The 72,089-nt window shown below is 39.8% G+C and overlaps 2 protein-coding genes and 1 non-coding gene across 8 annotated transcripts; 1 reads left to right on the forward strand and 2 right to left on the reverse strand.

Moving 5' to 3' along the window:
• The first annotated feature begins 537 nt into the window (after positions 1 to 537).
• Positions 538 to 610, forward strand: TRNAT-UGU (transfer RNA threonine (anticodon UGU)). The gene has a single exon. It is a non-coding gene; the product is annotated as a tRNA-Thr (tRNA).
• Positions 611 to 6,831: 6,221 nt separating this feature from the next.
• On the reverse strand, positions 6,832 to 18,259 carry HHIPL2 (HHIP like 2). The gene is given in 7 exon segments (XM_027122471.1): positions 6,832 to 7,954; positions 8,654 to 8,736; positions 11,849 to 11,930; positions 15,489 to 15,652; positions 16,726 to 17,059; positions 17,062 to 17,513; positions 18,216 to 18,259. Coding segments are annotated over 7 exon segments (1,425 nt in total). The 3' UTR covers positions 6,832 to 7,688.
• Positions 18,260 to 22,456: 4,197 nt separating this feature from the next.
• On the reverse strand, positions 22,457 to 59,466 carry TAF1A (TATA-box binding protein associated factor, RNA polymerase I subunit A). Of its 6 annotated transcripts, none has more exons than XM_027122239.1 (11): positions 59,363 to 59,466; positions 57,839 to 57,961; positions 53,768 to 53,937; positions 49,309 to 49,422; positions 43,964 to 44,162; positions 38,586 to 38,716; positions 37,649 to 37,807; positions 31,129 to 31,195; positions 29,899 to 30,022; positions 28,234 to 28,388; positions 25,131 to 25,527 (listed from the first exon to the last, which is right to left on the reverse strand). In XM_027122239.1, the coding sequence occupies exons 2-11, from the start codon at positions 57,957 to 57,959 to the stop codon at positions 25,415 to 25,417; spliced, it is 1,353 nt and encodes a 450-aa protein (XP_026978040.1). In that variant the 5' UTR covers positions 57,960 to 57,961; positions 59,363 to 59,466; the 3' UTR covers positions 25,131 to 25,414. The 6 variants fall into 6 exon arrangements, with proteins under 6 accessions (XP_026978041.1, XP_026978040.1, XP_026978038.1 ...); XM_027122237.1 differs by having other exon boundaries at positions 57,839 to 57,971; positions 59,363 to 59,464; XM_027122238.1 differs by lacking the exon at positions 59,363 to 59,466 and adding an exon at positions 58,208 to 58,266 and having other exon boundaries at positions 57,839 to 57,971.
• Positions 59,467 to 72,089: the final 12,623 nt, after the last annotated feature.

A 72,089-nucleotide genomic window follows, 5' to 3' on the forward strand; every position in this document is an offset into this window, starting at 1 on the left:
ATTCCCTCAGTAAAGAGTTAATTAAGCAAAAGGAAATAAGGCATCGTTTCATGATCCCAATCATTAAAAAAAGAGCAGGGACAGAGCTTTACTTATTCACTCTAATGTCTAATAGTATGTAATTACTCAATAAATGTGTTGAATCAATTAATTCATCCATAATCAATAACTTATTTAAGTTATAAGAACCAAAGACATTCCCCCTATAACTTCCCTATAAGTGCGAAACTTGATACAATTTGTCATATAAACACTAGATTGGAGAATTTTTTAAGACGTAAAGGTACCACTCATAACGTCGTCGGAACATTATTTCATTCTTGCATTTTCCCTTCCAGCACTTATCTGTATGCATAACTTATCGTAGGTGTGATTTAGTATTTTGTAATCATAAAATTTTGAGACTGGGCTTTTTTCTACTTATTGTGTTGTCTTTATAATTGTCACTGATAGAGGATGCACAGGGTCAGTTTCAGACTGCCAGAAAGCAATGTTGCTTCCAATGTCCCTGAACTAGAGAAGTGCCCGTAGAAGACAGGCTCCATAGCTCAGTGGTTAGAGCACTGGTCTTGTAAACCAGGGGTCGCGAGTTCGATCCTCGCTGGGGCCTCGTGTTCCTTAGTGCTATTTTTTAAAATCGTCCTGTATAAACAAGCACCAAAATGCAAAGTGATTTCTGAAAACGTTACTTCTGGCAGGATTAAAAGTTACTCCTGAAATGCAAATTATGAGCATCCTTACTGTGCTTTAGAAGTGACCCGGAAGAGAAAATCCTGGAATGCAACAAAGAGCAGGAAAAAGAAAAGAAAAGCGGTCCTCTGCGACCCAGCGCTACCCGGACCTGCGGCCCAAGAACCGGCAAAAGGGAGGCGCGAGGCTCCACCAGCTAGTTTTCAACGCCCTGCAGACTCCCAGCACTGAGTTACAAAAGGAGAAGGGGCGGCCGGCGCTGGGAACTCGACCTCCGGCTGGGCGCGCGGGGCGCGCGGAGGCGGTGCTGCGCTTGCAGTTACGCCGCTCGGCCGGCGGGCGACGCTGTGGCCAGGCTCCCACTCTCCTGATCCCGGCCGGCGAGTGCACCTTCCGACACTATTCCCGGGGCTCAGAGAATGGCCAGCGTGGCCTGGACTGAGGCCCGCGCTGCGATGACACGTGGCAGCCCTGGCTTCGGAGCCCAGCCTGGCTCCAAGGTCCTGCCCCCTTCGCGAGGAAGGGGGAGCGATTCATAAAAATAGTCTCGGGCGGTTTGGGAAGCCAAGTTTTGCAACCGGTTTCATTTCTCCGTTTTTTCCCTGAATTCCAGAATGTCGCGTGACAGTAGGGTCACGAGAGCCTTTTCTGAATAAATGAATTCTCTCCACCCAGGATTTCTTGATAAAGGATTGTCTGTAAAGTAGCCACTAGTCACATGTGGCCACTGAGTGCCTGAAACGTGGATATTCCGGATTGAGATGTGCTGAAAGAATAAAATACACATTGGATTTAGAAAGTTTAGTACCAAAAAAAAAAGTGAACTGTCCCATTAGTAATTTTTAATTGATTACGTATTGAAACAATAATACTGTAATATATTGGATTAATTAAAATAAGTACATTAAATTTACCTATTTTTTTAATGTGGCTACTAGAAAAATTTTAATTACATGTGTGGCTCCCATTTGCAGCTTTCATATTTCTGTTGGATGGTGTGGGTTCAAGGAGCCAGGGTCCTGTGACCTTGAGTTCAAGGTTAATTCTTAACCCGTGCTCACACCAGGTAAACCTTTCATCTCTGGGTCTCCCAGAGCCAGTACTGTGCCTGGCAAGCAGTAAGCATGGCATTGGTTGAAATGAAATCACATATCTAAAACTCCACAAAGAACAAGAGAATGTTTTTGTTTTCTAACACCTTTATTGGAGTATAATTGCTTTACAATGGTGTGTTAGTTTCTGCTTTATAACAAAGTGAATCAGCTATACATATACATATATCCCCATACCTCTTCCCTCTTGCATCTCCCTCCCATCCTCCCTATCCCACCCTTCTAGGTGGTCACACAGCACGGAGCTGATCTCCCTGTGCTATGCGGCTGCTTCCCACTAGCTATCTATTTTACATTTGGTAGTGTATATATGTCCATGCCACTCTCTCATTTCGTCCCGGCTTACCCTCCCCCTGCCCCATGGTGTCCTCAAGTCCATTAAGAGAATGTATTTCTTAAAGTGGGTTAGTTTTGAGAATGATGTAACTGTAAGAATTTCTACCTTGGCTTGCAAGATTTTAGCTCTGGAAAAACACACATGCTTTTGTTGGTTATTTTGCCCTTCTATGGTCTGGATATCTGCTGCTAGGAGTGCTGGGAGACAAGTGGTCAGAGTGCCTTGAGAAAATAGGCCCCATTTATGCAGGAAAAATATACATAATTATCACATAAGGGGCATCACTTCACTGGCGCTGAATGCCTTTTTGCAAAGCCATTTCAAATCCTCAAATACCTTAATACCAAGACTCCTTACCCTGGCTTTACATGGTCATCAAGTAACAGAATTAGTAAGAAAAAGATGCAATCCAGTCCCATCTCCCTCCAGCCATTCCCAGTCCTCATGTTTCATCCCCTTCCCCCTCCTCCTGCCGGTTTCTATAAAGAACAAGCACATGCGTGTGTGCATTTTTCTGAACCTTTCAACTCCTCAGGCTCTAAGGAAGTTGAATACATGTTGGCTGTGACCTAGTGGTTGTTTTCTCACAGTCCTACCCCTTCATGAAAGTTCACAGGCATTGCCAGCCACCTTCCAAAAAATAAAGCCACTTTGCCGGAGAGGAATACCCTGCCTCTCCCCCAGGTTCCCAGCATTTCAGGGTACCTGTTCAGTTCCCTTCTCTAGACCCGCTATCCTCCTGTTGAAAAGCTGTGTTCAGAAAGCCTTGAATTTGATGGATGTGGTCCTCTATTTTAACAGATGAATTCTGAGCACCTTTCTCTCTGGGCTCAAAACACTTTCCAGTGTTTAGGACTCTGCTCTTTCACTGCTGAGGGTGCAGGTTCAATCCCTGGTTGGGGAACTAAGATCCCACAAGCTACCCAGCATGGCCAAATAAATAAATTCATTAAATTAAATAAAAGCATGACCAAGAAAACCCACTTCCAGGCCAGAGCCTTTGTTTTTTTAATTGAAGTATAGTTGACTTACAATACTGTGTTAGTTTCAGGTGTACAGCAAAGTGATTCAGTTATATATATACATTTTTTTCAGATTGTTTTCCATTATAGGTTATTACAAGATATGGAATATAGTCGTCTGTGTTATACGTAAATCCTTGTTGCTTATCTAGTTTATGTATAGCAATTTGTATCTGTTAATCCCATACTCTAATTTATCCCTCCCCGCCTTCTTTTCCCTCTGGTGACCATAAGTTTGTTTTCTGTGTCTGTGATCTGTTTCTGTTTTATATATAGATTCACTTGTATTATTTTTTTAGATTCCATGTATAAGTGATATCATATAATATTTGTCTTTCTCTGCCTAACTTCACTTAGTATAATATTCTCAAGGTCCATTCACATTGCTGCAAATGGCAATATTTCATTCTTTTTTATGACTAATAGTCCATTGTGTGTATGTGTGTGTATACATACACACACACACACACACACACACACACACACACACACATATATATATATATATATATATATATCACATCTCCTTAAACCAGTTGTCTGTTGATGGACACTTGGGTTGTTTCCATGTCTTGGTTATTGTAAATAGTGATGCTATGAATATTGGGGTGCATGTGTCTTTCCAATTAGAGTTTTCATCTTTTCTGGGTATATGCTCAGGAATGGAATTGCTGGATCATATCGTAACTCTGTTTTTAGTTTTCTAAGAAACCTCCACACTGTTATCCATAGCGGTTGCACCAATTTACATTCCCACCAACAGTGTAAGAAGGTTCCCTTTTCTCCACATCCTCTCCAGCATTTATTATTGTAGACTTTTTAATAACCAGTGTGAGGTGATACCTCATTGTAGTTTTGATTTGCAGTTCTCTAATAATTAGCGATGTTGAGCATCTTTTCATATGCCTGTTGGCCATCTGTATGTCTTCTTTGGAGAAATGTCTGTTTAGGTCTTCTTCCCATTTTTTGACTGGATTGTTTGTTTTTTTGATATTGAGTTGTGTGAACTGTTTGTATATTCTGGATATTAACCCCTTGTCAGTCGCATAATTTGCAAATATTTTCTCCCATTTCATAGGTTGTCTTTTAGTTTTGTTGATGGTTTCCTTTGCTGTGCAAAAGCTTTTAAGTTAGATTAGGCCCCATTTTTTAATTTTTGCTTTTAATGCTTTTGCCTCGGGAAACTGAGCTAAGAAAATATTGCCATAACTTATGTCAGAGAATGTTTTGCCTATGTTCTCTTCTTGCAGTTTTATGATGTCATGTCTTATATTTAGGTCTTTGAACTATTTCAAGTTTATTTTTGTGTATGATGTGAGGGTGTGTTCTAATTTCATTGAGTTACATAGAGCTGTCCAGTTTTCCCAACACTTGCTGAAGAGACTGTCTTTTCTCCATTGTGTATTCTTGCCTCCTTTGTCATAGATTAATTGACCATAGGTAAGTAAATTTATTTCTGGGCTTTCTATTCCATTCCATCAATCTATATGTCTGATTTGTGCTAATACCACACTGTTTTGATTACTGCAGCTTTGTAGTATTGTCTGATGTTTGGGAGGGTTATACCTCCAGCTTTGTTCTTTTTCCTCAGGATTGCTTTGGTAATTCTGGGCCTTTTGTGGTTCCATATAAATTTTAGGATTATTTGTTCTAGTTCTGAGAAAAGTGTCATGGTTATTTCGATAGCGATCACATTAAATCTGTAAATTGCTTTGGGTAGTATGGCCATTTTAACAATATTAATTCTTCCAATTCAAGAGCATGGGATATTTTTCCATTTCTTGAGTCATCTTCAATTTTCTTTATCAATGTTTTAAAGTTTTCAACATATAGGTCTTTCACCTCCTTGGTTTAGTTTATTCCTAGGTTTGTTTGGGTTTTTTTTAACACAATTTTAAACAGTTTGGTTTTTTTTTACTTTCTCTTTCTGATATTTCATTGTTAGTGTTAAATACAACAGATTTCTGTGAATTAATCTTGTATCCTTCTACCTTGCTGAATTCATTTATTAGTTCCAATAGTTTTTGCATGGAGTCTTTAGGGTTCTCTATATAGAGGACCATGTCATCTGCAAATAATGACAATTTTACCTCTTCCCTTCCAATTTGGATACATTTTATTTGTTTTTCTTGTCTGATTGCTGTGGCTAGAACTTCCAATACAATGTTAAATAGAAGTGGTGAGAGTGGGCATCCTTGTCATGTTCCTGAATTTAGCAGGAAGGCTTTCAGCTTTTCACCATTGAGTATCATGTTGCCTGTGGGTTTGTCATACATGGCTTTTGTCGAGATATGTTCCCTCTACCCACTTTGGTGAGAGTCGTTATCATGAATGGACGCTGAATTTTATCAAATGCTTTTTCTGTACCTATTGAGAAAATCATATGGTTTTGTCTTTTCTTTTATTAATGTGGTAAATCACACTGATTGATTTCCATACGTTGAATCATCCTTACAACTCTGGAATGAATCCAACTTGATCATGTTGTACGATCCTTCTTATGTATTGCTGGATTCAGTTTGCTAATATTTTGTTGAGGATTTTTGCATTTATATTCATGAGATAGGGCCAGACCCTATTTTTGCCACACGTCTTTGAAGAAAGACTGTACAGGAAAAAAATGAGACAGAGTGAGCTCATATATTCTTTCCAGAGGTTAGATCCAGTCTCCCTGAACTGCACCAGGATTTTCAGCCATCTTTCAACAAAATGATGCAGGGTGTAAGCCCTCCCATCTTTATGCTGATATCTTCATCTGAGAAGCTAAAAGTGTAAAATATCAGGGTTGGTCAGACCCTGAAATTCATTTCTATCCTGGAGAGTGTGTACAGAGAATGTCGCCTGCCATTTCAGTAAACAAAGGATGTTGTGGCTATAAGCCATCAGCCGCTGCAGCCTCCCCTGACAGTGCACCCTGAGGAGAATTCAGGATGGAGAAAAACAGGAGACTGGCTCTAGAGAGTTAAGATGCATACCTAAGGAATAATTTCAGTGAGCCCAGACTCTTGCATCTTCCCATACATAGAAAAGCACTAAGATCTTTAACTTGAAATGTCTCTTTGTTGTGATTAGCATTAATCTTTTGATGTTCAACCACATGTTTTTTGTTTGTTTGTTTGTCTGTTTGTTTTCAGCAAAAACTCCCATATATCCTGGCTCCTCCCTTACCTCTTTGGAACAGTCCCTCAGAGCTACCTGAGGGGCTGCTATCCTGTGCTATAGTCCTCAGTAAGTCTGCCAAATAAAGTATAATTCTCAACTTTTAGATTGTGCGATTTTTTTCAGTCAACTAGAGTGTTCATAAGAGCTACAAAGGTAGGCAAAAGTAAAGAAAAGCAAAACCACGAGACAGGGCAAAGGAAGGTAGCTAAGAGATGATCTAAAAATGATCTTCAGAAAGTGATGACCAGTGTTTTGCGTCTTTAATAAAGACAAAACAAGAGGAAGAGAATCAGAGAGGCTTGGTGTATTTAGATTAGGTTAGGTTACCCAACAAATGGAGTTTGCTAAAGAAACAAAATGGAATCTACTTCTTTGGAAGTCTAAAATAACCTGTCCAGGATATGTCCAACCTCATGTAAAGCAAGGATCACGTGATCTCTAAAAGTCCTTAACAACCCAGGCATTTTTGTTTTTGTTCTGCTTAAGTCAAATTGCCTATACCGTTCTGGACGCTTTGCACAATTTGGAGAACTTCTTGAAGACAGGGGTCATCTCCTCTCTTAGCCCTTTCATTCTTCAAATACCTGGTTAAAAGCTACCAACCCTCATTGAGGCCCCTCCAGGGAGGCAAGTTCACCGGAGGTTGACAGGAGCATTGGCTCACGTCCAGCTGAACAATTCCCTGCTCCCTGGCTGCTGTGGTCTAGGGCACATGGCTTAACCTCACCAAGCCTCACTTCCCTCACCTTCAACATAAGTTATGTAGCAACACATAAGAAGCAAGGTTTTGAGGTTTCAGATAATATAATATATAAACTTAGCACAGAATAGGTATGCAAAAAGTAGTCACGTTTATTATGCTATTTGCCAGGGCAAAATAGTAGGCACTGGAGGTACAGAACAGGACCTAACCTTATTCAGACCCTGATATTTAAAGGGGGCAAAGGAGATGACCATTTTAGAGGGGCTCTCCGAGCTCAAAGAAGCTTGTCTATTGGAGCAAGTGTTGATCTACTACCTTAGGTCACAGGCATTTACAAAGCAAAACATAAACACATAGTGGAATTCCAAGCAGGTTTACAGACTAGTGCACATGAGTAGCCAGGTGCCCTGGCAACATGGGGTTTGGTCTCCCCGCAGAAGCAGACAAGGAGCATCCGTTTAGATGGAAAAATTCCCGTGGACAGGACAACCGTACCGCCTAAATCAAGCTCTCTCCGCCGGTTCCCACCTCCACCCCCGGCTTCCCATGCATCTAAGGTCACCTTCAGCAGTAGCAGCTTCCGCGTGGCAAGGTGGTTCTCTGGGCACTCGTCCCCTGACCTGTCACCGTGACTGAAGAGGCAGAGGGACACCTCTGCCAGCTCACCTCCACTGTGCCGACTGGCTGCCTCTGCCTCGGGGGCGTCTCGGGCTCTTCCTCCTCTTCCCCTGGGGGCCTGGAGACCACGCTCTGGCTCTCTGCTTTGCACCAGACCTTGGAAACGTCTTCCTGCTGCCTGTGGGAGAAGCCGGCTTCTTGGATGAGCCTTTCTGAGATGAGGTCCGGTCTGGACTGGAAGCTAAAGTTGCATTGGACAGTTTTCTAGCAGCTTCCTCGGACTTCTTCTTTAGCAAGTCCACGACCATTTCTGGGAAACAAGCGTTTATTTAGGAGAAATATTAGTTCTGGAAAGTAGCTCGAAGAATCCTATGGAATCCTATGCCCACTTGAGGGTTCTTGAATATAAATTCTTTTGAAGTTAATATGTTTAATTCCCTGGCCTTGATCTAAATAGATTACTTTTGTAATGGGACCGCTCCAGAGATGCATGGCTCTAGAATAGTTCCCTTAAGATACTGTCCCTCCCCTGTAAGTCTTTCCTGACTACCCTCCCGGGGGAAAGAAGTTCTCACTCTGAGGGCCTTCTCAGTCGCCTGGGCATGCTTCTAGCCAGAACCTCAATGCTATATTTATTTCTTCATTTGCCTGCACTACATGCCCTCCTCTCCTTTGATTCTAGACTCCTACAGGTCAGGTTCACTGCTGTATCCTCAGGGATTGGCACAGGGACTGCCACAAAGTAAGTACTAAATGAATGAATGAATACTTGAACGAACAAATGAATGAAAGAATGAATGGCAGCAGGTCACAGCAGAAGCAGGTGCTGCCCCCTCTCACCCTGGTACACAGAGGAGACATACAGACCACAGGTAATAGCCCTCAGCCAGAGGATAAGCCTTAGGTGAGGAAATAAGACCTGCCACCCCGGGATTGCCGCTGTCTGCAGAGGGCACTGTGCCGGCACCTGGATGCCAAGGCCTGAGCCTAAAGACAGAGAGGGACTCACTAGCAAGTGGCCTGAACTGGACCCGCTTACTCTTGGTTTTCACCGGCACTGGCTTGTATTTGCGCTTGCCTGGAGGTGCTCGCCTAAAAACAGAGAGAAAAAGTGAGGATACAAGACTCTGAAGATGGAACCACGAAATTCCGGTCACCAAAAGGCATACATGTGCAAGAACTGGGTTCAGCCCTCCCTTATCCATAGGGATGGGACAGATGTAACAGGAAATCTGCGGTGAGCTCAGACAGAGAGGAGAAAGGACATGGACATCACAGGGACACTGTAGTGAGGCACTTTGGGGACAGTGTAGTGAGGGGGTTGGAGCATGGGCTCGGCAACAGAGAGAATAGGGTACAAATCCTGGGGACCATGGGCAAGTAAACCTTGCTAAGTTTCGATTTTCGCTTCTGTAAAATAGAAAAAGTAATATCACCCATCCTCACAGGGAGACGAGGAGGATTAAATAAGAACTGTGTGCTTGGCACACCATAAGTGATTGATATATAATTTTTTTAATTCTTTTTTTGTTTGTTTTTTTTGTGGTACGCGGGCCTCTCACCACCGTGGCCTCTCCCGTCGCGGAGCACAGGCTCCGGACGCGCAAGCTCAGCGGCCATGGCTCACGGGCCCAGCCGCTCCGCGGCACGTGGGATCCTCCCGGACCGGGGCACGAACCCGCGTCCCCTGCATCGGCAGGCGGACTCTCTACCACTGCGCCACCAGGGAAGCCCTAAATTATTTTTTAAATGAGATTTTAAAAAACGATTGGAGCAGTGCTCAGCACATACAAAAGTGATTCCCTTTAAAGAAAATCTCTTCAGATACTCATGGCACGGTCCCTTAAGTAATGGCAGCCTCTCTGCCTCCTAGTATTCTGATTCTCAAACTGCTGTCCCCTGGGTGCACCTTCTGAAACAAAAGGGACTTTGCCGACTAGGAACACTCCCGGCTAGTTGGTGGTAAAGCTGAGATTCAAACCCAGCATCCAGGGTCTATGATTCTAAGGGAAGGGCAGAAGGAAAAGATGGAAGGGGAAAAGCATACATAAATAAACCAACTGCTCCTTAGAATGCTGGGGAGGGTGCATTTAGTGCAAAGACGGGCTAAAGAAGTAAGCAGAGCAGAATCTGGACCCACTGCTACAGAAGTCTGTACAATTCAAGTCGTCATTATAACTGAAGTGAATAGGTAGTGCTGAAATGACTGAGCCAGAAAGAGGCGTGCGTTCCTATCCTCTGTCACCTCTTACTAGCTCTACCTCGGGCAAGTGATCAAAGGTAGCTAGGCTCAGTTACCTTAACTGTAGATTGAGGGTGTTACCCTGTCTCACTGGGATTCTGTCGGCATCAAATGTCAGCCTGCACACACAGCACCCAGCACAGTGCCTGGGACACAGAAATGACTCCATAAATGTCAACTGAGAGAAAGGCGCATGAGAAAGGGTGTCTTCCGCGTGGAGCAGCTTTATGATTGATCTCTCATGCCACTAGAGGTAAGCTAAATTATCCCCCAGCCAAATCAGGAAACTGTCAAAGGAAAGAAAAAGGGATTCACATTGGAAACCTGTTGATAGAAAGAACAGAAAACTCCCCACCCAGGCACCTTCAGCCTCTGGAAGCACTTTAAAGACCCTGGGTTTGCTTCATCCTTCAAGCACAGGAGATCTGCATGGAGTAGACCCAGCAGTGGAGACAGCCAGTCCCTAATTCACCCCTGACAACCCTGCACTCCACCAGGAGAGTCCCTGGGCACAACCTCAGGGACTGAGTCTCTTCTGGGAACATCTGAGAACACCAAACCCAAGCCCGGTTGCCAAGGGGAGCTGTGCTGGGCTGGGCTTCTGAGCCCTCACCAGCAGCACATGTACTCTGAACACCACCCCAGATACGGTAACAGATGCCTCACAGGGAAGTCTTCGTCTGCAGGTCTACCTTCAAGCTGATTCATGGGGAGAATTTCTGGCTTTGGGTAAGAATCCTGAGATAAATCCCGCACACTGCCCAGAGCTCTCAGGATGGATACACTGCATCACTCTCCCAGGGACAGATACGGACACATCTTCAACGACCTCACAAATGGGAGTCTGTAGTATGGCTTTTGCCTGATGAGTTGAAGGTTGGTTAGTCTCTGAGAAAGGTGGGCAGAGAAGCAGAGTTAAACATCGTAGAGTCTACCAAGTGAATAAATCCTCTCACTGAATTCCAGGAAGGATCAGGTGGAGACACTGAGAAACCCGACAGTTTTAGATACAGCTCCCAGGGATGGGTCCCAGGACCTCACAGATACCAAAACCCACTGATGCTCAAGTCCCTTATGTAATATGGTATGGTGTTCAGCATATAACCTACGCATTCTCCATATACTTTAAATCATCTCTAGATTACTTATGATACCTAACACAATGTAAATGCTATGTAAATAATTGTAAATAAATATAACTGCTATGTAATTAGTTGTAAATATTACATAAATAGTTGCCAGGGCATGGCAAGTTCAAGTTTTGCTTTCTGGAATTTTCTGGAATTTTTAAAAATATTTTTGATCCACAGTTGGTTGAATCCACAGACGTGGAATCCATGGATACGGAGGGCCAACTGTATGTGCCAAAGACCAACCCATGGGATAGGGTGGCAATATCTACTCAGGTGGGCAGAGGTGTACACCCACTGTCAGATGATCCCAGACAGAAGTCTCCAGAAGCATAAAAAAACAAACAAAAAAAAAAGACAGGAGCCACAGGTCTGGACTAGTCATCCTAGAAAGGCTCAAGATCCTCATTTCCAACCACAAAGAGACCATTTCCCCAATATTCCATAATTCCTACAGATGCATTGTCCTGCACATTTGTCTGCTCAATCTGCTTTTTTTTTGCTTTAATGTATTTATTTGGTTACGCCGGGTCTTAGTTGTGGCACGTGGGCTCCTTAGTTGCAGCTCACTGGTTCCTTAGTTGCAGCGTGCATGTGGCATCTAGTTCCCTGACCAGGGATCGAAGTCGGCCCCCCTGCATTGGGAGCTCAGAGTGTTAACCACTGCGCCACCAGGGAAGTCCCAGACCAGTCTGCTTTGCATCTAAAAGAAAGATACGCTCCGTTGATCATATCTGGTAATTCTTGGGGAGTGAGGACTGTTTTTCTGACCTGCCATGGCGATAAAGACAAGCTCCAATCACCTGAGAAGAAAAGGTAACCCAAGTCCCACCTCGATGGGTCAACAAATTTGTAAATGGATCCATGCGGTGTGTAGACGCTTGGGTAGGAGGTGGCCAGGAAGTAGAGCTCCCCTGATAAAACAGGAACAGGCCATCAAGGACAGGACACAAGGCCGGGCCAAGACAGCTGAACACACAGAAAATCATGACCGGGGGTTGTGGCCCTGAAATGCGTGAGCCCCAGGAAGGGGTCCCTGAAATCCTGACTGACAGTGAGGCCTCAAGGTCTGTGAGCTCCCCAAGGAGAAAGTCCATCTCAGCCCCCCAGACCAGCTTGGGGTGTCCCCCACCAGAGGCACGTTTCTGTTCATGTTCCCTGAGCCAAAGGGCTTCTCATCTCATTTATCACCTCTTTGCTTTCAGAAACTTCACCTCAGTGAGCCTCCATGTCCCTCCCCAGTTCTCCACTACTGATAAGGAGTCTCCGTAAAGCCCAGAGATAGGCAAGCCACAGGCTGAGGCCCACTTATTAGATACTTTATATTCTATTACCCCTTCCTTACTGTGTTAGTCCCCCTTCCCCCATCTCACCGTGTCCTCCAACTCCACCTTCTTCAGTCTTGGGTTCCTTATTTCCTGTGACACCCTCGACTCCTCGGCACCCCCTTGGCCTTCTCCACACCCCACAGAAATCACCTCCACCCACTGTCTTCCTCATCTCTTTTACCAGGGGCCCCTTTTTCCTCATGTTTGAACTCCAGAAAACACTGCTCCCTTCTCATGGTAAGTACCTCATTCCACCTCGTTTCACGGTTCCCTGTGAGGGACAGTGTAGGGTTTATGAGCCCAACTTTGGGTAGATAAAACTGAGTTTGAAATCTGATAACACCCATTACCATCTGTGTTGTCTTGGGCAACCTCTCCACCTGGGTAACGCTCGTGTTATTTATTCACTTGTAAAAGGGAGATAAGAACATCCTCTCTGATTATTAGGTATTAAATGAGAAAGTGTTCAGTCATCGGCAGTTCCTCTTACTTCCTTATGTCTCTGTTCCCTAAAGCCTGGCACCGTGACAGTTTTGTGAGCCTGACACAACTTTTGTGCTATCGCACTGGGTTTAATGCACTTGTTGTTGTGTGATTTACACAAGCTCTCTCTCAACCTTATGGAAGGAAATGTCTTAATAAGGTGCAAATTGGAAAAGTCTAGAGCTTTAGACAGCTCTGAGCTAGTTAAACAATCTTCTTCCTTGAATTCGTGGAGAGCAGTGACTAATGTTTGTCTCAGGCCGAGTGTGAGACCGATGTTCTTTGCAGAGGTAACACACACAAGGTAACAACTGACTAATAGACTTTGGTTTTGTGTATTGACAAACTGTATTTATAATCTTCCCCTTGTAAGGGGGTCTGAGGACTTAGGACAAACCCTTCCCTAGAGCCAGTTTGCCCCTCTGATTAGAAACCCCAGGTACTATCCAAGGTGATGCTGACATTAGATAAATGAGGTGTCTACCAACTGTCTTCATGTGCACAGGTCACCCTCGGGCAAGGGTCGCTCCAAACCACGCAAACAATTTCTGGTCTAAAAGGAGAATTGGAAACCCTGCATTGCTGCATATTCCCTACACATGACTACAGTTGGTGTAAATTATATGTTCCAAACATGCCATAGATTTGGACATGCATGTATTTTCAGGGGAAGACAATGCTAGAAGTGAATTTCATTTGTAGGGTCTGACATTTTTTAAAAATGTATTTTAGGGCAAAAAAAACACACCAAAAAACTATAACAGGCCATGTAAAGCAAAATGCATGCAATGTGAATTTACTGCAAGCTTTGTGACCTCAGCCAGTCCTCCTGAAGATGTGCTTCAGTGACTGACATTCAGAAATCCAGCCCATCAGAACTCAGCCATGGGTAGCCCCACACCCGCCACTCACTTATTTATTTACTCACTCGTTTATTTGTGCCAGCTGTTGGTTAGAAGAACTCAGGAAATAAACTGTAGCAACAGTGAAGGCAGAGCTCCGGTGCAACTACAATGTGGCTTATCTCAAGCTGGTGACTAATAGTAAAATAATGAAATAAACTGAGTTCTAAACAGGTCAATAATGGGAAAGACTATAACACACGCAGAAAATCTGAATCACTCTTTGCAAAAACACAAAAGCAAGCAACTCTGGAAGAAAATAACTTGCCTCGGGGACAGCCTCCCTGGCTTTAGGGAGCCATGGCCGCTGGGCCTGCGCGTTCGGAGCCTGTGCTCCGCCACGGAAGAGGCCACAACGGTGAGAGGCCTGCGTACCGCAAAAACAAAATGAAACAAAACAAAAAACTATTCATCCTGAACTATCTATTCATAAGCTAGCTGAGAGGAAGCAGTGCAGCTGCTGACTGGTTTTCTTTATGTCCAACTCAAGTGACGCTCCTGTACAGCCACCCGTGGCTCAGAGTGGAAAGTGGGAAACCGTCAAGGCTTTGGTTTACACTTGTAGAGTCCTGTGTCTCGAAGGGACCCCTAAGAGATCATTTTATTCTCTTCCTTGCCTCGAAGCATGGCTAGGTGCAGTGCCAAATACCGGAAGGATCACAGGCCTTGTTGCCACTTACATAAACAAAATAAAATGTTAACTTTCAAATTGACACATAACTTATGTAAAGCTGAAATTAAAACCTCATTTTCTTATTTCACACTTTGAGTATATTTATTAAAGCTGAGTCCCTCTCTCTCTCTCCCTCCCTCCCCCCCGCTCTTATGTGCACGCATGCCTTGCTTTGCTGATGCCCTTAACATATGCCTAATCTCTCTAGTGAGTAGCCTCCTACCTAGCTGTCTACCCTTTTCTCAGATCTCTCAGGAAAGAAATTCTCCCTTGTTCATTCACAGAAGTTGCCTAACAAACTGTTGGCAGCGTCAGGAAGAGCCCAGCCCAGCTGGTGGATCATCAGAGGTACCTTCTCTCAGGCAACACCAGCAGGATAAACACCCACTGCCTGCCCCAGTGTTGGCCCTGTCCACATTTGTATAATTGCAGATTAGAACAAAATCAGGAAGGAAGGAGTACATGCACCTCCTTCACAGTCAAAGAATTGAAAAGACTACAGTGTAGACCTTGGCCTGCCCTGCACAGTGAGCTGTGCAGTTCAACAAAGAAGGGGTAAGTCGGCATAGTCAATCTGTTTCCTCATTGGTGAAATAAACGTAACAATCACATCATGAGGGTGTTGTGATTACTAAATAAGATTTTAAAATGTAAACTGCTTAGAACAGTATCCAGTACATTATAAAAGGTGACTAGGGCTTCCCTGGTGGCGCAGTGGTTGAGAGTCTGCCTGCCGATGCAGGGGACACGGGTTCGTGCCCCGGTCCGGGAGGATCCCACATGCCGCGGAGCAGCTGGGCCCGTGAGCCATGGCCGCTGAGCCTGCGCGTCCGGAGCCTGTGCTGCGCAACGGGAGAGGCCACAACAGTGAGGGGCGCGCATACAGCAGAAAAAGAAAAAAAAAAAGGTGACTAAATGACAGTGAAAATAGAAAAAGTGGTAGTTGCATTTTCAATAACAATAATAAGAGTAATAATAACAATAGTAATAATAATGATTATTACGATAATAAATGTTCAGTTCACAATGCCTGTGATTATCTAAGTTCCAGTAAGCAGAAACAGAATAACCGTGTACGTTTGTTACCTGCTTCATCTTCAGCAAAGGAGATGATAAATTTGCCATATGTGCTGATCAACCCTGGGAAGGCACAGGACTCAGTGCTGCCCAGGCAAACGTCCTGTTTCTCCCATTTCTTGGTTTTTCTATCTTCCTGCAAAGCCATAAGTCGACTAGATGAAAAGCAAAACCTTATATTTTAGGGATCCATATTTCCACCCTGCAGGATATTTTTTCCTCCTAGAATCAAGGAATCCTTGACTATCAGGAGTGAGTCTCCCATAGGAGACCAATAACTAGCTTCCCTCAGGAATCAGAAAAGCTGCTGCAGAGATATTTCGGTCACCCACTTGCCCTAGATGGGGAAGTTCACTTGCTATTATAAGAGGAGCTTGGTGCTCTGTGAAGGTTGCACCACTACAAAAGACTAATCTAATTTTTATTAACTGCTTAGTTGCTCAATACCTCTAAGCCTCTATAAAATCTATCAATCTATAAAATGGGGGATGGTAAGAGAATTTACCATAGGCAAGCATTGTGAATGTTAAATAAGATAATATATATAAATATCTCACTAAGTGTCTGGCATATAGTGAGGGCTCAAAACCCAGTAGCTGGGGCTCAGCCTTACTCTCCGCTCTACAAGAACTCTCAGTCCCTTCCTTCGGGCAAACACACAGGGGTCAGTCTATCACTTCTTCATGCTCTTTTCAATCCCCTAACCTGTCTATATGGGAAGAGAGAGAAAAGGCAGAAAGGAGAAGGAAAAAAGGCAGCATGGTAGAGTGAAAGAGCAGGAGTGTGGGGTCAGTTAGAACTGAGCCGTTCATCTGACCAGGCATCAGTAACTTAACGGCCTTGCGTCACAGCTTCCTGCAAGGATGAGAATTCCCATGTTCATGGTAAAGGACCTGGGATCTAATGGTCACGCAATAATCAGAGGCTGCTATTATATTTAATATACTGATATTATCTAAAATCATTTCTCAAACCCTTACGGCTGCTGGCCTTTGCTTACCCTCTGCAAACTCAAGCAAGCATGGTTCCAGGTATAACTGTAAGGTGGGTGGCTGTAGCCATGAAGAAGCCATGGACTCAAGAAGCTAACTTGGGTTAACCTCAGTAATCAACAATGACTCCTTTATCATCATTATAAGCTAGTAGGTCTAAACCCAGGAAAGCTCTCCTATATCATCTCAGAGGACTGATGGGCAACATTTTGAAACACAGTACACAGCTGCAGATTCTCGTGGGTATGCCTCACCTCTCCGATTTGGGATCAGCTTTGCTGGGATCTGCCCGAGAAAGCTTCATCTCAGTAATCCGAATCTTTTCGACCCTCTTCTTGCCCAGGCATGAATAATAAATATAGAACTTGTGGTTGCGGTGGAATTGGGGATGAAAAGCCAACCCCAGGAAGCCTCTCTCATCCCCCATCCAGGGAGTGATCAGCACGATGCTCTTGAGGTCCAGGAAGGGTTGCTCCAGGCGACTCCCATCAGGCAGATAGACCCCCACCTGCTCGGCCACGAAGAGGCGACGGGTGCCGTCCCCAGCGTGGACCATGGAGACCGGGTTCCTCAGCCCGCTGGCCACAGGCAGCCCCGAGGGTTCTCAGCCACCACCCCCAGGTTGCGGTTGAGATGGTCACTCCTCAAGACGTTAGGGAAGCAGTGGTCCTTGTCGGGAAGGTTGAGGAGCCATTAGAAGCGCGCGCCATCCTTTTCATGGGATTCCTGGAGGCGGCGGTCATTGGTGAGCAGGGAGACTGCGGAGCGGCAGTTAGAGTGGAATGCAGAGCAGTAGTCAGAGCAGAGGTCGGGAAGGTTCCGGAGGGCCGTCCGCGGGTTCTCAGCATCATAGCGGTGGGCTGCGCAGGGCGAGCACTCCTGGAAAAGAAGAGGCAGCTCAGCCCCAGCGGGCAGACGGACCACGGTGGAGCTGGAACCAGTTTCTGAGCAAACAGTGGGAAAAAAGATCTGGGAAAGAACCAGGATTCTGGGGCTCCTGTTACCAACTACTGGTAAAGTTCCTCTCTGGGACCCAAATTTTCTACCCAGTTAATGCTTCTGAAAAGCAGAAAGGAAAAAAAAAATCCTCACATTCACTATACCATCTCTAGCATTTTAAGTTCATTCTTGACATATAGAGTTTTATTAAACGATCCATTTTTTCTAAAAAAGAGAGAGCACCAAATGTCTCCATCTTTCCCTTTATCCTAAATGCTGTGTCTGTAAGATTTAATTTCTTTTTGCACATCTGAAGCAATGTGGTGAGGGTTTCACATTTGTTGAATCTCAGGGTTGAATCCGTAGTGTTAATTACTTAATTTTCTGTGCTTTTCCGTATGTTCAAAATATTGTATAATTTAAAAATAAAATGATCAAAATGAACACGCTACATCATTCCCAGGGATTAGGCATCTAGCAATTTCTTCCCTTATTTATTAAAAATATTGAAGTGTTTAATATACAAAACACCATGCTGGGAGCCACACAAATTTAAATTGTGGCAATGGGGCCATATGACTGCTCTTTACACACATACAAGGACTGTGAACCAAAGGAATATCTGCTACTTGGGCTTCCCTAAACTATAGCGTTTCCTAGGAGGAAAATAGAATATTGTGGGCAGACAACCAACTCTCAACAGTGACGAAAGGCAGAGGCAAGTGAGATGAGGAAAGTAAGAAAGACCAATTTAAAGGGGGTAGTTTGGGGCTGTGGAGTAGGGCAGGGTCCTCTGGCCCAGAACCCGCTTCTGATCACTGATGCCTCCCCCAGGGCCGTCTCATTCATGTCTGTTCTCTCATCACTTTAACAGAGGGACCAGCAGCGTTTCTCAGATATGTTGAGTTCCCCATTCTTTCTTATTTCAGCCCTGATGGCAGACTGCAGAGTGACTTCTTGGTTATCAGAAAGAGCAGAAGAAAGAGCCCAGAGACTCACAGCATCTCTCCCTGGGCTGTTGTCTGCTTCTATTCAGGATACGTGTCAGAGCTGCTGACAAGAAGCCATATGAACCGCTCTGAGTCCCTGGCTGAGCTGTCCACCCCTGGGGAGTAGAAAGAAGAGGGATAGAAGACAAAAATAAGGATGAAATACCCAGGAGCAAAGGAGGCTGTGGACATATAATCACTACCATGGCACACTCTTATGCAGCAATTTAGAGTCTGCACAGTTGCCTTTACTCAATCAGCTCAGTAACTATCATTTCTCTGTCTTAGAAAATGAAGGCCCGGGCTTCCCTGGTGGTGCAGTGGTTGAGAGTCTGCCTGCCGATGCAGGGGACACGGGTTCGTGCCCCAGTCCGGGAAGATCCCACATGCCGCGGAGCTGCTGGGCCCATGAGCCATGGCCGCTGAGCCTGCGTGGCCGGAGCCTGTGCTCCACAACGGGAGAGGCCACAACAGTGAGAGGCCTGCGTACCGCAAAAAAAAAAAAAAAAAAAAAGAAAATGAAGGCCCAGGAAGAGTCTCTATTGTGTGCCAAGCACTGTCCTCTGCACGGGGGCTGTGACAGTGAGCAAGGTGCACAAAGGCTCTGTTCTAATGGACCTTACGCTTGCCCCAGGTTAGAGAACCATTGAGTGGATGGGCCAGGGCTGTTGTGGCTCTACTTTGGCATGGTGTGATCAAAAGGGCACGAGACTTGGAGCCTGAGCCTCCGGATTTGTGCCCCGACACTGTTTGACCTTCAGTAAGTCCTTTAAAACTCCTGATTCCTCATCAGTAAAATGGGGGTCCTAGTAGCTGCCTACAGGATCATTGCTGGGAACACACCACGTGTGGGGGGGAAGAAAGAGGGAGAATGAAGTCGTGAATTTTAATAGACACTTGTAGCTTATTCTTTTTTGTTTCATTTTTGGTTTTGTTTTTAATTTTATTGAAGTATAGTTGGTTTACAATGTTGTGTTAATTTCTGCTGTACAGCAAAGTGATTCAGTTATACATATATATATTCTTTTTCGCATTCTTTCCCATTATAGACATGTGTAGGTTATTCTTATTCCTCAAATTCTTAAAACTGGAGAGCTGTTGAATTTGGCTTTCTGAAACCTCACCCAAAAGGGAAGGGGGAGGCAGAAGAGAGGGAGGGAAGAGACATTTTTATCAGGGGAATATCTCAGAAATTAAGAGTCTCGGTGCTGCTCATAAGAGCCCAGCTTCTGCCCAGATGGTTTTCCCAGAGTTAATTCTCCAGGAAACAGCCAAGGGGTGGAACCCGAGGTAAGAGAGGACAGCCCGGAGCGATGCCTCACAGGTGGCTGGCTTCTGTGCCAGCCTCTGCTATGTTCCCTTCACTGGGAGTTGGGGTGGCCCGTTGGCTCTGGAATCACAGCAGGAGAGCCAAGTAATTGTGCTGACATGCCCAGGCGGGTCTCAGATCAAAGGTCTGCCTGGATTTGCTGTGTCTCACCCCCAGCACATCATGAGAACACTCCTCCTCACAGCAACCTCTTTCACCTGCTCTCCAACACAGACTCTCCCCTGTACCCCTGAAGCCCTCTTCCCACAAAGTCAGTGTGTGCAGTCTGCATCCAGCGTGGGTTCAGGCTGAGACCTACTGAGGTGATGTCTGCCAAGCATGTGGGTTTTGGCTACTGGAGAGCCAGGAGAAGCAGAACCTCTGAGTCATTGCCACTCAGCAGCTTGAAGCTCTCCTAGGCCAGGTCTGGAAAGCTGGGGAGAGCCCCCATCATCACACCAGAGACCCCCTGGCACAAATGACCAGGACGAGGGCTGCATCCCCACGGATGCCACCACTTCCCCCATGCGCTCTGTGAGCACCACAGGTGTGTGCTGTGCTCAGCTCTCAGAGCCCTGCAGGGAGGACTCAGACCATGGCTGCCCAGACAGCTCCATGAAGAATACCAATCGCATTCTTCTGGGGCCTGAGAAAGCATCAGGGCCCGCAGAACCCCAGAGGGAGAGCTTTGGGAAACCTGTGGAAACCAAACTCCACCTCAGTGTGTCTGTGCAGAGCCCAAAGCCCCAGGTGGAGGCAGCTGGCAGGTGAGCAAGCTTCTAAAGGGCTTTTAAAATACAAACGTTTTTGTAACTAAGAGAAAAGTCAAGGGGAGGGAGTCCTTAGAATGATCCCTGGGGTACTGTTCAACATCATACCTCGTTGAATGTTGCTTTTTAAAACATAATACAGCATCAGTAATTCATTGGTGGCTGTGCTGATTCCACGGGGTTGTTTGCTCGAAGTTCAGATAATGTCATTGCTCTGGAAGCCTTGGGCGGGAGGAGCTACACTTGGACCAACTTCCGCCAGTGAATCTACAGCCCTGAGGCCTCAGAAATGGGAGGTGACCGTTTACCCTGTGACGTGTAAGAATGAGTGCATTCTCTTGTTCCGTGTAGGACCTGAGAGTACTTTTTGGTTGTACTAACGTTTGTCTCAGTTTTCCTTTGCCATGAAAAAAAAATTGAGTCCAAAGGAATGCCTCCTTTTTGGAAAATAATTTTAAATGATTCTGTTTACAGAATTAGAACTCGGCATTAAAAAAATTAACTTGGACATATGAAAACACAAATCTTCCTACCTACCCAGGACATGTAAATCAGATCTTATTGCTTTGGGCAGAGTGATTACAAAATTAGCAGGGAGAGATTGGCTTGCAGGTCCCATCAGATGTAATGACAGCATGAATTTCTCATTATTAAAATATGTAATTTAATATAATATATTGCATAATATATTTTAGATATAATATTTTAGATATAATACCATAATACATGTGGTTATGTAATAATTATGCAGTAATTAATTTTATCATAGATGCCTCAATGTCAGTTCAGTAGGTTTGTATGAGCATGTGCAAAGCATTATGCTGGAAGAGGAATGTTGAACAGAAAACTGATGCACAAAACAAACTTTTTCAAGAAATTTATGCTCTGAGAAGAAAAGTTAAAATAAATTTCCAAATAATACAAGGCAGATTATATTAAGATAATAAGGAAGGAGCAAACTGCCAGTGGATTCCAAGGAGGGAGAGATGACATCAGGCTGGAGGGGACAAAGAAAAAAGTCTTAATGAAGGTTGATCAGGGTATTGAGATAAGGTACAGATGGGGAAGAACGGAGGACAAATTTTGACTGTGAGGTGAGCTTAGGAGATAAACCTGGAACCACCAGCTGGGCCAAGACCGAGTATCTGAAATCACTTTAGCTCTCACTTTAAAAATTATTGTATTAATTTGCTAGGGCTGCCGTAACAAAGTACCACAAACTGCGAGGCTTCACTAACAGACATTTATTGTCTCACAGTTCTGGAGGCTGGAAGTCTGAGATCAAGGTGTCGGCAGGGTGGGTTCCTTCTGAGGGCCAGGAGGGAGAATCTGGCCCCCGTCCCTCCCCTAGCTTTTCAGGGTTTACCAGCAATGTTTTGCATTCCTTAGCTTGTAGAAACATCACCCCAATATCTGTCGTTGTGTTCATACAACTTTCTCCCTGTGTGCATGTCTGTGTCCAAATTTCCCCTTTTATAAAGACATCAGTCAGATTAGCACTCACTTTAATGGTCTTATTTTAACTTGATTAACTCTATAAAGATCCAATCTCCAAATAAAGTCACATTCTGAGGTACTGGGGGTTAGGATTTCAATGCGTCTTTTTGGGGACACACAATTCATCCCATATCAGTTACACACACACACACACACGTTGTTTCCTATGGCAAGTGCCTTTTTTTTTTTTTAATAAATCTATTTATTTATTTTTGGCTGCGTTGGGTGTTCGTTGCTGCACGCGGGCTTTCTCTAGTTGCGGCGAGCGGGGGCTACTCTTCATTGCGGTGCGCGGGCTTCTCATTGCGGTGGCTTCTCTTGTTGCAGAGCACGGGCTCTAGGCACACGGGCTTCAGTAGTGGTGGCATGCAGGCTCAGTAGTTGTGGCTCGTGGGCTCTAGGGCGCACGGACTTTAGTAGTTGTGGCGCACGGGCTTAGCTGCTCTGCCGCATGCGGGATCTTCCCCGGCCAGGGTTCGAACCTGTGTCCCCTGCATTGGCAGGCGGATTCTTAACCACTGCGCCACCAGGGAAGCCCAGCAAGTGCCTTTTAAAAACGATATTGTGAGGTTAAGTTCTGGTGTTTATCCTAGAATCAGGTCATGGAATAAAATTGAGAAAATATAAAAAGAAATGCTCCAGCTCAGTACTCTTGCATATAGTTTACTGATTTCTCTGGCATCTATCTGCCTTCTCTCACAGTCTGAAAATGAGCAGGCACGTTTAAGCTTAGGGAAAGTATTAACAATTCTTCTCATTTGTATTATGTACTATAGTTTATGAAGTATTTTCTCACTTCATCTCATGTGATCTTCACAATAATTCTATTAGCTAAGCAGGGTAGATATGCCATTACCAATGTATAGACAAGTGGCTTAAGTCTGAGAGGTTTCATGAAACATTTAGGGTCATGCTTTAGGTGACCGCAAAAGATGGCAAGGAAGTTTAGGTGTTCTGAATTACATCCCAGATTTTTCTCATTCCATCATGATGTATAAAAGTATTTTTTTAAAAAGAAAGTACACGAACTTCCCTGGTAGTCCAGTGGGTAAGACTCTGCACTCCCAATGCAGGCAGCCCAGGTTCGATCCCTGGTTGGGGAACTAGATCCCACATGCATGCCGCAAATAAGAGTCCACATGCCACAACTAAGAAGCCCGCATATGGCAACGAAAGATCCTGCATGCTGCAACTAAGACCCAGCACAACCAAAATAAATAAATATTAAAATAAAAATAAAAAAGAAAGTACAGCAATCAATTTTACTTGTCTCCATTCTGTAGGTAAAGAAACAATGAAAGCATATGATAAACCCAGGATTCAAACCTAACAGTCTCCTGAGGCCCTACCCTTGGCAGAAATTCACCAAGATTATTACTGCCTATGGGACAGGTGCACTCAGTCCATAGCTTTCATAAATTTTCATTCAGTTCTACTCAATAGTTAATAAGCCAGAAATTCTGTTAGGTGTTGGTGATATGGAGATTATTAAGGGTAGGTAATATACTACTGAGAAAGACAGATGTACAAAGACCATTAAACAATGTGGTGATTTCACAAGAGTCTGTATGGGGAGGGATCAGTGAGGACACAGAGAGGGAACCTTCCATGCCCAGGAGAAAGGATGGATGATGGATCCCCTCTATTCTTTTTCCTGCTCCCTAGCTCAGGGCGCTACAGGTTATAAACATGACTAAACTGGAAGGCAGTACACATAGCACAGAGTGTGACCTTTGGAACCACACTGATCGGGTTATAGTCCTGGAGCCAGCACCTACCAGCTGTGACCCTGGGCAAGTGACTTAATCTCTGAAGACACCACTTTCTTTCTTGTTAAGATAGGGATAATTCATAGGACTGCAGCGATGAGATGATGAAATGTAAAGCCCAAAGTGCTTGATAAATTTTAGCCATTATGACTCATGAAACTAGCTTTTAGTGGGCTTAAAAAAATTTCACAGTTGGAAAAAGTTTCACATTGCTCTTATTGCACAATTAGATACAAACATTTGATAACCATATCTACTCATTTCTCCTTCATTCTCACCTCCATCCTGCTAGGGACCATGAGAATTCATAAATCCTATTTTAGAGTTTTTGACTATAGGTTTCAGGGAGTAGATGCCCTGACGATCTTGGCTTAGGCTTTGAGATTCTGTCCACATCCTCTGGGAATTTCACCCTTATAGTGTTGATCTTATATGGAACTCCTTTACCACCCAAGCATGGACTCTCAGTGGTGAAGCCGACCCTATTCATTGGTAGTTTTCACTAGCTTTACTTTGGTTCTGTGGGGCACCTACTTGTTTCACACAAATATTATAAAGTTGGGTAGTTATTTGTTGATAGTCATTTATTTACGAAGTATAAAATATCCAATTATTGACAAAGCATAATTTGTCCCCTAATTTTCTGACAGACGGTTTGAAATTGGTAGGAATATAAGCCAATGGGGAAAACGTGTGGTTTGCCACCTTAATATCGGACTTGCTCTGAAGTTAAGGAGCCTTCATGGAACTCAAATACTAGTTATCTGAACAGTAAATGTATATGAGCCAAGATAGTTTTCAAGAAGCACTTACTCCACCAGTTACCACAACATATTAGAAAGCTCAGCTGATATTCCAGGAGAGTTGTTCTTGGCTTCTGAACAAAGCTTTCCAATGGGCTTCCTGTATGACCCTGGGACACTATTTCTCCACTGTCCAGCTACCTACTGCTGCATTCTGGTTTCCAATAGAAAGGAGAGGGACACAGTAGTTCTAGAACATGTCTTAGATTGCTGTGCAAGGCAAACAAGCAAAACCAACAAAGCTAGAATCCTTTAAAGTTAGGCCAGTGCCAGCTAAAAGCAACCGGGCCCCTCCTACCCTCTCTGACCCAAATGAGTCCTCCAGAGTCAAAGGCAGCTCTCTACCAGAGGTCACTTAACCCCACACTGCCATGTCTTACTACCAAAAGAGAAAGAGGAGGAGTTCTTTTCTAAATCCTTCTCTGTTTCCTCAACAGAACTCATCACCAATATGTTCTTCATGGTGGTAAACCTAACATAGATCATTTGCATCTAAAAGAATACACACGTTCATTTAACAGTCCCACAAGTTATATTTCATTACACAATTATCAGAGGCAAATTATCTGCAAACAGCAATAACTGCTGTAGAGCTATATGCTCTGATTAAACAAATATATTTTTATTTGAAGATTATTCCTTAATAAATGTTACATTTAACAGTACAAAAAAAAAGTAAAAATATATTTACAAAGAGCAAAGGCAATGAGACTGTCTCTTCAGCTATAACCGATAGTAAAAGAAAATATAACTTTTTCATAGCCAAATAAGCTACCTTCTTAAAATATCAAATAAATAAATACATTTAAAGCTATCAACTGAGTTACTACTCTGTAGCTACTAATCTGAAGTAACTAAAATTCAGTATCAGAGTCCTGGATTTACAATGCTGTATTTTTTCACTGATTTCTTTATCTGCTTAATTTTCTTCTTTAAGACTTGATGATCTTGTTTTGAAATATTCCGAAAATATCTACAACCTAAGAAACAAAACAAGGCAAAATAAAAAGTTTTAATACTTATCATCAAATTCTTCAAGTATATTTCTACATTTTAAAAATTTTGCTTCAACTCTGGCATACTGATGATTCTAAAAGTAGAAGGATTTGTATTATCTACACCGATATGTCTAAGCCCAGTCTCAGAGCTGTCACCAATGAAATGTACTGCTTCCTACATACAAAAATATTTCTGATGCATCATAATTAAAGCATATACTTTAGCTTGTTTTCTACCTTCCCTCCTAAACCTTAGTTAAGGTGATATGCATATTATATACATTCATATATTAAATGAGCCTTCTCCAGAAGCAAACTACTAGAGCTTCCTTCTCAATGATAAGTTGGTAAAAGAGCCAAAGATGCATTTATGACAATAAGGAAGTTCTCTGTAGAAAACCCTGATGTGAAGAATTAGAATAAACAAATCATAGGTTAGAAGAAATCAAAAATTTAATCTAGTCATTCCCGCCATCTAGCAGGCAGCTGGATGGTGATCATGCAGATATGCCAAAGGTGCTCATCAGAAGTTCTACCTGCTTTTCATAGTCTTACAATGCTAAGAGGATCACTAGTTAAGTATTTCAGAGACATGAATCAAATTCCTGTAAGAAAAACGTAAACTGGATATTATAAGAGATTTTCTCTATTTAATAAATGAGACCATAAAAAACATAGGAAAAATTAATTTTATTACAGTGTCAGTTTGCATTTATTCATATTCTCTGGGAACTTGCTAGAATATATATTGTACCTAGAGTAACAATTTTTTTTTTTTTTTTTTTTTTGCGGTACGTGGGCCTCTCACTGTTGCGGCCTCTCCCACTGCGGAGCACAGGCTCCGGACGCGCAGGCTCAGTGGCCATGGCTCACGGGCCCAGCCGCTCTGTGGCATGTGGGATCCTCCCGGACCGGGGCACGAACCCATGTCCCCTGCATCGGCAGGCAGACTCTCAACCACTGCGCCACCAGGGAAGCCCTAGAGCAACAATTTTATTATCCCTGAAAATAGTAAGGTGAGAACTGCTAATATTTTATGAGCTGGGAAGCAGTGGCGTGTGTGGTGTTATATAATAATTTGTGTTTCTAAACACATCTACCACTTTAGCAAAAACAAAATACTTTGTACACAGATTTCTGCTTCAGTCTAGAATACAGAAAACTGGAAAAAACTCTGCTACCAATCTAACACAGAGAAAAAGCCAAATAAACTACAATTCCTAACTTCAAGCCCACCAAGCTAAAGTCACAGGGCAGCCAAGCAGCCTGAACTGTTGGGAGGAAAGGCCCCTCCAAGGAGAAATGGGCCTGGTTCACCTTGAGCAGAGCATGGGAGGAAGGGCAGCCACCGTACCCTACTCCAAGCTCAAAGCAAAGGGAGGCCACGACTAAAATTCGAATCCCAGGATGTACTGAGGGTAACCAGATCAAGAACAAAACCCAGCACAACTCCCAATAGACTGACTCAACCCCCATACTAACACCCTGAAAGAAGAAAAGGTGAGTCCATTCTCAGACATTTTATGCCTGATATTCGCAGGATACCTCAGAATGTATAAAGCACTTTGATGTGATGTTTGTGTGATGCATAACAATCCTGTACGCAAATAGGGCAGGTGTTACACTGCCCATCTCAAACAGAAGGATCCCAAAGGTTGACTGCTTGACCTAAGTGACATGGCAAGTAAGGGACAGAATTGGAAGTTAACCCAGGTCTCCCGACCCAACTCAAACACAGGTACCTTTTGATATCTGTACCAGGAACCTCTACACTCATAAAGTAGAAAGTCACAGTCCAAATCACATTTGTTTCTTGTCATCAGTACATCAGAGAGAAATTTTAAAAACTACTTTCATGTTTGCTAATCCTTTTCCTCCCATAAAATCAGTATTTTACTAATCTAAGTAACCATCTGAAACATTAACTGAGAATACTAATTCCAAATCAATACAAATTATATCTAAACCGACCTGAAGAATCTCTTTAGGATACTTTAAACTCTCTGGCCACATAGTGCTTACTCATGGCCACTGTGAGGTCACTTTCTTCACCTCTGGACACGTTCTGTGGCAGTCTCATTTCAGTACTGGCTACCTTTCTATATTTCAGTGGTACAAAGCAGGTAAGAGTTTTAACAGTCAAGATATTCCCCAAAGAAAAGACCAATTTCCCTTTCTTTTAAGAGGACTTTTAAGTAAGTTAATAGGAGGTATTTTTTTTTTCTTTTCTGAAGGGAAGAAAATGTCTCATCCTTACAGCAACAGGTAAGTAAATATAAATAACATAAAGCTGTCATAAAAAAATGAGGTCAATAAAGAATATTTTTCTATGTCTCATATAGTAGATAATCTCAGTAAACTTTCTCTACAGCACAGCCAAATGGTCATTTGCTGTGAAAACGGTGCATCCTTTATCTTAATGGCCCCTAAAGATACTCAAGTTAGAGCATAAAAACCAATGACGATCAACAATATGAAATCACTGTTTCTAATCCATGGAAATTCCCTACAAGCAGATCACCTGGCCCGAATTCAGTATTCATTTTTCCACTCAGCAGTTATTTTTCCATCATATAATACCCTTAGATACTGTTTAGGTAAACTCTAATATGAATGAATGGTCACACTTTGTAATTTCAAAATCACCTGAAAGCTATGGCTAGATTAAAAAGAAAACAAAACATGTACCTTTTCCTAACAATAACCCAGCTACTAAGGCTTTCTCACAAGCTAAAGCTTTATCTTCCTTCCAATCACTTTTTGCCCGAAAGTAGCTGAAGTGAAAGCTTGGCCACCAGTTTTTCCTGGAGTTCCACTCTTCTTGAACCCAGGCAAGATGCCTCCTGGAAAAGAAAAGTGTCAAAAGGGAAGGTCAGTGATGGAGACAGACCTATAGTGTCAGAATCTGAACTTAAGTAGGGTCTGTGGAAAGATGACAAGGAAGATGTTTCCAAACTAGCTTCCAAGTATAGCCATGGCATAGCACACGCATGAAAGCAAATCCTTTTTTGTCCTCTTTGATCTCCACGTCCCATTTTCCATTTAATGAAAGAGCCAGTTCAGTACAGCACAGCAGTTAACAGCATAGACTCTAAGGTCAAAATCTCAGATTCAAATCCCAGATCTTCCATCTACTATCTATGTGATCTTCGGCACGTTGCTTAATCTTTCTGAGCCTCTATTTGCTTGAGGATATTAATGGTGCCCCTCTCACAGCACTGTTATTAGGATTAAACTGGTCCATAGTATAGCAAGTGTCATATAAAGCTCTTTGCATGCTGTCTGGTACAAAGTACATTTTCAACAAATGTTAGCTATTGTTATTTATTTCTTAAAAGTTACTTTAAAACCTTACTCTAAAATTATATGCTACAAAGAATTACTATCCAAATTGAGATGGCATTATTCCACAAACACAGGAACACATAGGTTTGACAGTTGAACCCAGGCACTGCTAAGTACTCCTCAATAATTTAATAGAGCAAAGACTTATTTAGTACCTATTTGCCCCTGTGGCAAAACTTCTAGAGGTTTAAAAAGTGAGCAGCACATTTCTCTGCCTTCAAGAACCTTGGGGTTAGTAAGGGTTTGTACAGTGCTTTAGATTTGGAAAGTGGTTTACAGGGAGTACATCAACATATCACACCAAAAATACTTCCTAATCAAGACTGTTCTAAGGTCAAGTCAGGTCTGAAGCCTGAAGCAAGTTCCCACTGATAATGAATTTCCTAAGCAACTAAAATGGATATAATAAATCAATGAAATTTAATTTTTGTGATATCTTTTATTCTCTCACACACAAGGTAAAAATGACAAGGGCCACTCCTTTTCTTTTACTCAGAATGTGGCACTGATGATTATTTTGATCAGAGGGATAGCTTTAGATACCCAGCTCACAAGGGACTTAATAAATATTTGCTGAATGAATAACCGTGACGATTTTATGAGGTTCTAAAAAAACCCACTGAAAATGACTGAGAACTGTTGGGAGAAAAGCTGCTTCCCATGTGATCTTACAAGTTGATGACACAAACAGCTTTACAAAGAATCTAGTGAAGAGTGGAGGTGACCCCTTCTGGTCCCTATTTCCAATTAGAAAGCACAAACTTAGCTCTTAGCAGAGTAGTGGTAAGGGCTATTACCCATTTTGATAGCACAAAAAATCTGGATAGAATTTTTGTATGTTTTACTTGTGACTTCCTATTTCCTGTTCTTCTGACGTACTCAGAAGAAAACAGCTGAAGACACAGTTCAAGATACCCAAAAACATAAACAAAGAACTGTATTAGCTAAAATATTATAAAACATTATTTATGCTGATCCAGTAATAAACACTGTATGTTTCTTACTTACCCCATTAAAGTCTGTCTGAGATATTTTGCCAAATATTTCCAAGCAGTTATATTTTTAGTGCATCCAGCAAAATCTAAGACTCCAAATAATACCTCCAACCCCAGTTTATGGTGTTCTTCGTTTTCTGCAATGGTCACAACAGTTAGAGTTTACAGAAAGCACTGAAGAGCACAAAGCTAAAAGATTATATTCCACTGATAAAGTATCACTGAATCATAAGCCTTCTAAGTTAACAGTTTAAAACAATTCATTATGATCATACTCTCCTGTGATGAATCTGAAGAATTTGATAATTTAGTCCACATTAATGAAGGCAGGGTGGTGAGTCTGACCTCTATATGGGTTTATACTACTGAGAACATTACTTAAGGTACCGGCCCTATTTGGGCATTTTATATATGTTCTCTTCTATTACGAGAAGAACCAAGGTAGTCCCAGTACCTACTGGACTTAGCAAGCGGATTTCCTATGAAGAATTATGTTCTTTTCTATACTGAGGTGAATCCCAGTAAAGATTAAGATGAGCTGAATCATATAAATTGAAGCCGTTTTTCTTTTGCAACCATTGCCTAAATTCTATAGCAGAGGTTAGCACACTTTTTCTGTAAAGGGCCAGACACATTTAAGTTTTGCAAGCCTTACAGGCTGTCATAACTACTCAACACTACTGTCATAGGGCAAAAGCAGCCATAGACTGCTTTTATATTTTTGTATATAAATAAATGGACATGGCTGTGCTCCAAAAGAACTTGATTTATGGAAACAGGCAAGAGGGAACTTCCCTGGTGGTGCAGTGATTAAGAATTCGCCTGCCAATGCAGGGGACACAGGTGCTACCCCTGTTCCAGGAAGATCACACATGCCACGGAGCAACTAAACCTGTGCACCACAACTACTGAGCCTGCGCTCTAGAGCCTGTGCACCACAACTACTGAAGTCCGTGCACCTAGAGCCCATGCTCCGCAACAAGAGAAGCCACCACAATGAGAAGCCCACGCACTGCAACCAAGAGTAGTCCCTACTTGCCATAACTAGAGAAGGCCCGGGTGCAGCAACGAAGACCCAATGCAGAAAGAAAGAAAGAAAAGAAAGGAAGGAAGCAAGGAAGAAAGATAGAAATATTAAAAAAAAAAAAAAACAGGCAAGAGGTGGTTCTGGCCCATAGCCACAGTCTGCTGAGCCCCAGTCTACAGCTTGTCTGCACAAAGAGATTTAAAACAAACTACTTACCTGATTTTCTCAGTAATCTATGGAATTCTAACATCAGTTTATGAGATGGTACAATCTGATACAAAATCTGGAAGAAAAGATAATCTTGTAATTTTTACACATTCGAAAGGCGTTTCTCTAATTTCAGCTTACTTTCAAATAAAGTTCTTACTATCTAATATGCCCTTGGTAAAGGAATCAAGGATTTAAAAGACACTTTGCTTTTTTTTTTTCTTGCGGTACGCGGGCCTCTCACTGTTGTGGCCTCTCCCGTTGCGGAGCACAGGCTCCAGACGCGCAGGCTCAGCGGCCATGGCTCACGGGCCCAGCCGCTACACGGCATGTGAGATCTTCCCTGACCGGGGCACGCACCCGTGTCCCCTGCATTGGCAGGCGGACTCTCAACCACTGCGCCACCAGGGAAGCCCAAAAGATACTTTGCTTTTATCCAGTTCAATTATGGTATAGAAAGGTGTTCTACGTAAAGCTATTTAAAAAAAAAAAAAATCCCTCCTAATAACAAGATAGTTGGTTGGGAGGGTGGGGGGATGTGGATAGATGGAGACATTTTATTTTCTCTATACTTATACTGTTTACCACACTTAAAAACTTAATTTCTTTTCAGTAGCCAGGACTGAGGAAAAAAATAAAAAGAGAATCAATATCACATAGGAAAAATATTTAATATTTATTGATCACAAAAGGTCACAGAATATACAAAACAAAACCCAAAAAAGGCAAGGCTAGTTATTTTGGAAGATTGTGTTCAGGAACACAGTACATTAAGAGTATTCAAGTCAATATTTTTACAATCTTTTTACACAATAGGGACAAGTTAAAGGTTTTTCTTTCTAAAAATAGGATGGACAATTTTTATGAATATGCAAAAAATAGGATTGAAAGTATATTTCTCACTTAAACACATTTAATATTAGAGATGAATTTATTCTGTCTGCTGCTGAGGTAATTTAACCTTACACTGAAATAATTTCCCACAAAATGAAAAGTAAATTTGTTAATTTCTCTTAATAGTTTTTAAATTAGAGATCAAACAACATGATCAATATACCAATATCAGAGAGTATTATTAAAGCTCAGTTTTTACAAAATCACATTTTCTTTTTTGATTTAGGGAATTTTGTATATGGTTCAATTCACTTAGATTTTTAAAAAATATTTTATTGAAATATAACATATGTACTAGAAAGGTACACAAATCATGAGTGTGCCATTCAATAAACTTTCACAAGTTATACACACTCACATAATCAGCACCCAGATCAAAAGATAGAACACTATCAGAACTCTGGAAGTCTTTCATCAGTTTTGTAAAATTCTTAGCCATTGACTCATTATTGTCTTTGCCTGTTTGTTTGCCTTTGAATCCCATTCTCTCTCCTTTCCCTGGGCTCCAATTACAAGTAGTTCAGACCTTTCACCAAGTCCTTTGTACACTCTTTTCTTTACTTTTTATCCTTTTTGCTCTTCCTTCTTTAGCCTGATTTTCTACACAGTTCATTAATTCTCTCTTCTGCTATGTTCAATCTATTTAAACCCATTTATTGAGTTAATTTCAAATACTGTATTTTTCAAAAGGAAAACCAGAATTTCTCTAAATCTATCTTGTCTTGAAGATAAGTGTTGAATACAGTTATTTTCTATTCCATTTTTTTAAAGTCTTTTCAGAACACCATTAATGAATGACAACCTGAGTGAAGTTCAGCATCTTGCTTTTGTTGTAACTGTCCTTAGTATTTTCTTGCACAAATGGGTAAAGAGAAATCTTGAAGAGTAAAATTAAAATAGCAACTTTAAAAGTATATTACGCAGTTTGCAAGTAAGACTGTGGTACTGATATTAAGATAGACATATAAATCAATGGAACAGAATTCAGTGTCCAGAAATAAACCATATATATCCATGATCAATTGATTTTGACAATGGTGCCAAGACAATTCAATGGGAGTAAGAAAATTCCTTTCAACAAACAGTGCTGGGACAACTGGATATCCACATGGCAAAAGAATGAAACTAGACCACTACATCACACCACATACAAATATTAACTCAAAATGGATCAAAGACCTAAAGGTAAAAACTAAAATTATAAAACTGTGAAGAAAACCTAGATGTAAATATGTGTTACCTTAGATTAGGCAATAGTTTCGTAGATATGACACAACTAAAGCACAAGCAACCAAAGGAAGAACAGTAAATTGGACTTTATCAAAATGAATCATTTTTGTGCTTCAAAGAACACTATTAAGGGAACTCCCTGGTGGTCCAGTGGTTAGGACTCGGCACTTTCACTGCCGAGGGCCTGGGTTCAATCCCTCGTGGGGGAACTAAAATCCCACAAGCCGCACCACTCAGCCAAAAAAAACCCATTATGAAGAAAGATAAAGATAACCCACAAAAAGGGAGAAAACAGAAAATAGTTGCAGATCATATACCTGATAAGGGTCTAGTACCCAGAAGGGTCTAGTACCCAGTTCTTTATATATATAAAGAACTCTTACATGTCAACAACAAAAAGGTAAGCAACCCAATTAAACAATGGGCAAAGGAATATTTCTCCAAAGAACATAAACGAATCGCCCATTAGCACATGAAAAGTTGGTCAACATCATTAGTCATTAGGGAAATGCAAATCAAAACCACAGTAAGATACTACTTCCCATCTACTAGGATGGCCATAATAATAATACAGTAACAAATATGAGCAAGGATGTGGAGTAGTTAGAACCCTCATACATTGCTGGGGAGAACGTAAAGTTGTGCAGCTCCTTGGCAAAACAGCTTGGCAATTCCTCACAAAGTGAAACACAAAGTTAGCATATTCTGGTGATTCAGCTTCAAGGTATGTATACCCAAGAGAATTGAAAACGTATGTCCCACAAAAAGTTTTACACAAAAGTTAACAGAAGTATTATTCATAATAGCTGAAAAGTAAAAACAACCCAAATGTCTATCAATTGGTTAATGGATAAACAAATGTTGTATATTCATACAGTGGAATAATATTGAGACATAAAAAGGAATGAAGTACTGACACATGCTACAACATGGATGAACTTAAAAATATGCTAAGTGAAAGAAACCATTCACAAAAGGCCACATATTGTATGACTCCATTTATATGAAATGTCCAGAATAGACAAATCTATAGAGACACAAAACAGATTAGTGGTTACCTAGGGTTTGGGTGGAGAGGGTAGGTGTGGGCTAATGGGCACAGTATTTCTTTGGGGGGGGTCATTAAATGTTCTATAATAGATTATGATAATGGTTGCACAACACTGTACATATACTAAAAAAATTGGATTGTGCATTTAAAACAGTGAATTTTATGTTATGTAAATTCTATCTCAAAAAAGCTGTTAAGAAAATGTAAAGTGCCTTGAATCAAGAATAAACCAGATTTTCCTTAAAAACATTTTTTTAAGTATTATGCAGTAAAACAAAGCCTGTTGAAAACTTTATAAAATGTACAGTTTCCACATCTGAAGGTTTGATAATGTCAATTTTGATGACTATACAAGTACAGATTAGAGCTAATTGGCTTTTTAAAAGGAAGACTGGTAGAAAAGGATTTTTCTCAGTCATTTGTATAGGCTGAAAAGGACCTTTCTTTTTCCTCTAAAATATGATTAGAAACTGACCATGAAATATATAAAGAACTCCTAAATTCAATAACAAAAAACTGAAACACCTAGTTCAAAAAAGGGATGTAAACAGACATTTCTCCAAAGAAGGTACACAAATAACCACTAAGCACATGAAAAGATGCTCAACGTCACTACCCTCAGGAAAATGCAAATCAAAATAAAAATGAGATACCGCTTCGTACACCTCAGGAGATCTATTATCAACTTCTTAAAAAAGAAAAGTAACGAAGTGTTGGTGAGGATGTGGAGAAATTTAAACCCTCATGCACTGCTGGTGGGAATGTAAAATGGTACAGCTGCTATGGAGACAGCTTGATGGTTCCTCAAAAGGTTAAACAAAGAAGTATCATATGATCCAGCAATTCCACTCCTAGGTATATACTTATAATAACTGAAAGCAGGGACTCAGACACATACTGTACACCAATGCTCATAGTGGAGTCATCCACAAGAGCCAAAAACTGAAAACAACCCAAATGTCTACCAAGAGATGAATGGATAAATAAAATGTGGAATATATTTGTATAATATATATATATATAATAGAATATTATTCAGGCTTAAAAAGGAAGGAAATTCTGATACATGTTATAACATGGATGAATCTTGAAAACATTATGAAATAAGCAAGACATAAAAGGACAAATACTGTATGATTCCACTTAGATGAGGTTCCTAGAACGAGCAAATTTATAAAGAGACAGAAAGTAGAATAGAGGTTGCTGTATGCCTGAAACTAACACAGTATTGTAAATCGATTATACTTCAATATATTTTTTAAAAAAAGTAGAATAGAGGTTACTAGGGGTTGGGGGAGCCTATTGTTTAATGGATACAGAGTTTCTGTTTGTGATGATGAAAAAGTTCAGGAAGTAGACAGTGGTGATGGTTGCACAAAATTGTGCATGTACTTAATGGTAATGCCATTAAAATGTGCACTTGAGGGACTTCCCTGGTGGTTCAGTGGTTCAGACTTCAAGCTTCCAATGCAGGGGGCACAGGTTCAATTCCTGATCAGGGAACTAAGATCCCAGATGCCAAATAGCGCGGCCAAAAAAAAAGAAAAAATGTGCACTTGAAAATGGTTAAAATGGTAAATTTCATATTACATATATTTTACCACAATAAAAAGAAATTTTAAGGAATACCATATACAGTAACAATCCCAAACTTGAAAGACTTAGGGGTAAATTTAACAAAATATATACACTAAAAACTACAAAACATTTCAGAGAGAAATAAAATACCTAAATTAATGGAGAGACATACCATGTTCACAGTTTGGAAATCTCAGTATTACTAAGATGTCTATTCTCTCAAAATTGATCTACAGATTCAAAATCCCAACAAGATATTTTTTGTAGCAACTGACAAACTGATTTTAAAATGTACATGAAAAGTCAAAAGACCTAGAGAAGCTAAAAGCAATTTTGAAAAAGGACAAATTTGTATGACTTCCATGACATGATTCCAAGACTCGCTGTAAAGCTACCATAGTCAGGATGTGTGGTATTGGTATACGAATGGAAATACACATCACTAGAACACAATAGAGTCTATATGCATGGTCAATTGATTTTCAACCAAGTTACCAGTGTAATTCAACAGGTAAAGGATAGTCTTTTCAACGACCCTTACCTCACACTACACAAAAAAATTAGCTCAAAACCTGTCCCAGACCTAACCATAAAACTGTAACACTTCTCGAAAACAAAACACAGAAGAGAATCTTCATTATCTTGGAGTAGGCAAAGATTTCTTAGACAAAAAATACTAACTGTAAAAGAAAAATGAGTAAATTGTACTTAATCAAAATTAGAAATTTCTGCTCTTTGAAAGATACTGTAAAGAAAACAAAAAGGCAAGCCACAGACTGGGAGAACATATTTACCATCCATATACCTGACAAAGGACTTGTACCCAGATTATATAAAAAAACTTCCAAATCAATAAGACAAATAAGAGAAACTGAACTTTCATACTTTGATGGTGGGAATGTCAACGGTATAGTCTCCTCAGAAAACAGTTGTGCAGTTTCTTAAGTTAAACATATACCTTCCAGCAATTCCACTCTTAGGTAACTACCAAAGAAAAATGAAAATATATGTGCACACAAAAACTTGTACATGAATGTTCACAGTGGTATTCATAATAGCCAAAGAGTGAAAATAACCCAAATGTCCATCAAGAAGTGAATGTATAAAAATGGAATAATACTCAGCAGTAATAAGGAACAAATTACTGATACAATAATATGGATAAATCTCAAAAACATTCTACTGAGCAAGAAAATCCAGACCTAAAGAAAAAAAAAAAAAAGAGTACATACTGTCAGATTTCATTTATATGAAATTCTAGAAGAGATAAAACTAATCTATAGTGACAGAAAACAGATCAGTGACTGCCTGGGGCCAAGAGTACATGGGCGGCTTGGCTGCAAAGGGAAATGAGGGACTTTCTAGGGTGATGGAAATGTTCAATATCTTAATTATTATGGTGTTACATGGATGCATATATTTGTAAAAATGCATCCCAGTGTACATTTAAAATACCTGTTTTATTGTATGTAAGTTAAATTTCAATAAAGATGATTTCCTAAAAAAAAGCAATGCAGAACTTTCCAACCAGGGTGACAAAACAGTTTCTGAAATATTGATCCTCTCCCCTCCGTCTCACTTGGGCAGAAGATGGGGGAATGGTAGTGATGGGGGGTCTGCCGGGAGGCTGCAGCCTCCTGTCTTTACCTCCGTGTGCCATACATACACTGTCATTTTCTCTGGATGTTACAACATGAAAGTTGGGAAGCAGTGACCTAAGAATGTCTTAAAGTAGATCCCCAACCCTGTTCAAACACTGACATAAAAATTCTCTACCTTAAGCACACTTATCAGTTTCTCTCTTGGTGCCTTCTCTCTCTTTAAAAAGTTGTATAAGTAGATATGAGCATTTGGATTTGATGGGAACTTTTCATCATAGGCGTAATTGGTAAGCACCTCTCGGGCTCCATCTTGATCCCCATAGAATTCCAGCATCTATATAAAATAAGTCATGATATCTTAGCTAAATTCTGTAAGATAGCTATATGAAATATCATGTACAACTTAACTTTATTGATAAGCACAAAAAAAGTCATACAACTGAAAAACAGCATTTACTATATAGGGAACAATAGTGATGCCAGTTTTTGCTTCCAACAGCATATGTTACAACCTCCATAGAACACAGAAGATCATAAAAAAGGCCTACATGGTTTCCCATTTTTCCCTTATCATATTTCGTTACTGAAAAATGCAGCAACTTCAACATAAGAAGTGTTCCTATGAGAAATAAAGTCTTCAAAGTAGGGCACATTAGGACCAAAAAAAGACCATACGATGCAACTAACCTCAGTGCCCTACATAACTTTAGCCACAAAAGGAGTGCATAAGGAATTATAATTCCTTTCCTTTCATTCCTTCCCGTCCTGACACAGGAATTTCCAGATTCACTAGCATACGGTTTCAGAGATTATCTTCGGACAGCATAATTATCACTTTAGCACTAATGAAACTTTCAAAAAGCAAGGAACTTCAGCATCCATGGATACTGAGGGACTACTGTATTTGGCCATGACACATTATCCAATGGTGAAAATAAACACAGTAACGTTTACAGTATATTGGTAAAATAAACAAAACTCATTCAGACCAAAAAGAAGCATCATATTCTTTTAATTTTTAAACAATTTTTTCCATTAGTTCCTTTCTGATCAATAAAGATTAAGCTTATAACAAAATGAAACTAATAAAACCTTATGAAAAGTTTACTTACCTCTACATAACTCTTCACAAAAGGGTCCCAAACTCCAGGAATCTGAATCAATGCACAAAGGTTTATAGATGTCTTCCAGCTGTGGTTGAGCATATTCTGGGACGCTGTGTTGTAAGCATAATCATCCTCATCTGTCCAAAGACAAAAGATTTTTTAAAGTATTCAGTACTGAGGACTTCTGCAGAATCAGTACTCGGTAACCTACCCACAAGAAAAGCTCAGACCCTGATTGGCTTCACTAGTGAATTCTAACAATCACTTCAAGTATAGTACTAATTCATCACAAACTCTCCCCCTAAAAAAGGACAGAGAGAAAACACTTCGCAACTGATCTATGAGATCAGAATCACCCTGATACCAAAACCAGACAAAGACAACACAGGAAAATTACAGACCAATATCTCTTATAAGTATAGATGCAAAAATTCTCAACAAGATACTAGCAAACTGAATCTAGCAACACATAAAGTGGGATCTATTCCAGGAATGCAAGGTTGTTTAACATCTGAAATCAATTAATACAATATTCCAAATCAACAGAATAATGACAAAAACCTCATAACCATCTCAATTGTTGCAGAAAAAGCATTTGGCAAAATTCAATAACCTTTCATGATAGACACACTGAACATCTAGGAAAAGAAGGAAGTTCTTCAATCTGATAAAGGGCATCTTATGAAAAACCCACAACTAATATCAGAATTGATGGTGAATGACTGCATGCAAGAGAGAATGTCCTCTCTTGCAACTTTTATTCAACATTATAATGGAGGTTCTAGGCAGGGCAATTCAACAAGAAAACAATACAATGTCCAGATTGGAAAGGAAGAAGTAAAACTATCTCTACTTGCAGATGACATGATCTTGTACATGGAAAATCCTAAGAATACATTAAAAACTTATTATAACTAATAAATGAGTTGAAAGTTGCATAATATAAAATCAACGCACAATAGTCAATTGTATATCTATACACCTGCAATGAACAATCCAAAAATGAAATTAGGAAAATAATGTCATTTACAATAGCATCAAAAACGATAAACTACTTAGGTATGAATTTTACAAAAGAGACATAAAATTATAGTCTGAAAAGTAGTATTGTTCAAGGAAATTAAAGAAGACCTAAATAAATGGAAAAGACATCCTGTGTTCATGGGTTGGAAGATTTATTAAATTAATCTATAGCTTTAATGCAATTCTTATCAAAGTCCCAGCTGGCTTGTTTGCATAAATGACAAGCTGATCCTATAATCCATATGGAAATGCAAGGGACCAGGAATAGCCAAAACAATCTTTAAAAAGAAGAACAAATTTGGAGGATTCACACTGTGACCTCAAAAGTTACTATAAAGCTACAGTAATTAAGACTGTGATATGGGCATAAGTATGGATATATATAGATCAATGGAAGAAAATTTAGAGTCCACAAATAAAACTTCATATATGGGCAACTGATTTTTGATAAGGGTACCAAGACAATTCAGTGGGAAAATAATAGCCTTTTCAATAAATATGCTGGAACAACTGAATACCCACATGCAAGATAAAGTTGAACCCCTATTTACCTCACGTGATATAAAAAAATTAACTCAAAATGAATTAGAAAACAACTGTAAAACTATATAACTCTCAGAAGAAAACATGTCTAAATCTTCGTGACCTTGGAGTAGGCAAGGCTTCTTGGATGCGACAACAAAAGCACAAGCAACAAAAGAAAAAACAAACAACTTCATCAAAATTAAAACCTTTTGTGACTCAAAAAACACCTAAGAAAGTAAAAAAGATAACCCACAGAATAGAAAAAAAAAACACTTCCAAATCCTACACCTATCTGAAAAGGGACTTGTACCTAGAATATATAAAGAACTCTTACAACTCAATAATAATAAGTAATTCAATTAAAATAGGAGAAAAGGATCTGAATGCAAATTTCTCCAAAGAAGATATACAAATGGCCCACAAGCACATGAAAAGATGCTCAACATTATTAGCCTCTAGGGAAATGCAAATCAAAACCACAAGATACTACTTCACACCCAGCAGGACAGCTATATCAAAGACAGATAATGGCAAGTGTTGGGAAGGACATGGAGAAATTAGTACCCTCCTCATACACTGCTGGTAGGAATGGAAAATGGCACAGCTGCTTTGGAAAGAAAACAGTCCAGAGGTCCCTCAAAAGTTCACAGCAACGTTATTCAAAATAGCCAAAAAGCGGAGAACAACCCAAATGTCCATCACCCGATAATGGATACATAAATGTGGTATATCTATACAATGGAATATTAATAAATAAAATAAATAAAAAGGAATGAAGTGCCATTACATGCTACAATGTGGGTGAACCTTTAAAAACATAAGGCTAAGTGAAAGAAGTCAGTAACAAAGAAGTCAGTCCTACATATTTTAGGACTCCATTGTATGAACTGTCCAGAATAGATAGATCTCTAGAGACAGAAAGTAGTTTAGTGGTTGCCTAGGACAGGAGGAACTGGGAAGAGTCGAGAGTTACTGCTAATGGCTACAGCGTTTCTTTCTGGGGTGATAAAAGTGTTCTAAAATTGATTGTGGTAATGGATGCACAACTATGAATATTCCACAAACCACTGAATTTATACTTTAAGTGGGTGAATCATATTAAGAGTCAGATCTCAATTCTTAATAAAGCTGTTGTTCTTAAAAAAACATGATTACCACACCCAATAAATTGGGTGACATGAAAACTCTGACAATAACAAATAATGAGGAGAAGACAGACAAAAGAAAGCCCAAATCAGACTACTAGTGGAATATGAATTGGTAACCACTTTGGAAAGAGTTCAGCCTATTATACAGTAAAGCTGAAGACACACATACTCTGTGACAACAATTCTACTCCTAGAAATACACACATATGTGTATCACTACACATGCCCAAGAATTTCAAAGCAGCATTAATTATAATAGCCCCAAACTATTAACAACCTAAATGGCCATCAATATATAGAAGGAATAAATAAACTGCATGAATATCATACAATGTATGGTTTTACAACAATAAAAATGAACAAACTAGAGCTAATTCAACTATATGAACACATGTTAAATGCTGAACAAAATATGCAAGGCCCCAAAAGAATATATACAGTGTGAATCGAAATATGACACTGAGATATAGGCAAAACTAAATTACAGATACATACTTGAGTGGTAAAAGTATTTAAAGAAAACAAGAGAGTAATTACCCTTAAAGTCAGGACAGTCTTCTTGAGACACTGGGAGGAGGTGTGATTAGGCACACATGGGGAACTTTTAGGGGGTCAGCAATGTTGTGATCCTTAATCTGGGTGTAGTTACATGGATGTTTGCTTTATAATTATCCATGCTACCAGACATTTGTTTTACACACTGTTTCAGGATATATTTCACCATCTTAAAGGTTTAAAAAGAGAATCAGTCTTTCGAAAGCAACAGCTGATAGAAGCACAAAACACTTTTTGGTACCAGTGCCACTTTCTGGCCAAAAAAGTAGCCCCCACCCCCAAACAGGGATTGGTATTCTCTTCCCAGTGGGTCAATTGAACAAATATCAATATGAGCCTGGAAATGAAGTGGTAACAGGAAAGTAGGTATGAAATGATATCCAAAAAAGTGGTTAAGATCCCTGAGTAAGTACAAGTTAGGTATGGATTTACCATGGAAGGGGATTCCCAGCCACCAAGTGCATCAAAGCCAATGCGCACAGGCCACAGCAGCAAGGAAAAATCCCAAACCAGCTCTGAGCATACATTCACATGTTCCATTCTTATGAGTTGGTTATACAGAACTAGTCCTAACTTTTTTTTCTCATTAAACAGACACATGAGGTTAAAGACCATCTAAAGAGCGCCATCTTTATCTCTTGTTGCTACAGAAGAGTGTCAGCTGCAGAAGGTACTGAATTATCTATCCATGGGAGTGATGGTGTAAATGCCACATTCCAACTGCTTTAATCATCATATATTTGCTTGAGTTCTACTTAAAGTGTAAGAAGAAAAGTAAATACTGACTTTAAAACTTACCTAAATCAGTATCAGCAAGCCTTTACGGCAGGCATTATGGCAAGGTTAGCAAAAGAAACAGAGGACAGATATATGACCTCAAAAGACTGATGAGTCTAGACAGGGAGATACAACAAAAAACACACATGAAAAATCTTAGAATGACTAAAAAGCAAGAGGTGAAGAGTCAAATGATATAGGCTGAACATGCAGCTGATATGTTAGACTTAAGGTAAAAGAAGGCGGGGTCTAATGAGTCTTGAAGGGCAGATGGCATTCTAGAGGAGGAGAATGCACAAAGGCCTCACAATATTATCATGATGAAGACAGCATTTCAGAAGTGTCTTGGGGGAGATCAAAGATGGGAAACAGGGGCTTCCCTGGTGGTGCAGTGGTTGAGAGTCCACCTGCCAATGCAGGGGACATGGGTTCATGCCCCGGTCCGGGAAGGTCCCACATGCCGCGGAGCGGCTGGGCCCGTGAGCCATGGCCGCTGAGCCTGCACATCCGGAGCCTGTGCTCCGCAACGGGAGAGGCCACAACAGTGAGAGGCCCGCGTACCGCAAAAAAATAAAAAAAAAAAAGATGGGAAACAGGAAGGGAATTTTGAGATTAGTGAGCCCACATGCCCAGAGACCAAGGAAATACTATCACATAAGGACAGTAAGGAAACACTGCTTAACACAAATGACGTGATAAATGTCAGAACTGAGACTTGGGTGGAGGATGTGAAAATAGAAAGGAAGGGGTCATTCCTAGAGGAGTTATGGAGAAAAACTATACAAGGGAAAAAAAGTACAGAGAATGATCACACAGCTCCAAAGAACAGAAATTTAGGGACAGGAGAGGATGACATCACCACGGAAAGTCAGTTTGAGAAGAACACATAGTCAATTTTTGGGGTGGTCAGTAAAGAAAGAAAACTGTCTGTTCTGACCTTTATACAGAAGTGAAACAACATTATCTTGCCCTACTCTTTAAACGTATTTTCTTAAGAAACAACATTATGAAACAAACTAAACTCCACTGTAAACACACAGGAAATAATGCTTCTTATATGCAATAATGCCTGCTGAAGAAAATTTGTAACCTATCGTAGAAATCATGTTTAAGAAAGCAGTGAATCTAAAATGGTCATGAACTCAATCTATATATCACCTAATTGATGTCTGAAAAGTTTTTTTAAATATCAGAAATTTTATAAAGGATGATCAAGAATTTTACATCCACAGAAATGTCTGTTCTCTGTACTATCTGGATAAAGCCAAGCTTGGAAGTAGGGGAATTAGATTACTCCTCCAGACCCCTTCTGTCCCTCTGAGTCAGTCTTACTACTTATTACTCATATTCACTCACCAAGCTGAGACAATTCCATCTTCTTTTTAGACCAAATATAATACTGCAAAAGCCCTTTATAGGCCTGAATAAGGTTGATTAACACTTCCTGAGAAGACGACTTTTCACCGTATCGCCATGTCTCTGCCTGGCTGAGATTTCTGTTCGCATCCTCAAGCATACCATGATGCAGAAGGTATAATGCATGTTGTAAGGAGATCTGCAATAATAAGAAAAAGCCCACCGTCATATAGGTCATTAGATAACCCTTAGTCAAAAAGCTCAGTAAATATATGATACATTCAGGCTAAGACCTTGGTAGGACACAAATGTTGGAGCAATATTGTCCTCATTATCAAAAATTTCAATCTAACAGAAAGACAAATGAAAAATTATCATTATGTAAATGAGAACTAAATTATATAAACTTACAAACAGAAGGCAGTGTGAAAAGAACAGGGACGTTGAAGACAGAGTCCAGGCTCAAATGCTACTTTAAAGCTACATAAACCTGAGTAAGTTACTCTCACCCTTTGTGAGTCTCCTCTTTTATATGGAAGAATTATTATTAACCCTTTTGAAGGGCATTAAGGGGATTAAGTGAGATGATATATTTGTATACCACCTAATACCTAGTTTACCCCATAGCAGACAATAAATTATTTTATACATGTTCTATAAACTCAGAGAAAACATCTTAATAAGGGGTGTTGAAGAATGGCACTGGTTCAAATGGAAAGTGTATGCCTGATACAGGAGAAGCAATAAGAATAATTCCACACAGAAGGGAGGGGCAATATAGGTGTGGTAATCTTAATAAGAGGTACAAACTAATATGTGTAAAATAAGCTACAAGGATACATTGTACAACACAGGGAATATAGCCAATATTTTACAATAACTGTAAATGGAGTATAAGCTTTAAAAATTGTAAATCACTATACTGTACACCTGTAACTTACACAGTATTATACAGCAACTATACTTCAATTAAAAAAAAAGAATAATTACACAAAGAACGAGTAATACAAATAGGGAGGACGTTAAGGAGGAGAATAATGGGAAGTACAGTTAATCATCTGAACAGAGTCAGAGTTCAAACCTTCATCTTAAACTACTGTAATAATTTCTCCACTGGTGTCTCTAATCCTGCCCCCGCTAATCCATCTTCCACGTGACCGCCAAGGAAATCTCATTAGTCATTTGTGTAAAATCCTTCAACAGTTCCCATTGCCTATAGAATAAAAATCTAAGCTCCTTAGAAATGGCACACAGAGTTCAGCTTCCCCTGGCTTCTACCCACATGATTTTTAGAGTAACTAAAGCATTAGACACAGAGCTATTAAACTCTTTATTATCTCCTGCCATGCTAGACTACTCCTTCCCGCAGTATGCACTGTGAATACCCACTAGCTTTATCAGACTCATCTCAAGCCTCACTTCTTTCTTTTCCGACTCCCCTATTCATTCAATCCCAGCCCTTTCCAAAATTCCAGAGAGCCGACCATTTTCCACTTTGTCTTCTCCCTGTACAGTACACTTCTACTATGGCACCCATAACCATTTATTCCATTTACATGCCTGTCTCCCCCTACTGCAAGAACCACGGCTAGCACATTGTCTGGAAAACAGCAGCAAGTGTTTTTAAAATTGTTAACAGCAAAACATGTTTTATTGCCTATCCTAACTACCACCCTCAGACTCCAGAGTATGAAATAAGGTTCCTCTCAGGTTTCTTTACTTCAACTGAGTAGATTCCATGAGCTTAAAAGGATCTAGCCAATAATTTACTTAAAACTCTACCTTCCCTCCCCAATCAAATGGCTATCCAGTTTCTCCCTGAAAGAAGAAAATGGGAGCACACAACACCAAGGCAGACTATTCCCTTTTTCCAATTGTTCACTTACAAAATTCTTCCTAAAGTAGAACCATATGCTGCCTCCATTTAGTTTCTACTTGTAATGTATGTGGTCTACCAGAAAATAAGATCATAAGGGAGAACATGGCACATAAGAGAAGCAAAAAATTTTTCCTAAATTAATAAAATCTGAAAAGAATCCTAAACTAGGTAAAATCATTTTTCAAAATTAGAGAGCAGTGGGAATATAAAATGCTACAGCCACTATGGGAAACATTTTGGTGGGTCCTAAAAAAATTAAACACAGAATTATATGTTCATACATACTTTATATATATATATAATATATATATATATATATATAATATATGTATTTGTATATATGACAAAAAATATGATCCAGCAGTTCTAGTCCTAGGTATATATCCAAAGGAATTGAAAGCAGGAACTCAAACAGATACTTGCACGCCAATGTTCACTGCAGTGTTATTCACAATAGCCAAAAGGTGGAAACAACCAAACAAGAGATGAAAGGATAAACAAAATTTCACAGATATATACAATAGAACATTATATTGTATTAAGCCACAGAAAGGGATAAAGTCTGATACATGCCAACACATGGATAAATCTTGAAAACATTATGCTAAGCGAAACAGCAGAACATAAAAGGACATATATTATACAATTCCACTTATACGAAATACCTAGAATAGGCAAATGCATAGACACAGAAAACAGATCGGAGGTTACCAGGGCCTGGGAGGAGGAGGGAATGAGGAGTTATTGCTTAATGGGTACAGAGTTTCTATTTGGGGTGATGCAAAATTTTGGAAATACTAGTGAGGGTTACACAACAATGTGAATGTAATTAATGCCACTGAATTACACACTTAAAAATGGTTAGAATACCACATTTTATGTTATACGTATTTTACAGCAATTTAAAAATATTTGGAAAATAGGAAAAGTAAAAACAAAAAACCAGAGGGTAAATATTGTAGGCTTTGCAGGCCATATGGTCTCTATCACAACTCTGCCATTGTCCTACTAAAAGCAGCTACTGACAATATGGAGATGAATGGGTGTGGCAATGTTCCAATAAAACTTTGTTTGGAGGCACTGAAAAAAAATTAAAAAGCAAAGCATTTAAAAATTTTATTGAGAAAGTGCTTTTAGTCTCATATATACCAGAGAGAGGGACATGTCATAACATTTTGGAGTGTGTCAATTCTTTGGGATAAAGCTTTTATTAAAGGAGAAAGTTCCACCTAAACATTAGAAACATTGAAACATTTTCACACATGGATCAGAAGAGTCAATATTGTGAAAATGTCCTTACTACCTAAAGCAATCTGTAGATTCAATGCAATCCCTATCAAAATACCAACGGCATTTTTTACAAAAATAGAAAAAAATAATCCTACAATTTGTATGGAACCACAAAGACCCTGAATAGCCAAAACAACCTTGAGAAAGAACAAAGCTACAGGTATCACATTTCCTGATTTCAATCTATATTACCAAGCTACAGTAACCAAAACAGGATGGTACTGGCATAAAAACAGACACATCAGACAAGTGGAACAGAACTGGGAGTCCAGAAATAAACCCATCCATATATCGTCAACTAATATTTGACAAGGAAGCCAAGAATACTCAAAGGGCAAAGGACAGTCTCTTCAATGAATGTTGTTGGGAAAACTAGATATTTACATGCAAAAGAATGAAACTGGATCCCTAACTTACACCACTCACAAAAATTAACTCAAAATGGATTAAGGACTTAAAGGTAAGATCTGAAACTATAAAACTCTTAGAAGAAAATAGAGAAAAAAATTCCTTGATATTGGTCTTGGCAATGATTTTTTAGGGTGTGACACCAAAAGCACAAGCAATAAAAGCAAAAATAAACAAGTGGGACTACATCAAACTAAAAAGCTTCTGCACAGCAAAGGAAACCATCAACAAAATGAAAATGCAGCCTACTGAATAGGAGAGAATATTTGCAAATCAAGTATCTGATAAGGGGTTAATACCCAAAATATATAAAGAATTCATACAACTCAATAGCAAACACAACAAAAAACACATTACAATTAAAAATGGGCAGAGGACTTGAATAGACATTTTTCCAAAGAAGATACACAAATGGCCAACAAGCACATGAAAAGGTGCTCAACATCACTGTCAGGGAAACACAAATCAAAACTACAATGAGACATCACCTCACACCTGTCAGAATGGCTAGCATCAAAAAGACAAGAGATAACAAGTGTTGGTGAGGATGTGGATAAACAGGAACCTTTGTATACTGCTGGTGTACATTCTCTTCAGGATGTAAAGTGGTCCAGCCACTATGCAGAATGGTATGGAGGTTCCTCAAACAAATTAAAAATAGATCTACCATATGAGTCAGCAATCCACTTTTGCATATATATCCAAAGGTGAAATCACTATCTCGACAAGATATCTGCACTCCCATGTTCACTGCAGCACTATTCACAAAAGCCCAGACATGGAAGCAATCTAAGTGAGCACTGATGGAAGAATGGATAAGGAAAATGTTACACACACACACATACATACACACATACACACACACGCACACACACACACACGATGGAATATTATTCAGCCACACAAAAGAATGAAATATTGCCATTTGTGACTACATGGATGGGCTCTGAGGGCATTATGCTTAGTGAAATAAGTCAGACAGAAAATTGTAATATTGTATGATCTCACTTTTAAGTGGAATCTACAAACATCCGACCCATAGAAAGAGAGTAAAATGCTGGCCACAGGCTGAGGGGTGGAGAAATGGAGAAATGTTGGTCAAAGGACACAAACTTTCAATCATAAGATGAGTAAGTTTGAGGCTCTAATGTACAGCATGGTGACTATAGCATTGTTAACTTGAAAACTGCTATGAGGATACAGCTTTAACATTCTCACCATAACAACAACGACAAAATGGTAGTTATGTGAGGGGATGGAGGCATTAACTAACCTCATTATGGTAAACATTTGGCAATATATCCATGCATCAAATCATCACATTTTACACCTTAAACTTACATGATATATGTCAATTATATCTCAACAAAGCTGGAAACAATTTTTTTCTCAAGTATTCAAATTCCCAATTTGTTTAGCTGTTTCCCTTTTCCAAAAGCATCAATTCTCAGAGATCTCAACTGACTTAAGTAAACATATTAGAATTTGGCCCATCATCATAATGAAGCACAACTGCCACCTCTGAAGGACTGACTCTGGCAGCCAGAGATACACAAAGAGAAGATACTTTCACTCAGACAACGTGGTAGGCAACAGGAAATGGAAAAGTAAATGGTTCTCAAGATGCTGCTTTCTTTCAGCTTCTCTTATTGACCCAGGTGTCTTACCCCGTTTCTCATGCTTTTTACATTACCTACCTCATCACTGAGACAAGCAATTTTTAGAAATGAATGCCCCAGATGTAAATTCACAAAACCTATATACTCACCTTCAAGTAATTCATGACACCAATATTTTTCATCCGGTCAGCAAAGGTATTGAAAGTCTCCACACTGCTTTTGGGATGATAATAAAGAATTTCACTTCCAAGCCTCCAAATAATCTGTCAAAACAGAAATTACTAACAAAACTGTAAAATCCTTGCCTTAACCAATATCTAAGAAAGCTATTTTCTTCTGATTACAGCGTTAAAAAACCACCTATAGTTCCTTTTTCTAGACACCACTACCGTCAACATTTTACTGTACTTTACCCAGTGAAACTAATATTATATCTTATGGGATAAAAATCTTTTCTGCTGATTAAGTGAAAATACCAGGTAACTATAATAGTAGTTAGTAGTCTAAAGAAGGTAAGCAGTTAAGATACATATTTAAAATAACATTTTTAACTAGTATAGCAGGAAGAATATTAATGTCAGAAAACTTGGGTTCTATTAATATTGGCTTCTTCACTGCTCTCAGCCTCATCTTTATTATCTACCAAATGAGAGCTATGGACTAGATGTTTCTTGAGATCCTATCAAGTATCTACAACTATTGACTATATTTAGACTATATTTAGAGCTCCAATTTAAGAACTTTCATCAGCTATGGACAAATTTTAATAAAAATATTTTCACCCCAGACCACCAAAACTTTGGTGACAGAACTTGGAGCTCTTCTTTTGCATGGTCTATTCTCTTACCCCAATTTAAAGTACTTCAATAATAGTGACTTCAAAGTAAATTTAAGTGGATTTTAAATCAATTCTTTCTCTGAACATACATACTGATTGTTTTGTGTAATCGTAATACTCATCTCCCCAACTCAGAAAGACCAAGATTTCATTTACAGAACACCAAAATGCAGTATTTTGATTAAACTGCTTAAAGAAAATGTGGAGATTATCCTATCACAGTGGTTCTTAAACCTTGTTGTATGTAAGAATTACCTGGGACACCACTTAAAAATAAATATTCTAGGGATTCAGACTTCAGTTCAGTAGAACTGGAGTGCAGCACAGGAATCTATATTTTAAACAAAAGCCCTATGTGATTTAAACAGAGCCCAAACAAGTGTCTGGAAACCACTGATTTAATTCTTTCATTTTGTAAAACAAACTCTGGACCAAAAGAGACTGTAACTTGCCCAGTGTTTTACAGATCTATATAACTTTAGTCCATTACTAAACTTTCAATCAATGGTTAAATTTTTTTCTTTAATATTTTTTGGCTCTATTAAATATCTAACTGATGCAATGGTTACTGTAATAGTAAAAGCTACTTGAGATATTCATGTGAAGTTATTTGTGGATAAACTGTCTTTTACAGAATAAATTTAACAACATATGCCAGGCACTGTTCTAGATCCTTGCCCTTGTGGAATTTACATTCTATTGTAGAGAGACTGACAATAACCAAGAAATATAATAATTAAATTGGCAAGTATTATGGGAAAAGAATGAAGCAGGATAAAGGGATCAGGAGTGCCAGCTGGAAAGTGAAGGGGGGTGGTGTGCAGTTGCAATTTTATTTTATTTATTTATTTATTTATTTATTTATTTATTTATTTATTTATTTTTGGCTGCATTGGTCTTCGTTCCTGCGCACAGGCTTTCTCTAGTTGCGGTGAGCGGTGGCTCTCTTCATTGTGGTGCGCAGGCTTCTCGTGGTGGCTTCTCTTGTTGCGGAGCACGGGCTCTAGGCACGCGAGTTTCAGTAGTGGCTCGCGGGCTCTGGAGCACAGGCTCAGTAGTTGTGGCACATGGGCTTGCTCCACGGCATGTGGGATCTTCCCGGACCAGGACTCGAACCCATGTCCCCAGCATTGGCAGGTGGATTCTTAACCACTGCACCACCAGGGAAGCCCCAGTTACAATTTTAAATAGTCAAGGTAGGGCCCACTGAAGGTGTGACTTGAAGGAGGGTGACCATAGTGATATCTGAAGAAAGACCTTCCTAGGTAAAAGAAATAGCAAAGGCAAAGGCAATCAGGAAGGAGTATGGTTGTTTAAGGAAGAGCAAGGAGGCCAGTGAGATTGGAGAAGGAAAACCAAGTTGGACAGTAATAGGAGATGAGGTCAAAGGGGGAAAGGGAGTGGGCAGAGCACAGAGAACTTGCAGGCAATCAGAAGGACTCTGGCTCTTACTCTGAGTGAAATGGGAAGACACTGCAGTGTTTTCAGCAGAGGAGTGACATGATTTGACTTATGTTTTAAAAGGACTATGCTGGGCTTCCCTGGTGGCACAGTGGTTGAGAGTCCGCCTGCCGATGCAGGGGACACGGGTTCATGCTCCGGTCTGGGAAGATCCCACATGCCGTGGAGCGGCTGGGCCCGTGAGCCATGGCCGCTGAGCCTGTGCGTCCAGAGCCTGTGCTCCGCAACAGGAGAGGCCACAACAGTGAGAAGCCCGCGTACCGCAAAAAAAAAAAAAAGGACTGTGCTGCATCATTAATCAGTAGGAAAATGCCAACCAAAGCTACAATGAGATACCACTTCACAACCACTATGATGGCTAAAATCAAGAAGACAGACAATAATACGGTTGGTGAGGATGTAGGGATGTTGGGACCCTCGTATATGGCTGGTGGGAAGGTAAAATGGTGCAGTCACTCTGGAAAACAGTCTAGTGGTTCCTTAAGAGGTTACATGTATTTTATGCCCCAGCAATGCCACTCCTAGGTATACACCCAAGAGAAATTACAACAAACATCCATACAAAAACTTGTACATAAAAAAAAAATCTTGTACATAAATGTTCAAAGCAGCATTATTCATAGTAACCAAAAGTGGAAACTACCCAAATGTCTAAAAACTGATGAACTGATACATAAAATGAGATAAAGCCATACACTGGAATATTATTTTGCAATAAAAAGAAATGATGTACTAATATGCTACAATATGGAAAGGCTCGAAAACATTATGTTCAGTGAAAGAATTCATTCACAAAAAGCCATATGCTATACGATTCCATTTATATGAAATGTCCAGAATAGAAAGTAGATTAAGTGGTTGCCAGGGGCTGGGGATTGAAAGGAGCAACTACAAGTGGGTATAGGGTATCTTCTGGGCAAGACAAAAACTGTTCTAAATTTAGATTGCCGTAATGGTTGCACATCTCTGTGCAATTGAACTGAACTGTTCAATTTAAATGGGCAAGTTGTATGGTGTGTTAATATATCTCAATAAAACCAGTTTTTTTTTTTTAAAAAAAGGATCAGTCTGGTTATGCTTAAAATAGACTGCGGGGGTGGGGGAGGGCAAGAAGTCATCTAAGTGAGGTGAGAGGGACTTGAGGCCAGGCGCAGCAATGGAGGAGGTGAGAAGTACTCAGAATGCAGGGAGCGTGCTTTCAAAGTAGAGCTAACAGGGTTTTCTGATGGTTTGGATATGGGGTATAAAAGAAAAAACACCCCAGAGTTTGGCCCTCGCAATTAGATACATAAAGGAAATGTCATCTGAGATGAGGAAAATTAGGCTGGACAGGGAATATCAGAAGAGCTAGTTTAGATATGTTACTATGATATGACATACCTTACTAGCTGATATTAGACATCAAGAGGTGACGTTGAGAAGACAGTTGGATACAGAAATATGGACTTGAAGAGAGATGTCAGGACCCCAGATACACAATTGGGGATCACCAGCATGCAGACTGAATGTAAGGCTATGAAACTGAATGAGATCATCAAGAGTGAGTTCAGATAACGATAACAACTAAGGGTTAGAGTTCGTGGGTAGTCCCATGTCAGAAAGCAAAGGAGAAGAGGAGCAATCAGAAAAGGAGACTGAGGAATGGCCAGTGAGGTAGGAGAAAAAACTGAGAGTACTGCATCCTGGAAGCCAGACAAAGAAGCTATGTCACACAGGAGGGAATGATCTACTATGTTTAATATTGCTGACAGATCAAGTTAGATGAGCACTGAGAATCTGCCACTGGATTCAGCAACATGGAGATCACTGTTGACCTTGACAAAGCAACTTGGTAAAAATGGTGATGGCTGGTGGGTAGTCTAACTGGAAAGGGTTTGGAATGGACGGGTACACACAACTCTCTCAAGGAGTTTTGCTGAAAGGCAGAATGGAGAAATGGGGCACAGCCTGTGGAAGAAGTAGGGGTCCAGAGATGATGCTAAATGGGAGAAATAACAACATGTTTGCTTGAAGATGGGGAACGTCCTACAGAAAGGGGAAAATAAGGACACAGGGAAAGAATTATTTAAATGAATGAGTATTGGGGAATCTGAAAATTCAGATTTAAAACTATTTTTGTCTCCTTTAAAATGATAATAGGAAAAAGAAGTGTGCAAAAAAACGTCCTCATACAAACTCTCTACCCAAAACCACTTTTAGTAGCTTTTAGTAAAATCAATCAATAGCAAAAGCTATTCTGGGTGAAGTTCAAAAGGCAGAAAACTCCCAGGATTCTGTCCTATCTTCCAGCGGACTCAGACCTTACTTACCTCCGGTGCAATCTGTCTCTTGTTGCTATCTGAATCTTCCAAGATCTGAAAGTAACTGTGCATGTATTCTGCAGCTCGCTGCCACTGGTGCTTCAGCAGAGCTTCTTGGATAAGACTTAAACAAGCACTTGTTGTCTGAGCAAAATCCTTCTCCTGTTTTCCTCCAGTCGCTATCAGGGTTAAAGAGGAGAGTCTTGACCCACAGTGACCCCAAATCAACAATTCAAGAAACATTTCTGATAAGCATAGTTTTAACAAGTAGAGCAGTAGGTATTACTTAACCCAACCCATCCCCAATTCCAAAGCTGGTTCCATTTGAAACAAACTCTTCCACCCATTTTAACTAGTTTTAGCAAATGAAAAAAATGTCTAATTAGAAGATGTCTAATTTGACATTCTTGGGCTACCGAGATCACCAGATCCTTCAAATCTGATTCAACTGTCCTTTCATCCTTGCACTAAACAATCTGGGAAGAATCTCTTAAAGAGGGCCCCAAAAGCACAGTCCCAAGTATTTAGAATGGGTAAAAATCATCAGGGTCATCCTAGGAAAGTATGGTCTTTTTTACCTACCTATGTTCTGAAAACACCAAGAGGTGCACTTTTATTTTTTAAGGACTGACTTCCCAGTAACTCAATGATGTAAATGCAAATGAGATTATAATAACTGTAGACATTGGCATTTATATCTCTAAAGTACTGACAATCCTCTTGTTAAGAATATTTGTACTTAGTTACAACCCCGGTTATGAGTAACAGGTGGCATATTGCCCCCTCTTCTCTTCCCACACTACTAAAGACGCGTACAGGCCAGCAGTCTTCCATTTGGGGTACCCTCACCCCTGGGAGTACACAGAGACTAATAAGTACCATGCAAAGATAGTTTTACAGCAATCAACTTGCAGATCTTCAACTTTCTCACATACTCTTTCCTAAAGTTGATCTCCTAGGAAACTGTGCCTATACACAAGGCTTCATGATCAAAATCATTATATTTTACCTTAAGGTGAAAATACAGGTGTTGAGTGTTGAGAAAGTGAACGACTCTAACACATCCATTTGCAAGTCAGGTGATTTTTAATTCTTTGCTTATCAAAACTGTAGGAGAACCTAATAATTTTTTATTTTAGATCACTATGTAATTTTTTCATAAATAATTCAGAAGGAATCCAAAGACCTGATACATTGCTATAATTAAACTCCATTCATTGCCAGCTAGTTACTTATGTGACTAAACTTTCTCAGAATTTCCACCAATTAAAACAAAATACGGTAGAATTGAAGCTAAATCTTTTCTCATTCTAGGAATACGTAATATTCATCCACAGATATAAGAACTGGAAAAAACTGATAACCTTACCCATTTTATTGACATAAATAAGCAATAAAAATTTACCTTTAATACTTAAAATTTAACAAAACTTGTAACACTACTTATGTTATTTTGATTCGGTGGGTACAAAAATCAATTACAATGATTTCTCAATCCAGAAGAGATTTTAATACTTAAAACCTTACAGGATATTAGCAAAAATTAATTAAATGTAGATACATACTTTATGGCAAGAATAAAAGTATAAAAGAAAAAGGAACAATATAAAATTTCCATCTATTAAAAGCTTTTTCATAAATACTAAATGGATGATAAAGGTATCACATCCCTGTATTATTTAGATTCCACCAAATTATTTTTTTAAGTCACATGATAATTTCATTTAAAAGTGCCAATATATGCCAAAAATTATGCCTTTTGCAACTCTCAAACTTATGATACAAGTTTTAGATGGCACCTTAAAACTGTGCAAGATAGTACCTAATTCTTCAGGGGAAAAAAAAGTAGAATACTATATCTCTCTTTTTTTTTTCCCTTAAATATTTATTTATTTATTTATTTGGCTGTACCGGGTCTTAGTAGTGGCATGCGGCATCTTCATTGCAGCACGCGGGATCTTCAGTTGCTGTGTGCTGGATCCTTTAGTTGCTGCATGCAGGATCTAATTCCCTGACCAGGGATCAAACCAGGGGCCCCTGCATTGGGAGCACAGAGTCTTAACTGCTGGACCACCAGGGAAGTCCCAAAGACTATTTCTCTTGACCAGTGCTTTTCAAACTTTTTAAATGTACATACAAATCACCTGGGGATCCTGATGTAGTCTTAGTATCCCCAGGGAGCTTATCAAAAATGCAGAATACTATGTCCCACACACCTCTCTGAATTAGAAGCTGCATTTAACAGGATCTACACCCAAACTCCCAGTATCAGCAGCAACACCAGGCAGCTAGGCCAAGAAAGTGACAAAATACCTCTTCCCTAAAACCTCGGTTATTCACCTAAAGGAAAACTGATCTCAGGCCAGACTCCCTTCTACCTCTCAAGTTTTCACAGCTCAAACTGGAAATCAACTTTAGACTAGGATACATAAATCCTTGGAAAATTCCCCTCCTGTCTTCCAACTGAGCCTAATTACCTCAGGAGTAGCTCTCATTTCACCCTTTGTGAGCAAAAGATAATCTTATTTGTTGCTGATAAACTTTAAGAATAACTGTCAAGGAAAATAAATTTGATGGAATGAGGTACAATAAAGAACCAGTGCCATCAACCTAATTTCTAATTTCCTTGAAATAACCTGGAAACTTGTCAGCCTGTCAACGAATATTTTTTGAGCACTACCATAGCCAAGCACTATTCTAAGTGCTCACCAAACAGCTTTATTCCAGACTGGTGCCCACCTTCAAAGTTTTTCTTCTAGGGGACACACCCTTCAAAACGCCAAAAGAAATTTAAGAGAATAAAATATAAATAATTGTTAGGCAATTGTGTTTTCCTGTTATGGTTAATTACCACTACAATGTCAATATTACCTGCAACTATATTCTCATTGCAGACAGGAAGTATTTGGGGTTTAACAGGCTATCTGTAATATATAAAACATGTCTAAGCATGTAAATTCTGGTCTTAAACCTACTTGTTTGTGGACTGACTCAAGCTCTCTATAGAACACTGGTGACAGACACATGCCCAGGTATGCCTTAAAACTAGCAGAAACTTTGGATTACTAGTTCCCTGCAAGGGGTGTGGTAGCATCCCCTCTGAAGTACCATTCATTCAAACCTGGCTCAAACCATGTACATTAATTCAGCAAAAATAAAATGAAGAAAGAGGAAGTAAACTATTATTTTTCAACACTCACTATGCATGAGGCTCTATGCTAGGCACTTTACATCTATTATCCCTTTTTTCAATATATGTATCTCAATGTAGGCTTTGAGATCAGATAGGCCTGGATTTGACTCCTGATACCGGCATTAAGAATTTTAACTTCTTCTGAAGTTCAGTTCCCTCATCTCTAAAATGCCTAGCACATAGATTTACTGAGGATTAATTTACTGAGATAATTAAATGAGACGGTATTTAGATTAAAAAATAAAGAAATAAGCACTAAACTCTAGGAGCCAGGGAATCTCAGTCAAGGGGAAAGAAAGCCAGGCTAAGAAAGATATATTTGTGGGCAATTAGAAAAGTGCTGGTTCAAATGTATTCCCAGGACTACACGACCCAACATGCCAACATACAGACAACTGCTTCTTTTATATATTCTGATAAGGAATTTATTCCATAGAAAAACTTGTTTATTTCTACATTAGATGAAAATAGAAGAAAATATTCCTTTCTTGAAATCTATTATAGATCAATTCTATTAGGGCTTATTTCAATGCAATTCAACAGAAACTTCTGGTATGTACTCCTCAGTGGTAGAGATCATATCTTCTTCAACTATGTATTCCCAATATTTAACCAATGCCAGGGATATAATAAATGCTCAGTAAGTATTACTGGGGGGAAAAAAGTGTATCTATCATAATACAGACTATTATTAATTCAAAGGAAAGAATTCTAAAAGAAAAAAAGAATATTTTTATTATTTCTTTTTTATTAACAGCCTAAAAAAAAATCCTCATACATTCTTATTTTGAAAGTTGAACCAGCTTGGTTATCCATTTTTGTATCCATATTGAATCTTATCATCTCCTTGCATTAGAGCTGAAATGGTTATATGTTATTTTACTTACCTATGGTTTCTATATGCTTTTGGAGCCAAGGAAAGCACATCCCTGTACCAGAGGGCGCACGTGGTTCCCCCTGTTCATCCTCTGTTGTGGGCCTTATCAATTCTTCACTGAAATCACTCATACCTATTCCAGACTGAGAATATCAGTTACTTTCTGTACATCTTAATCCACAGGCTTCTCAGTTATACAGAAAGACAGCCATCTTTTATCTAATAAATATCAATGATCAACAAAATTAATTGTATCTGGTAGTTCCTTTAAAGTAAGAAATGAATTTAATTATGTCAGCAGCAATGACCCATTTAAAAAAAAGACAACTGCAACTACTACTATATTTCAAGAAGATACAAAAATAGATAAGATACTAACCTTTTAAGTTAAAAAAAGTCATCCAGGGGAAGAAACATCAAAATAATGTATAATAAAACAATATGACAAATAATAACAGTAGTAGTTAACATTTATTGGGCCCCTTCTGTACACCAGGGCTACAAAGTATCTAATTTAATCCTTACAGAAATCCGGAGGTAAGTGGTATTACTTTCTTCCATTTTCATGCTGAAAAAAACTGAAGGGCTCAGTGAAACTATGTAACCTGGCTCAGTGTCACAAAAAGGTGAGGACAATATTCTGGTAACTAGAACATCAAACACACTTGGCATGTACAGAGTTTGGGGTGTGCGTGGAGGAGGGGGGCGGAATGCAGATGGTGGGAAAAGAATCTACAAAAACAGCCTTGTGCCAAGCTGAGTTTGGAGTTAACCGTCCAGATGCTCAGGACCCCTCTCCCTCCTTCCACATATCCAATTGATTATTAGGTCCTGCTGGTACTACCTGCTAGTACTTCTCCTATCTTCTCTCTGCTCCGCAACTCTACACCACTCCCCTGGCTCGGGACACCTTCAAACTGTGTCTGGATTGCTACATTAGCTTTCTAACTATTTACCCTGCCTCAAATTTGGCTTCTCCACATCACAACCCGAATAAACCTCTCAAAATCAAATTCTGGGGCTTCCCTAGTGGCGGAGTGGTTGAGAGTCCGCCTGCCGATGCAGGGTACACGGGTTCGTGCCCCGGTCCGGGAAGATCCCACATGCCGCGGAGCGGCTAGGCCCGTGAGTCATGGCCGCTGAGCCTGCGCGTCCGGAGCCTGTGCTCCGCAACGGGAGAGGCCACAACAGTGAGAGGCCCGCGTACCACAAAAAAACAAACAAACAAACAACAATCAAATTCTGTGGTTACGAGCACAGAATTTGAAATAACACTTGAGTTTGAACCCGACTCACACGTATTTTAAGGAGTCATTCCAGAAGAAGCTCTCCCTTCCCAAATTCTCAAAGCCTAAACTGGTGTCTTGCAGTTGTCACGGTAACCAAAGCTGCCCCACCCCTCCAGGCTCGCCCTCAGAACTCAAGGTTTCAGAGGATCAGGAGAAAATATGAGAACACAGGTGAATCCTACTACAGCCATTCCCGTTCCACTGTGAACGCTGGCAATGAGGTGGAAGACAACCGCGGGACTTACCTGACTAAAGCCAGAGTTCTTCTGCGACACCAAACTCAGTCTCCAGACTCCGGACGAGCGTGGGCAAACTCTCACGGAGTTAGCGACTTGAGAGCGAAAGTGCAACAGCTGACCCCGGCGTTCCGGCGGCGCGCAGGCGCAGCCCCGCCCCTAACTCCCGATTGGGCGCTGGAGGCGCCTCGACCCGGAAGTGACCCGGAAGTGGCCGTGTACAGCCTCCTTCCCATTGGATTGGACCCAGGTGTACATCTTAATCTGTCTGAGCGGAAAGAAGTGGGAGACTTTAATTGCAAATGAAGATTAATGCAACGTGAGGTCCGCTGGATGAGGGTAACAGTCCAAATAGCAGAATGTCACTTTCCCCGAGTAGTTCCCTGTACGACGACCTTTCAGTTACTGCTTGGCTTGCTGGCGCGAGCAGCGAGCCTCGGAGGCGCGGCTCGTGGCCCTAACAAGATAAATCTCTGCATAGCCTGTTAATTGCTTCCTTGAAATCTTTTTTCTTTTTCATTAAAGGTTTAGCTTTGAATTTAAATGACCCTGACTGCTTCCCCAAAATTTGGACGAAAATATCTTTTCCTTCTCAGCGGCAGTGGTTCTGTGCACTGGTCTGGAGTCACTTTTCATGAGGAACGTTGACGAACTTATGAAATAAGGGTTGAAAGTAAGATGGTTAAATGTGAAATGAGGGGAAATTGAGGGGTTCTAGGGAAGATGATCCTGAAAAGCAGAGACTCGTTGGAACACAATATTTCCAAAATTTGAGGGTTCATCTGTGAAGGAAGAGTCAGACTTTTTTCGTAGCATCAGAGAACGGAACTAGGACTAAGTAGTGAAAGTTAAAGAGAAGCAGCTTTAAAGTCATTACAAGAGTTTTGTTCATAACTAAGGCTGCACAAATAATGGCATGGGCTCCCACAGGAATCTTTTGAGCTTCCCCTGCCCTGAAAGTGAAGCATTTGAGCAGAATCACAATATTGTACAGGTGATTAAAGGGTCTAGTGAGAGTTTGTACAGGGATTCCTTAAAATGCTGAAATACTTGATTATATGTTGTCTTCATAAATACTGTACAGTAGCTATGGGCTTGTGAGAAAAATTCTCCTGCTGCTTTTTGTGTCATAAATCCTTGGTCTCACTCAAGCCCCTGCTCTAACTCCACAGGCAAGGCTGATAAATGACAGTTGTGGTCCAAGAGGACACACAGAAAATAATATAGCCATACTTTTCTAGTATAAAGGTTTGGTCTGGCTACATTTCTTCCCTTGCTATGAAGTATAATTTCACCAAAGCCAAACTAGAATGGATTTTATCTGGCTAGAAATTCATGCTCCCACAAAAATGGGGAAGATTTTTCCGATTTACCTTAACATTATCAGACAACTGTAGACAACAGTAGACAAAAGACAGAAAGTTAAGAACTAACATTGATATCTTTCTGTACTCTACCTACCTCTTTCATTTTCCATGGTACAATTCTGATAGAAAATGTGTTGGAGAGAAGAGAGTAAAAAGAAAATGACTATACTACCGATAGCATAAACAAGATTAAAAAAAAAGAAATGGCATGACAAAAATGCAAACATAAAACAAAGCAAAGCATACCAAAGACTTCTAGATTCCAATCTAAGCGAAAACATGTTCTAAGGAACAAAAAGATGTTCTTACAATTGCATTGTGCCAAAGAGCAACTTAACATGATGAATTACATTTTTTTAAAAACTGCAAACATTTATTTAGACAATATTATTCCCACAAACCTTTCAGTTATTCCCGTGAAGCTTTATTAGATTCACTGCAATCTAATAGTTTCAGACACCAATTAGAAAGATTAGATTCATCTGAAAATTCTCTAGAAAAGATACTTCTTAAATCTCATTAAAATGAACTTCACCAGGTTTTCTCACCTCTGACATGAGACAGTGTCAAGATTTCCAGTCCTAAATGCTCCTCTATAAGGAAGAGACCTTGGCCCAAGACAACTAACAGCTCCTTGATCTCATTCCATAAAATTCACTCTAGCCATAAAAGAAAAATCATTTGTGTAGGTTTTTTGCTGACGTTTAGCTTACAATCTGCAGCAGGGGTCAACAAACTCTTTCTCTAAAGAGACAGTAAATATTTTAGACTCTGAGTGATACAGTCTCTCTATCACCACTACTATTTAACTCCTGTTGCCACACAGAAGCAGTCATAGATAAATGTAAGTGAATGAGAATGTCTGTGTTCTAATAGAACTTTATTTACAAAAACACGTGGCAGGCTGGATTTGGCCTATTGGCCATAGTTTGCCAACAGTTGCTCTAGAGTACCAAGTAATGTTTATGCTCACAACAGATTCGATTAGTATACATACATACATACATAAAATTTTAAAGATACATGATCATATTAGTGATGATTGTTGTATCCAAAAGATATCTATACTAAAAATAATTACTGGTATCATCATACATCTCAATCATTATGGTAGTCACTGACTATATTGCTTCTCCTGGGTGCTTTAACATACAACTGGTAGCTGTTAATGCCGAGGAGTAACTCCATTCTATTGTGGAGAAACCTGGTTATAAGGGGTAAATGAGATCAGCCATCATGAAGATGATGTATATTTACTTAATTACAATATTTTTTTTACCGCCCCACCTCGCGGCTTGTGGGATCTTAGTTCCCCCACCAGGGATCAATCCCAGGCCACGGCAAGGAAATAGCCAAGTCCTAACCACTAGACCACCAGGGAATTCCCACTTAATGACAATTATTATCCAAATAACTCTACATACTGCATCTCAACCTATATTCTCCTAAGTGTTAATTGAGAAGCATGTTCTTTTGTTAAGAATGAAGGGGAAAAAAAAATCCTCTACAGTCATCCCAAATAATTCAAAATATATCCTGCAACTGGTAGGAATGTTCCACCCAAAATGACAATAGAGCTCTAGTGAGAAACATTTGCCTAAACAAGTAACATGTTCTGCAACTGTTTTCCTACAGTTCAACCTAAGGGGATAAGGGCTCTTGTGCAAATTGTTTTATTACACATTCAACTGTCATTCTTGGTTTGTTTATGTTTGCCAAGAATAGTAAATGTGTTTAAGGTAATTATGAAAAATAAATGATAACAAAGTAACAAAAGTCTGATTGCAAACAAAAAAATTGGGAGGTTTTGAGATAATCACCATCATTCTTTCTCTTTCCACAGAAGTTCCAAGAGAGGTTGGCCAAAAATATTTTAAATCCTAAAACACAATTTTAAGCTTTGCTTTTCTTTAAAATGTATACAAAATAATGTGCAAATATGTATAATATATGGTTTGGATCTGGTGTTAATATTTAATCCCTACTTTCTAGAGCTGTGCTGCCTTTAAATGTACCTAAATTGAGATGTACTGTAAGTGTAAAATACACGCCAGATTTCAAAGATATCATATGAAATAAAGAATGTAACATGCCTCATTAATAATTATTATATTTATTACAAGTTGAGATGATAATATTTTGGATATATTGGATTAAATAAAATTTATTAAAATTAATTTCATCTGTTTTGATTTTAATGTGACTTCTAGAAAATTTAAATGACATATGTAGCTGGAATTATATTGCTATTGGACAGCATTGTTCTAGAGAATCAGTGAGAACTAAGGGAAATATCAAGTTATATTTAGATTCTCTGTTTAATCATTCTAGTTTGATGTCATTGATTCATCCTCTTACGTATTCCATACCGTTTCAAATCCCATGTAGAATTAAATTGGAATGAGCTTTTGTACTTGCAGAGAATTCTTACTCTTTCCATGTGCAATTGCTTAGGATCCACTCTTGAGTGCAGTCTTCATAATGGTATTTATGTTCCGGTTCCTAATTTATACTGCTTGTATCAATCAAAATGCTGAACCTTCAGGAGGTTTGCTGTGTATGATCTGTAACATCTGCTGTGATTATACGTTACATCAAGGGCATATTTTCTCCCTCTCAGATCTCAATGTCTCCTTCCAGAAGGCACGTTTGACCTCACAAGCACACTTTGGGGGTTCTGTTACCCTCCATGCTACCTTTTAGTAAGAAGGGAACAGTTTCCATGGTAGAGGTACTATCAAAAAATGTCTCCTCTGTGACAAAGTCATTGATTTGCAGAGTCTTGTACCATCAACCATTCCTATTGGCTGTAAGAGCCTGAAGTTCTGCTGTTTAATTATTTAAACAACATAAATGGGCAACATTTTAATATATTATCCCATTGCTTCTATGTATGTATTTATTTATTTATGGCTGTGTTGGGTCTGTTGCTAAGAGTGGGCTTTCTCTAGTTACTGTGAGCAGGGGCTACTCTTCCTTGCAGTGCGCGGGCTTCTCATTGTGGTGGCTTCTCTTGTTGCGGAGCACGGGCTCTAGGCACGCGGGCTCAGTAGTTGTGGCTCATGGGCTGTAGAGTGCAGGTTCAATAGTTGTGGCGTTCCACGGCATGTGGGATCTTCCCAAACCAGGGATCAAACCCACATCCCCTGCATTGGCAGGTGGATTCTTAACCACTGCGCCAGGAGGGAAGTCCCTCCCATAGCTTCTTATAGAAACGTTATGAAGTTTTACCATGAACCCCAATGTTATAGACAAGGAATCTGAGACTCAGAAAAGTTAGCAAGTTGCCTAAGGTCACACAATTAGACTTCTGATACCTAGTTTAATGCTTTTGACTACATTCTCTGCCTATGCTATTGTCCTAGTAAGGAAGTAATTCCTATTTGAAAACCATAAATAGGTAAAGCCAGTTTAAACTGTGGAAATTGTGTTGTCCAGGCCCTACCCTGGAATTTGTTCTGTATTTATTCAAAGCACCAAATATTTGACTTCTGTGAAAATAGTGCCAAGGTAAATTAGGCAGAACCAGAAACAAGAACTTCTATATAAGCCTATGTGTTACTGGCAATTTCAGATGTTTGAGTTTCTTTCTTCGTTCAGTAGAAATGGGAATAATGTTTGTCAGGACTAGACAAATAGTACACGGTGGTAGGAGACCTTGCCTTGTATATGACGCACTCCCAGGAGAACATACCCTTTGACATGACTTTGACGTGGCTTTTTAATTTTAGGGAAAGGATTTAACTCTACTGGCCATGCCCAACACAAATCTTCATTCTCCTTGGCTTTTAGAACAGGATACTTGCTTAAATTCCACTTCAGTTATATGATCCCTTTACTTAAAGTCTGATAGCTTTCTGTTTTTTATTCTAAGTCTAAATTATTATGCTTGATTAATAATCTTTCAAAATCCGACCTACCCTAGCCACCCAAATTTATCTCCCACTACTTTTTAACAGGATCATTTCACTCTAGTAAGATTAGGTCTCATTACTGTGGTCTTTTCTCTTATGTTTCTTTATGTCCATCCCTAGTCTCCCTGCTCTATCAGTAAGCAACCACTGTCATAGGTTAGTTAGAATTTTCTAGAATTTTATATAGATGCAGTTTTAAAGTGTGTATTATTTTTGGGGTCTGTGTTATTTCACTCAGAATTTCTTTGTTGTTACTAGTATCAATAGTTCCTTGTTATTGCTGAGCAATATGCCAAAATTTAACATCTATTTAGCTGTTGATGGACAGCTGTTTTTTGTTTGTTTGTTTTTGTTTTTTGTGTTTTTTTACTATTACCTATGAAGCCACCATGAACATTTGCGAACAAGTCTTGGTGTGGACATATACTTTTATTTCTCTTGAGTGAATACCCAGGAGTGGAAAGACTGCATTCATATGATAAGGTGTAATTTTTAAAGAAATTGTCAAACTGTTTTCCAAAGTGGTTGAATCATTTTAAATTATAACCAGCAGCGTTATGAGAGATCCAATTATCCTCATCCTTGGCAACATCTGTTATCAGTCTTTTAAATCAGACATCAGTCTTTCAAATTTTAGCCATTCTAGCGGATATGCAATAATATCTCATTATGGGTTTTTTTTTATTTTTTTAACATCTATATTGGAGTATAATTGCTTTACAATGGTATGTTAGTTTCAGCTTCACAACAAAATGAATCAGTTATATATATACATATGTTCCCATATCTCTTCCCGCTTGCGTCTCCCTCCCTCCCAGCCTCCCTATCCCACCCCTCCAGGCGGTCACAAAGCACTGAGCTGATCTCCCTGTGCTATGCGGCTGCTTCCCACTAGCTATCTACCTTACGTTTGGTAGTGTATATATGTCCATGCCTCTTTCTCACTTTGTCACCGTTTACCCTTCCCCCTCCCCATAGCCTCAAGTCCATTCTCTAGTAAGTCTGTGTCTTTATTCCTGTTTCACCCCTAGGTTTTTCATGACATTTTTTTTTCTTAAATTCCATATATATGTGTTAGCATACGGTATTTGTCTCTCTCTTTCTGACTTACTTCACTCTGTATGACAGACTCTAGGTCTATCCACCTCATTACAAATAGCTCAATTTTGTTTCTTTTTATGGCTGAGTAATATTCCATTGTATATATGTGCCACATCTTCTTTATCCATTCATCCGATGAGGGACACTTAGGTTGTTTCCATCTCTGGGCTATTGTAAATAGAGCTGCAATGAACATTTTGGTACATGACTCTTTTTGAATTATGGTTTTCTCAGGGTATATGCCCAGTAGTGGGATTGCTGGGTCATATGGTAGTTCTATTTGTAGCTTTTTAAGGAACCTCCATACTGTTCTCCACAGTGGCTGTATCAATTTACATTCCCACCAACAGTGTAAGAGGGTTCCCTTTTCTCCACACCCTCTCCAGCATTTATTGTTTCTAGATTTTTTGATGATGGCCATTCTGACTGGTGTGAGATGATATCTAATTGTAGTTTTGATTTGCATTTCTCTATTGATTAGTGATGTTGAGCATTCTTTCATGTGTTTGTTGGCACTCTGTATATCTTCTTTGGAGAAATGTCTACTTAGGTCTTCTGCCCATTTTTGGATTGGGTTGTTTGTTTTTTTGTTATTAAGCTGCATGAGCTGCTTATAAATTTTGGAGATTAATCCTTTGTCAGTTGCTTCATTTGCAAATATTTTCTCCCATTCTGAGGGTTGTCTTTTGGTCTTCTTTATGGTTTCCTTTGCTGCGCAAAAGCTTTTAAGTTTCATTAGGTCCCATTTGTTTACTTTTGTTTTTATTTCCATTTCTCTAGGAGGTGGGTCAAAAAGGACCTTGCTGTGATTTATGTCATAGAGTGTCCTGCCTATGTTTTCCTCTAAGAGTTTGATAGTTTCTGGCCTTACGTTTAGGTCTTTAATCCATTTTGAGCTTATTTTTGTGTATGGTGTTAGGGAGTGATCTAATCTCATACTTTTACATGTAGCTGTCCAGTTTTCCCAGCACCACTTATTGAATAGGCTGTCCTTTCTCCACTGTACATTCCTGCCTCCTTTGTCAAAGATAAGGTGACCATATGTGCGTGGGTTTATCTCTGGGCTTTCTATCCTGTTCCATTGATCTATATTTCTGTTTTTGTGCCAGTACCATACTGTCTTGATTACTGTAGCTTTGTGGTATAGTCTGAAGTCAGGAAGCCTGATTCCTCCAGCTCCGTTTTTCGTTCTCAAGATTGCTTTGGCTATTCGGGGTCTTTTGTGTTTCCATACAAATTGTGAAATTTTTTGTTCTAGTTCTGTGAAAACTGCCAGTGGTAGTTTGATAGGGATTGCATTGAATCTGTAGATTGCTTTGGGTAGTAGAGTCATTTTCACAATGTTGATTCTTCCAATCCAAGAACATGGTATATCTCTCTATCTATTTGTATCATCTTTAATTTCTTTCATCAGTGTCTTATACTTTTCTGCATACAGGTCTTTTGTCTCCTTAGGTAGGTTTATTCCTAGATATTTTATTCTTTTTGTTGCTATGGTAAATGGGAGTGTTTTCTTGATTTCACTTTCAGATTTTTCATCCTTAGTGTATAGGAATGCCAGAGATTTCTGTGCATTAATTTTGTATCCTGCTACTTTACCAAATTCATTGATTAGCTCTAGTAGTTTTCTGGTAGCATCTTTAGGATTCTCTATGTATAGTATCATGTCATCTGCAAACAGTGACAGCTTTACTTCTTCTTTTCCGATTTGGATTCCTTTTATTTCCTTTTCTTCTCTGATTGCTGTGGCTAAAACTTCCAAAACTATGTTGAATAAGAGTGATGAGAGTGGGCAACCTTGTCTTGTTCCTGATCTTAGTGGGAATGGTTTCAGTTTTTCACCATTGAGGACGATGTTGGCTGTGGGTTTGTCATATATGGCCTTTATTATGTTGAGGAAAGTTCCCTCTATGCCTACTTTCTGGAGGGTTTTTATCATAAATGGGTGTTGAATTTTGTGAAAAGCTTTTTCTGCATCTATTGAGATGATCATATGGTTTTTGTCCTTCAATTTGTCAATATGATTTATCACATTGATTGATATGTGTATATTGAAGAATCCATGCATTCTTGGGATAAACCCTACTTGATCATGGGGTATGATCCGTTTAATGTGCTATTGGATTCTGTTTGCTAGTATTTTGTTGAGGATTTTGCATCTATGTTCATCAGTGATATTGGCCTTTAGTTTTCTTTCTTTGTGACATCTTTGTCTTGTTTTGGTATCAGGGTGATGTTGGCTTCGTAGAATGAGGTTGGGAGTGGTCCTCCCTCTGCTATAGTTTGGAAGACTTAGAGAAGGATAGGTGTTAGCTCTTCTCTAAATATTTGATAGAATTCACCTGTGAAGCCATCTGGTCCTGGAACTTTTGTTTGTTGGAAGATTTTTAATCAGAGTCTCAATTTCAGTGCTTGTGATTGGTCTGTTTATATTTTCTATTTCTTCCTGGTTCAGTCTCAGAAGGTTGTGCTTTTCTAAGAACGTGTCCATTTCTTCCAGGTTGTCCATTTTATTGACATACACTTGCTTGTAGTAATCTCTCATGATCCTTTGTATTTCTGCAGTGTCAGTTGTTACTTCTCCTTTTTCATTTCTAATTCTATTGATTTGAGTCTTCTCCCTTTTTTCTTGATGAGTCTGGCTAATGGTTTATCAGTTTTGTTTATCTTCTCAAAGAACCAGCTTTTAGTTTTATGGATCTTTGCTATTGTTTCCTTCACTTCTTTTTCATTTATTTCTGATCTGATCTGTATGATTTCTTTCCTTCTGCTAACTTTGGGGGGCTTTTTATTTCTTCTTCTCTAATTGCTTTACGTGTAAGGCTAGGCTGTTTATTTGAGATGTTTCTTGTGGTAGGATTGTATTGCTATAAACTTTCCTCTTAGAACTTCTTTTGCTACATCCCACAGGTTTTGAGCCATCGTGTTTTCATTGTCATTTGTTTCTAGGTATTTATTGATTTCCTCTTTGATTTCTTCAGTGATCTCTTGGTTATTAAGTAGTGTATTGTTTAGCCTCCATGTGTTTGTATTTTTTACTGATTTTTTCCTGTAATTGATATCTAGTCTCATAGCGCTGTGATTGGAAAAGATACTTGATACGATTTCAATTTTCTTAAATTTACCAAGGCTTGATCTGTGACCCAAGGTATGATCCATCCTGCAGAATGCTCCATGAGAACCTGAGAAGAAAGTGTATTATGTTGATTTTGGATGGAGTGTCCTATAAATATCAATTAAGTCCATCTTGTTTAATGTATCATTTAAAGCTTATGTTTCCTTATTTATTCTCATTCTGGATGATCCATCCATTGGTGAAAGGGGGTGTCAAAGTCCCCCACTGTGATTGTGTTACTGTCAGTTTCCCCTTTTATGGCTGTTAGCATTTGCCTTATGTATTGAGGTGCTACTATGTTGGCTGTATAAATAGCTACAGTTATTATATCTTCCTCTTGGATTGATCCCTTGGTCGTTATGTAGTGTCCTTCTTGGTCTCTTGTAATAGTCTTTATTTTAAAGTCTACTTTGTCTGATATGAGAATTGCTACTCCAGCTTTCTTCTGATTTCCATTTGCATGGAATATCTTTTTCCATCCCCTCACTTTCAGTCTGTATGTGTCCCTAGGTCTTAAGTGGGTCTCTTGTAGACAGCATATATATGGGTCTTATTTTTGTATCCATTTAGCCAGTCTATGTCTTTTGGTTGGACCATTTAATCCATTTACATTTAAGGTAATTATCGATATGTATTTTCCTATTAACATTTTCTTAACAGTTTTGGGTTTGTTATTGTAGGTCTTTTCCTTCTCTTGTGTCTTCTGCCTAGAGAAGTTCCTTTAGCATTTGTTGTAAAGCTGGTTTGGTGGTGCTGAATTCTCTTAGCTTTTGCTTGTCTTTAAAGGTTTTAATTTGTCTGTCAAATCTGAATGAGATCCTTGCTGGGTAGATTAATCTTGGTTGTAGGTTTTTCCCTTTCATCACTTTAAATATGTCCTGCCACTCCCTCCTGGCTTGCAGAGTTTCTGCTGAAAGATCAGCTGTTAACCTTATGGGGATTCCCTTGTATGTTATTTTTTGCTTTTCCCTTGCTGCTTTGAATATATTTTCTTTGTATTTAATTTTTGAGAGTTTGATTAATATGTGTTTTGGCGTGTTTCTTCTTGGATTTTCCTGTGTGGGACTCTGCACCTCCTGGACTTGATGAACTATTTCCTTTCCCATATTAGGGAAGTTTTCAACTATAATCTCTTCAAATATTTTTTCAGTCCCTTTCTTTTTCTCTTCTTCTCCTGGGACCCCTATAATTCGATTATTGGTGCATTTAATGTTCTCCTAGATGTCTCTAAGACTATCCTCAATTCTTTTCATTCTTTTTTCTTTATTCTTCTCTGCAGTAGTTATTTCCAGTATTTTATCTTCCAGGTCACTTATCCATTCTTCTACCTCAGTTATTTTGCTGTTGATTCCTTCTAGAGAATTTTAAATTTCATTTATTGTGTTGTTCATCATTGTTTTCTTTTCAGTTCTTCTAGGTCCTTGTTAAACGTTTCTTGTATTTTCTCCATCCATTTCCACGATTTTGGATCATCTTTACTATCATTACCCCGAATTCTTTTTCAGGTAGACTGTGTATTTCCTCTTCATTTGTTTGGTCTGGTGGGTTTTTACCTTGCTCCTTCATCTGCTGTGTTTTTCTCTGTCTTCTTATTTTGCTTCACTTCCTGTTTTTGGGGTCTCCTTTTTTGCAGGCTGCAGGTTCGTAGTTCCCGTTATTTTTGGTGTCTGCCCCCAGTGGCTAAGGTTGGTTCAGTGGGTTGTGTAGGCTTTTTAGTGGAGGGGACTAGTGCCTGTGTTCTGGTGGATGAGGCTGGATCTTATCTTTCTGGTGGTCAGGACCGTGTCTGGTGGTGTGGTTTGGGGTGTCTGCCACCTTATTATGATTTTAGGCAGTCTCTCTGCTAATGAGTGGGGTTGTGTTCCTGTCTTGCTAGTTGTTTGCCATAGGGTGTCAAGCACTGTAGCTTGCTGGTCGTTGAGTGGAGCTGGGTCTTAGCGTTGTGATGGAGATCTCTGGGAGAGCTTTCACTGTTTGATATTACATGGAGCCAGGAGGTCTCCGGTGGACCAATGTTCTGAACTTGGACTCCCACCTGAGAGGCACAGGCCTGACACCCGGCCAGAGCACCAAGACCCTGTCAGCCACACGGCTCAGAAGAAAAGGGAGAAAGAAGGAAAGGAAGAAAGAAAGGGGGGGAGGGAGGGAGGGAGGCAGAAAGAGAAAGAAAGAAAGAAAGAAAGAAAGAAAGAAAGAAAGAAAATAAGTTATTAAAAATAAAAGAAATTAAAAAGTAATAAAAAGAAATAAAGAAAGAAGGAAGAGAGCAATCATACTAAAAAACAAATCCACCAATGTTAAGAAGTGTTAAAAACTATACTAAAAAAAAAAAAAAGGAAAAACAGACCCCTAGGACAAATGGTAAAAGCAAAGATATACAGATAAAAATCACACAAAGAAGCATACACATACACACTCACAAAAAAAGAAGGAAAAAAAATATGTCTATATATTAAAAAAAAAAGGAAGAGAGCAACAAAATGAATAAACAGATCTACCAATGATAATAAACTCTAAATACTAAACTAAGATAAACATAAAGCCAGGGATAAATTAGATGCAGAAAGCAAACCCCAAGTCTACAGTTGCTCCCAAAGTTCACTGCCTCAATTTTGGGATGATTTGTTTTCTATTCAGCTATTCCACAGATGCAGGTACATCAAGTTGACTGGGGAGATTTAATCCGCTGCTCCTGAGGCTGCTGGGAGAGATTTCCCTTTCTCTTCTTTGTTCGCACAGCTCCTGGGGTTCAGCTTTGGATTTGGCCCCGCCTCTGCGTGTAGGTCGCCTGAGGGCGTCTGTTCTTCGCCCAGACAGGGCGGGGTTCAAGTAGCAGCTGGTTACTGTGCTCTGGCTCACTCAGGCCAGGGTGAGGGCGGGGTACGGAATGCGGGGTGAGCCTGCTGCCGCAGAGGCCAGTGCCACGTTGCAACAGCCTGAGGAGCGCTGTGTGTTCTCCCGGGAAACTTGTCCCTGGATCACGGGACCCTGGCAGTGGCGGGCTGCACAGGCTCCCAGGAGGGGAGGTGTGGATAGTGACCTGTGCTTGCACACAGGCTTCTTGGTGGCTGCAGCAGCAGCCTTAGCGTTTCGTGCCCGTCTCTGGTGTCTGCGCTGATAGCTGTGGCTTGCTTCTGTCTCTGGAGCTCATTTAGGTGGTGATCTGAATACCCTCTCCTAGCGCACCCCAAAACAATGGTCTCTTGCCTCTTAGGCAGGTCCAGACTTTTCCCTGGAGT

This window comes from Aethalodelphis obliquidens, unplaced genomic scaffold (genome assembly GCF_003676395.1).
Source record: "Aethalodelphis obliquidens isolate GAN/ISIS:26980383/991018 unplaced genomic scaffold, ASM367639v1 scaffold24, whole genome shotgun sequence".
NCBI classification, from domain to species: Eukaryota; Metazoa; Chordata; class Mammalia; order Artiodactyla; family Delphinidae; genus Aethalodelphis; species Aethalodelphis obliquidens.

Bases quoted from the DNA above. Each gene is read 5' to 3' on its own strand.
- TAF1A (XM_027122239.1), bottom strand. From the start codon at position 57,959: ATGAGTGATTTCAGTGAAGAATTGATAAGGCCCACAACAGAGGATGAA. The intron at 44,163-49,308 runs GTGAGTATATAG...TTATTATTGCAG, and splicing joins GTGTCATGAATTACTTGAAG to ATCTCCTTACAACATGCATT. The intron at 38,717-43,963 runs GTGAGTGAATAT...GTCTTTGGACAG, and splicing joins GATGGAATTGTCTCAGCTTG to ATGAGGATGATTATGCTTAC.